This window comes from Papaver somniferum, chromosome 1 (genome assembly GCF_003573695.1).
Source record: "Papaver somniferum cultivar HN1 chromosome 1, ASM357369v1, whole genome shotgun sequence".
In the NCBI taxonomy this organism is placed as follows: domain Eukaryota; kingdom Viridiplantae; phylum Streptophyta; class Magnoliopsida; order Ranunculales; family Papaveraceae; genus Papaver; species Papaver somniferum.
The window spans coordinates 67,326,389-67,398,477 of record NC_039358.1 but is presented as its reverse complement, the minus strand read 5'-3'; the positions used below and the strand labels follow the sequence as shown (position 1 = coordinate 67,398,477).

General features: G+C 36.9%; 4 protein-coding genes across 4 annotated transcripts; 2 read left to right on the top strand and 2 right to left on the bottom strand.

Annotated features, from left to right (window-relative positions):
• Nucleotides 1-17,332: 17,332 nt before the first annotated feature.
• On the top strand, nucleotides 17,333-26,823 carry LOC113289900 (centromere/kinetochore protein zw10 homolog). Its single transcript, XM_026539331.1, has 16 exons — nucleotides 17,333-17,810; nucleotides 17,967-18,031; nucleotides 19,424-19,511; nucleotides 19,626-20,405; nucleotides 20,522-20,698; nucleotides 21,465-21,617; nucleotides 22,309-22,542; nucleotides 23,198-23,347; nucleotides 23,598-23,690; nucleotides 24,042-24,137; nucleotides 24,380-24,508; nucleotides 24,604-24,681; nucleotides 24,778-24,936; nucleotides 25,221-25,374; nucleotides 25,478-25,560; nucleotides 25,668-26,823. Exons 4-16 carry the CDS (start codon nucleotides 20,022-20,024, stop codon nucleotides 25,761-25,763), a joined length of 1,986 nt encoding a protein of 661 aa, XP_026395116.1. The 5' UTR covers nucleotides 17,333-17,810; nucleotides 17,967-18,031; nucleotides 19,424-19,511; nucleotides 19,626-20,021; the 3' UTR covers nucleotides 25,764-26,823.
• Nucleotides 26,824-27,670: 847 nt separating this feature from the next.
• LOC113330047 (auxin-responsive protein SAUR50-like) lies at nucleotides 27,671-28,805 on the bottom strand. Its single transcript, XM_026576914.1, has one exon. The coding sequence runs from the start codon at nucleotides 28,724-28,726 to the stop codon at nucleotides 28,253-28,255; it is 474 nt and encodes a 157-aa protein (XP_026432699.1). The 5' UTR covers nucleotides 28,727-28,805; the 3' UTR covers nucleotides 27,671-28,252.
• Nucleotides 28,806-48,459: 19,654 nt separating this feature from the next.
• Nucleotides 48,460-49,209, bottom strand: LOC113327077 (vicilin-like seed storage protein At2g18540). Its single transcript, XM_026574670.1, has 2 exons — nucleotides 48,785-49,209; nucleotides 48,460-48,658 (listed from the first exon to the last, which is right to left on the bottom strand). The coding sequence occupies exons 1-2, from the start codon at nucleotides 49,207-49,209 to the stop codon at nucleotides 48,460-48,462; spliced, it is 624 nt and encodes a 207-aa protein (XP_026430455.1).
• A 15,687-nt stretch (nucleotides 49,210-64,896) lies between these two features.
• LOC113326963 lies at nucleotides 64,897-66,144 on the top strand. The gene has a single exon (XM_026574644.1). It carries the CDS (start codon nucleotides 64,897-64,899, stop codon nucleotides 66,142-66,144), a length of 1,248 nt encoding a protein of 415 aa, XP_026430429.1.
• Nucleotides 66,145-72,089: the final 5,945 nt, after the last annotated feature.

The following is a 72,089-nucleotide window of genomic DNA, read 5'->3' as shown; positions in this document are numbered from 1 at the left end:
AGATGCGCATACATCACTGAATAACCCTCAAATATTGAAGATTCAAGATCAAATGGTGACATTTGGAGAACTTCATCAACAAAGAGGTATGTGAAGACTGGACCATCCTATTTACTCACAGCATTCATCATTCTATCTTTGTGAGACTATGTCGAATGATTTTAGTAGATTTTGTATTGCAAAGAAGAAATTTCGAGTCAAGCTTGTCTTGATAAATCCCTTGAAATATGATTCAAGCAATGGATGTTCATTGATCCTTGACAATCTTAGTCAAGAATAATTTATTGTTCAAAAGAGTATTCTCTTGTTTCAAGTAGACCATTTGAAAATTGCCCAAGCAAAGATATTTCATATCTCCGGCGATTGAGAATATTTTAATTTATTTAAAAAGAGTTTTCAGAACTTCCGAGATTCTGGGTACAGGGTATGTACGGGAACCGGCTACGACTACCCTAGATATCGGAGTTCCGGAACAGGGGAGTTACGCATACTGAAAAAGCGAGGGTCTAACAACCACACCCAATATTTCGCTTAGCAATATGTATGGACTAACTCCAATATACTTTCAAGAGAATCAACTAGACAGTCAGACTCAATCTTAAGGAAAGTATATCCAAGAGTTATATCTCAATTTCTTAATTCAATCTGCAATCAAACAAATCGGAATTTGCGTGCCCGATTGAATATAAGAAATAACTTGGACGGTATCAAAAACCAATATCCAAATGTCAATCAATTTAATTAACAATCAAAGGTTGGTTTCACAGTTGATTGAACTTACGCACAACCTGTGATATTTCAATTATATAAACAAATATAATATGGAAAAGAAATAACACAGACACCAGAAATTTTGTTAACGAGGAAACCGAAAATGCAGAAAAAACCCAGGACCTAGTCCAGATTTGAACACCACACTGTATTAAGCCGCTACAGACACTATCCTACTCCAAGTTAACTTCGGACTGGAATGTAGTTGAGCCCTAACCAATCTCACACTGATCAAGGTATAGTCGCATTCCTTACGCCTCTAGAACCACGCTGGATTCTGCGCACTTGATTCCCTTAGCTGATCTCACCCACAACTAAGAGTTGCTACGACCCAAAGTCGAAGACTTGATAAACCAATCTGTCTCACACAGAAAAGTCTATTGAATAGATAAATCTGTCTCCCATAGATATACCTATGAGTTTTGTTCCGTCTTTTGAAAAATCAAGGTGAACATGAACCAATTGATACACCAGACTTATATTCCCGAAGAACACCCTACTAATATCAATCACCTCACAATAATCTTAATCGTATGGTAGTGAAACAAGATATTGTGAAATCACAAACGATGAGACGAAGATGTTTGTGACTACTTTTTATCTTGCCTATCGGAGATTAAATCTCGAGAAAATCTTAGAGAAGATAGTACTCAACACGATAGAAAACAACAAGATCAGAGCACACAAATACAGAGAAAATAGTTGGGGTCTGGATTCACAATCCCAATGAAGTCTTTAAGTCGTTAACCTACTGGGTTTTGGAAAACCCTAAGGTTAAAGGAGAATCGACTCTAGTCGCAACTACTATCACACATGAGGTGTGGGGATTAGGTTTCCCAGTTTCTAGAGTTGTCCCTTATACAGTCTTCAAATCAGGGTTTGCAATCAATTTTACCTTGGTAACAAAGCATTCAATATTCACCATTAGATGAAAACCTGATTAGACTCAAGTTAATATCTTTAAACCGTTAGATTGAACTTAGCTTGTTACACACAAATGAAAACTGACTTCATTTAGATATGAGTAACCGTACCTAAATGTGTACACCTTTGTTGGCTCAACAATAGTTAACCGAAGTTATCCATTCGAATACTTTCATATCAACCTTGTTCATCTTAACCATAACTAGTTCAAATGGCTCAAATGAAACTAGTTCTATAGTTGTTCAATTGTTTATAGTCTCATAGAAGTATACAAGACACAATTGAAGCGATTTTGATTTACTCGAATCAATTCATGAACATTATAGCCACGGTTTGCAAAAGATTGCATTCCTTATTATATAAATGTATTAGTTTATGAACAAACCGATTTTAGAACAAACCGATTTTAGAACATAACCTACTCATTATAGATGGTGGATTTTCGACAAAGGCTAAAATCGTAAACCCATAATTATACGAACTTCTGATCCAAAAATCAGTGAGTATTGAGACATGGGTCTCTCATCAAATCTCTGACTGAGAATACTTTCTCTCAGAGTACATGCAGATATGTAGTCTCTCGGCTGGACAACGACATATCTCATGAATACTGAACACATCAGTAATTATTTCTATATAGAATCACGAGATTGGAGGCTCCTAGACAGCTTGCTCTGCTAGTATAGAGCGATAACGTCTTCAGGATACAAACAACAGTTTTCCCTTACTATATAAAGGATATGAAGCTCCAGCAAGCTCATGTCAGAATAATTAATGCTCCTAGACAGCTTGCTCTGCTAGTATAGAGCCATAAGTTAATTATTCCTAAATTCTTAGATTCATCCACTGAATTTCCGAAAATATTCAAATATTTTCGCAATATTTTGGTACTTCAATCTATGGTTCTTCCCAGCAGAATTCCATGGGTTAGTAATAAATATGCAACACACGGGCGTCTGAGCTAACTCCGAGTATGCCCCGGCTCAAAAGGTGTAAGTGTACTCAACGATGATGCACTAACAATCACCGCACGAACGAGTATTTCAAAATACGACGAAACGATGAACCTATGCAAAATAGGAAGGAAAATAATAAATAATTAAAATATTGACCAAGGCGCCAGGGGATTGGGCTCACCGACCGGCCGGCCGTGCCATGGCCAATCCCACGCCAGTTTTATATTTTATCATATTTTTTGTTATTTTCCTTGATCTTATGAAAATCCTTTCATTTGAACAAACATCCTTCGTTTGAGGAAACTCCTCAGTTTCATGGTGCTTCCTTCGCACAAAGGAAATAATATAAAATGAGGAAAAATATTGTGGGGCCGTGATTGTTAGCCAACCGGCCATGCCTTGATCCCGGTCGGCCCCACAGCTCATGGTTTCTCATTATTTTATAATTATTTTCCTAATCTCATGAAAAATCCTTCATCTCATAGTATTTTCATAAATACATGAAAAATAATATAAAATTAGGGAAATCCGTTGGACCGGGCCCCAACCGGCCGGTCGTGCCCTAGCCGGTCCCACACGCCCCTTTATTTTTTATTATTATTTTAAGGTTTCCTTCATCCCATGAAACTCCTTGATTTCATGGTATTTCTATCAAATTAGGAAAATTCCTTCAAATCATGAAAAAATACACGAAAAATACATAAAAATTAGTGAAACTCGTGGAACCGGGCCCAAGCCGGCCGGCCATGCCCTAGCCGGTCCCACATGCCCTTATTTTTATTATTTTAATATTATTTGCTTCCTTGATCCCATGAAACTCCTTCACTTCAAGGAAACTCCTTAATTTCAACAAATTCTTTCATTTCATGATATTTTCATAAAATCATGAAAAATAATATAAAATTAGGAAAAGGCACCATGGGACCATGGTAACTGGCCGGACGACCATGCCTTGGCTTCAGAAGTCCCACGCTTCATCATTCCTTAATTTTATAATTATTTTCCTTCATCTCATGAAGTTTTCTCAGTTTCAGCAAAACCCTGATTTTATTGTATTTTCTCAAATGGTTGCTCAAACGCACGCCGGAAAATATCAAAATTCTCAGGACTGAGACTCGGGCGTGTTGACGACGTGAGCATGTTACCTTGACCGACCAAGGTTGGCTCTTTGGTTCGCAATGAGTCGGTTCCACGTATTTTCATGGTTTGACATAATTTGCGCAATTGCACGTATTAGGTCCAAGACTCTTCCAAATAACTTTGGAATTTCATGAAGTGATCGTCATTCGATCCCACGACCATCCAGGGTTGGTTTCATGACCCCTTGGTCGGTCTCTCACCTCTCCATAATTAATTAGGTTTTATCACCTAAGGCTCAGACGAGCATTATATGAAAAATGATTGAACCAACATTTGATCATCTTTTCACCAACTCTTCAAGGGGTCTTGGTATTTGCTCACGTGAGCATATGAACGCTACATGGTCGACCCACGGTCTCATGTATCCGGTTCTCCTTCATTCCATGGTTAAATTTTCAATAAACTATCACTTGGTCATCAATTGATCAAATTAGGGTTTCTGAGTCCAAGGATCATAATTCCAGATTCGAGCGCTAATAATTTTACGACGATCTCATGATCACCATTTTATTATACTCGGTTCAACTACCAGTATTCTAATTAATGTTTTATTTCGGTCACGCTGCCAATAATTCATCAGACGAACAACACTTGCTCAGATGAGCAATATTTGCTCAAACCAAGGAATATTGGTTCAACTATCAATATTCAACAATTCATCGAATGATCAATACTTTCTCACCTCAACGTGAGAATTACACCTCTGTCTCAACGGACACGTTCAATTCATGAGTTTCAGAACATTTTGCAAAATCATGTTCAACTCAGCAAATACATGGAATCATTGTCCCATGAAGTCAACAACTGACTAAATACACGTCTGCCCTGCTGAATCCACGTTCACGAGACATCAATCGTGTCACTTGGGGGGATATCAACTAGGGTTTTGGTCTGGCGGTCTACGGCACGTGTGTTCATACACACAATGGAATGTGAGCAAGTCGTGCAATCAGTTGAAGGAGTTAACAAAGTAGTGGATGGAAAATCGACCAAGTCTCCGCACGATGAGCAACTGGTTTCAAACACGACTTCCACTTCCCCACTATTTGATTCCATCAACTGTCACACTTCATGGGATCATGGTGTCTACAATTCCAGCAATATAAATAAGTCTTTGAATCATGATTGAAGACAGAACAACGATCTCACGTCTCACAGGCAATACGAGATTAACTCAACATCTGAGTAATTACTCTCAACAGAGATTCAATCATTCAGAACATATCTTATTCAGAATTCACAACACACCCACAATCTTTGATTACCATTGATTCCACACATTTCTCAGCTTCCCTCCTACAGATCAACCCATTCTCTCTTGTGACCGAATTTACTCTGGAACGGCCATTGTCTTGGTTTATGACGGAGTACTAAAGATTGATCTCTCGAATTCAAATTACTCCTGTCTTGTAGTGTATCTGTGTGAGGTTGAACATTTCGCTCGCTTCAAGGAGTCTCCCGTACGGTTGTCTCCTCAATCCCGTGAAAACCAGCAAATCGTTTTTGCCCCATCTACACTCATGTATGCATACGGGTACACATACCTAAGTGGCCAGACTAAGTTTGGGTTCGCCAGTGTGCGAACGGGTACGCAGACCTTCCAAACTTAGTTGAATTTCCAGAACTTGAAACTCACGCCAGTACGCATACCGGTATGCATACTAAGTTCCCGAACTTTCATTAACCAACCATTACGCATACGGGTATGCATACTATGGTTCCCGGACTTGGAATAACTTGCAACAGTTAGCATACAAGTATGCATACTGTGCTATATCCAATCATGGTTATTTGTTCTAAACTCCCATTTCAATCATTGAAACATTCTTAGAAGACGACAATAGCTGTCTCACACAAACTATTAGCTTCAAAGCAGTTAAGTGATCGAATGATCAATACGAAACATTCCGAGTCTACATCAAATGACTGTCTCACACAAATCATGTAATATGTTACAAGGCGATTTTCACATGATCATCTTTTGACTTTCGTCAAAAATATAAGATGAACTTGGTTAAAGCGAAAGCTTACCAACACATATTTCGAGAAATATGTAAACGAGTTAAACTCAGCTCAAAAATATCAAATGTGTATAATCAAAGTCTATATAGCTATACGACTTTTGTCTCAAATAGGAGATAGAGTAGATAGACTTTTTAGTGATAGATGAGTTCAATTCTCCACATACCTTTTGTTGATGAAGTTTCACAAGCTTCCCTTAGTAGTTCTTCGTCTTCAATCAATGAACGCCATGAAGTCTAATGCTCAACTACACTTTCTATCCTAATCCGAGACTTAGCTATAAGTAGACTAGAAATCAAAACTTATAGTTTTGGGAACTAAACTTGACAACAAGATTGAGATAGCAACCCTTGCGAGTTCGACCCAGGAGTGCTCTAACAATCTCCCCCTTTGTAAATTTTAGTGACAAAACTATCAATACATATGGATTACAAAATAAATAAACTTTGTAGCTTCTCATCCAAATGCTTGATTTCCTTGGTTCTTCAACATTACTCGAAATCTTCGTCACTTCCAAGTACTCCAGTGATTCTGAACGTGTTCAAATCAGCATCATAGTTGTTGAAGATCCGTAGCTATAACAATGAGAAAACAATAGCTCTCAATCATTATTATACAATGTCATAATACTACTACACAACATCAAGGTCCAATTGTATCACAACTTTGACAACAATACTATGGTGATATGTATCACTCCCCCTTAGTCAATACTTCATCTCACATGAAAACCACTCCCCCTTACATAATGATCCGTAAACCATATTTATTTGTAGTGTGAACAAAACATTAATTCCCTCCCTTTTTGTCAATATAAATTGGCAAAGGTACGAAAACTAGTGGGATCATAATGAAATTCTCATAGAGATACTTCATGACTAAAAGAGAACATATCAACTTTGTTTCGATGATTTCACATAGTCGAAACTTAGTGTATTCATCAAGTAGTTTATAAAGATACAAGAAAACTCCTACAATATTCCACAGCCGCACTCCCAACAAAGATTTGGCAATTAAACACAAGTTCAATTAAGAACTCTCCCCCATAAAATGTCATTCCTGAAAGAACAACAAGAGCGACCTTACTTTTACAAGAAAAGAAAGATTTCTTTGAACATTAACAAATCACATGAAACATGAATTTGTATCCAGAAAACTCAATTAAATTAACCACAAAAGAACCCATGATTAATTTAATCGGAAATGCTCAACATAAGAGAACTTACGGGCCGCACAGTACTTTCACATAGAAGTGGATCAGGGAAAGACCAATACTACGGAATATTCAAAGATTCATTCCACTTTCATCAATATTTGCATAAAGACATATAATAGACTAAATCTTTGCAATCAAAAGTTCATCCTATCTTCCATCAATTTTTGCATAATGACATAATAGGCTTAACTTTTGACATATATGGGACAATCATAGTTCACGGATGCAAACACACATATCCCATAATAATTTTTGCAATATATAAAACCAATAAAGATTAATAATGCGAAATCATCTTCCAAATTAATTTTAGAATTTAAATAAATAAAATCTAAAAACATTGCAAGATGAAAATCGTCGGCAATAACTATGTGTACTCACAATAACTGCTATTCCAAACCCTAGTTATCCTTCTTAAAATATAAGAATAAATTCTCATAAGAAGTTTCCTAGATAAAATAAATTTAAGAAAGAACCAAAAATCATTTCACTTACTTTGAAGACTCTTCTCATATTCCCTATAATCATCAAGTTCATCTTCGATTAAATCAATCCTGGATTCAAGGTTATCCATCTTGTCTTCAAGTCTTTTGATGGAGGATTCTAGTTCACTCTTCAAAGAAGGTACTTGCTCCAAGAAAATATTTATGGTTAATGAGAGTTTATCAAAATGAGAAACAGTAGGATTTCCATCATAGGATGAATCATGTCAGAAGAACCAAAACTAACTTTCTTAGAGGGAAAGAGAACATTCCATACATCATCCTCTCTACTGGAAAGACTTGAAGAGGACATGATAGAGAAGGTAAATGAAATGCTTGCTTAAGGGAAATAAATCTCTTAAAAAGAAGAAGAGATGAATCCCAAAAAGAGCTTTGACAGAAACCCTAGGGAGATTCACGAACAAGTCAGCACAAATCTTTTCACATCCCTCTTGGAGATTATTGTTCTTGTCCAAGGGAAAATAGACAAGAACAATCTTAAAACTTACAATGAGTAATTTCTCCTAACTAAAGAAGGATCAGGAGGTTTCACAAGAGAGTAAGATGATTTTGTTAAAACTTGTTTTAGATTCCTCTTTGTGGATTGAGAATCCGAAGAGGATATTTTTCTTCCCTTTATTTATCTGAACAGACTGTTCATCGATTTTTGCATACTATGAATGGTCCCGAAAATCTCTTTAGAAATGACATAGATTTCTAATGAGATTTCTTTTTCTTCTTCTGAAAACGTGTTTTAGAAGAAGTTTTTTTAAGAACCTTTATGCAATCCGTTTCTGGGTAATCCTGGTTTTTATTCAAGGTATACTCACGATATGCTGTGAAGTTAACCATGTCTTTCTCATCATGAGAGAGATTGGAACATGACAAAATCACAGGAGTAATATGCTGATTTGGTTTGCTAGAACTTATCGAAGAGAATCGATCTTTCCTTTTAACATCACAAATGCGAGAAGTCGCATTTTCTTGTCTTAATGTTTTTAGTTGACATTCCAAATTTTCAATCCTTTTAATCCAAACTTCCTTTTCCAGTTGAAATTTTCTCTTAATCAAGTAGAGATGTTTGGTCAAGAGATCAAATTTTTCTTCTGGAGAAGTTTGATTGTTTATCATGGAATAATCAGAGCTGTCGGAAGAATAAGGGTTATTATCACCAAAATAAGTGAGAGAACTTTCACAGACTTCTTCCTCCGGACAGTAGTCAAGAGTTTCCATCCATGCTTTGGTTACCTCACTCTTTTCCTTATCAGGAACACCAGAAATGTGATGATCACATTTGTAGTACATGGAATAAGTTTCATTATCATAGTTTTTGTGAACTTTCTTATCCATTACATTGATTGAGGAAGATTTTTTACGAGACTTTCTTTTCTTCTCCTAAGAGTTTTCTTTAACTGTTGTACACACATTGAAAGAGTAGAATTAACGCAATTCTCATCCTTCAGATCAATCAATTTTGGACACAAAGAACTTACATCAGAAGTAGCAACTGAATTGCAACTCATTCAAAGTTTTTCTCTTTTACTAAGTTCAAGATCAATTTTTTTTTAGTTTTCCTACCAGAGAATTTCTGGATAGAGTATCAAGGTTATTTCCTTCGACGATGGCATGTTTCTTAGATTCTTATCAGGCTGACAACGATATGAGAATTTTCATCACAATGCCATTTTCAAGAATAGTCTTACCCAATGCAAAAGATGCATTAACAATTTCAGACACTTTGTGATTGAACTCATCAAATGAATCTTCATCATCCATATATGAAGGTTTTCCCAATCAGAATTTAGGTTTTGAAGCCTAGGTTCCTTTTCAGAAGAATCCCCTTCGAATACAGTTTCTAAGATATCCTACGCATCTTTAGACCGAGTGCACGTAGTCAAATGGTGCTGAAGATCTGGGGTAATGGCATGTATGATAGCATTTAAACCGTCAGAATTTTGCTTTGCAGCGATGATACGTGTCGTAGGCACAACAAATTAATCGAGATATTTCCCACTAATTAACTGGTAGTATAACGGTAGTAAGAGATCGTTCCCACAGAGAGATGTGTAATTGATATGTTATTTAGATAGCAAAACAAAGTAAAAGACAAAGGGGGGATTGTTTAAAAGTGAAATAAAAAGAAACAAATAATAAAAAGATCAAGGAATCCTTCGCCGTTACCAAGCGATAACTGGATTAGTATACTTATCTATCTTCATTAGAACCATTCATCATCAATCGTAGGAAAGCAGCTGGCGCAGTGCTATCCCCAAAGTCCCTTGTGTAACCGGATACCGAAGCGCTCGCATATCAAGTTCTATCTAACCGAACCACCAAGTAGTAGCGCACTCAAGGTGTAACCCAGCAGAAGCTTTAAGTTATGTGAACTTAGGTTGATCCTAGCAGTTAGACTCTTAGCGCAAGGTCCACTTACTAGTGTTATCTTCACACACGATTGCTCCACAGAATCCCTCTGCGAGGTCTCACGTTCTCTACTTGTGTAAGGATTATTTAACAATTACACGGATATCCTAACTCTTTACTAGCAATCGAATGATCAATAGATTAATCTAATTGTACACTTGAACAATCTAGAAATCAATCATAAACCCTAATTATAGTGAAAACAAACGATAAGATGATAAAACTATGAATAGATTTGTATAATAATGTAGCTTCACGCTAGAACATTGAATTCATTCTCAATCAACAAAAGTTTAGCTTCTCATGATTACACAATTACCCAGATTCCCCCTAAAGGGGTAAACCCTATAATATTTTATGAAGAACAAAAGTATAATATGAGATGTGATATGTAGAGATCCCCTCTAATTGTTGTGGAAGTCCTCTTATATAGTTTCCATGATATCTAGGTATTAGAATCCATCCGGGACCAAGTTTCCTTGATTTGGAAGTCAAAATACGTCAAAAGGGACTCCATAGGTTTGTCTCAGTCGGCATTGTCGAATACCCCAAAGCAATGCCGAAAGTCAGGGTCGAAAATACACCTTTTCTTCCCGAAATATGGCCACTTTCGGTATTGCTTTAGCAATGCCGAAAGTTGTGTAGTAGATTGCCGTTTTTCGTCTCGACTATTTTGGCCGTAATTTCTTCGTCCGAATTCGGAATGACCTCATTCTTTCGCCGTTCTCTTCATAATTGAATTCTCTTAAATAAGGTGATAATAAATCCTTAATTTGGATGAGTTGAACTTGTTCTTTTAGTCCTTCTTATGTTTTCAACCTTCTTTGCTCCTTTTCATCGCACTTCTTATACTTCTTTCGGCTTTAGACACTTGGACCTTTGGAGAAGTTCACTTTATATCTCTTTTGCAGCTCTTTTCACTCTTCTTGGGATGATTCACCTGATATGACACATAAACTAGAAAATAATCATAATAACGAGTAATATGCAAGAATTATAGCTAAAACAAGGATGGAATTGACATTCTAAACATGTAAATTAAGCACTTATCAAGCGAGAATTTCATTAGGTTCAAATCTACCAATATCCTTTGCAAGAGAGACACCGTCTGCTGTAGTCAATGGAGGATTGTAGCCATTAACAACATAAACCCATGATTGAAAATCATGTGCTTGAAGAAATGCACACATGACAATTTTCCACCACAAGTAATTTGAGCCATCGAAGACTGGTGGTACGTTTATTGAGATAACACGTCTGTCCATAGAGTCAGATCGCTACAAACACAGACTTATGAGGTCTTAAATGTGTTTGCCTGCTCTGATATATACCAATTGAAAAAGCGGGGGTCTAACAACCACACCCAATATTTCGCTTAGAAATCTGTATGGACTAACTCCAATATACTTTCAAGAGAATCAACTAGACAGTCAGACTCAATCTTAATAAAAGTATATCCAAGAATTATATCTCAATTTCTTAATTCAATCTGCAATCAAAAAAATAGGAATTTGCCACCCCAGTTGAATATAAAAAATAACTTGGACGGTATCAAAAACCAATATCCAAGTGTCAATCAATTTAATTAACAACCAAAGGTTGGATTCACAATTGATTGAACTTACGCACAACCTATGATATTTCAATTATATAAACAAATATAATGCGGAAAAGAAATAACACAGACACCAGAAATTTTGTTAATGATGAAACCGCTAATGCATAAAAACCTTGGGACCTAGTCCATATTTGAACACCACACTGTATTAAGCCGCTACAGATACTAGCCTACTCCAAGTTAACTTCAGACTGGAATGTAGTTGAGCCCTAACCATGTCTCACACTGATCAAGGTACAGTCGCGTTCCTTATGCCTCTAGAACCACGCCGTATTCTGCGCACTTGATTCCCTTAGCTGATCTCACCCACAACTAAGAGTTGCTACCATCCAAAGTCGAAGACTTGATAAACCAATCTGCCTCACACAGAAAAGTCTATTGAATAGATAAATCTGTCTTCCAAAGATATACCTATGAGTTTTGTTCCGTCTTTTGATAAATCAAGGTGAACATGAACCAATTGATACGCCGGACTTATATTCCCGAAGAACACCCTAGTAATATCAATCACCTCACAATAATCTTAATCGTATGGTAGCGAAAGAAGATATTGTGGAATTACAAACGATGAGATGAAGATGTTTGTGACCAGTTTTTATTTTGCCTATCGGAGATTAAATCTCGAGCAAATCTTAGAGAAGATAGTCCTCAACACGATAGAAAACAGCAAGACCAGAACCCGCAACTACAGAGAAAATAGTTGGGTCTGGCTTCACAATCCCAATGAAGTCTTTAAGTCGTTAACCTACTGGGTTTTGGAAAACCTAAGGTTAAAGGAGAATCGACTCTAGTCGCAACTATTATCACACATGAGGTTTGGGGATTAGGTTTCCCAGTTTCTAGAGTTCTCCCTTATATAGTCTTCAAATCAGGGTTTGCAATCAATGTTACCTTGATAAGAAAGCATTTAATATTTACCGTTAGATGAAAACTTGATTAGACTCAAGCTAATATCTTTCAACCGTTAGATCGAACTTAGCTTGTTACACACAAATGAAAAGTGACTTCATTTAGATATGAGTGACCGTAACTAAACGTGTACACCTTTGTTGGATCAACAATTGTTAATCGAAGTTAGCCATATGAACACTTTCATATCAACCTTGTTCATCTTAACCATAACTAGTTCAAATGACTCAAATGAAACTAGTTCTAGAGTTGTTCAATTGTTTATATTCTCATAGAAGTATACAAGAAACAATTGAAGCAAAATCGGTTTTGATTCACTCGAATCAATTCATGAACATTATAGCCACGGTTTCCAAAATATTGCATTCCTTATTATATAAAAAATATATTAGTTCATGAACAACCCGATTTTAGAACATAACCTACTCAAGTATGCATACGGGTACGCATACCTCAGCGGCTGGACTAAGTTTGGGTTCGCCAGTATGCAAACGGGTACGCACACCTTCCAAACCCAGTTGAATTTCCGGAACTTGAAACTCACGCCAGTACGCATACCGGTATGCATACTAAGTTCCCGGACTTTCATTAACCAACTAGTACGCTTGCGGGTATGCATACTATGGTTCCCGGACTTGGAATAACTTGCAATAGTTAGCATACAAGTATGCATACTGTGCTATATCCAATCATGGTTATTTGTTCTAAACTCCCATTTCAATCATTGAAATATTCTTAGAAGACGACAATAGATGTCTCACACAAACTACTAGCTTCAAAGCAATTTTCAAGTGATCGAATGATCAATACGAAACATTCCGAGTCTACATCAAATGAATGTCTCACACAAATCATGTAAGATGTTACAAGGCGATTTTCACATGATCATGTTTTGACTTCGTCAAGCGTATAAGATGAACTTGGTTAAAGCGAAAGCTTACCAAAACATATTTCGAGAAATATGTAAGCGAGTTAAACTCAGCTCAAAATATCAAATGTGTATAATCGAAGTCTATATAGCTATACGACTTTTGTCTCAAATAGGAGATAGAGCAGATAGACTTTTGAGTGATATATGAGCTCAAGTCTCCACATACCTTTTGTTGATGAAGTTCCACAAGCTCCCTTAGTAGTTCTTCGTCTTCAATCAATGAAATCCGTGAAGTCTAATGCTCAACAACACTTTCTATCCTAATCCGAGACTTAGTTATAAGTAGACTAGAAATCAAGACCTATAGTTTTGGCAACCAAACTTGACAACAAGATTAAGATAGCAACGCTTGCGAGTTCGACAGAGCAGTGCTCTAACACATACCCTAAGGTTCTGAGTTCTTGAAGGGGGGGAGGTATGCATACCCAACACTCGTACCCCAAGGGCATGAGTTCGTGAATGGTTATGGGTACACATACCCTGTACGCATACTCTAGCAGCCTGAGTTCACGAACTGGTTCATATGTATGCGTACCCCTATGCATACCTACCCAGTACGAACTAAATATATGCCCATAAACAATTTTCAAAAATGAAGACTAATGATCACTTAAGGATGACTGAAAAACGATCAATTGCTCATTCTCATTATTAGCTTCATCTGATACAAAACATAGAACTATGTTAGAACCTAGTAAACTTAAGTAGCACCTCTGTTCAAACAATTAAAAGGAGTTAAGGAAGTTATTATGACCACTAGTCGTGGAAGAATGCAGATCATGTCCAATTTCAAAATCTCCATAGCTGGATATGAAAAAATTTAAGTCAAACATTTTTTTCTAACTCAACCAGTATTTCTCATGTTGGTTGGCTTGAAGCGTCAAAAGATCCGCATATTGCAACATATTATATGATTAGGGTCTGCAATTTTAGCAGAAATGTACTACGACTTTGATACAACAACCGTATGGGAAACAAACTCCACTTGTACCTAGGCATCATAGAGGTAAACATCTAAATTATGCTTTTAAATCGAGTAATTTTCTGATTAAAAACATGACTAAATACTAAGATTTCCAGTATTGGTGGTATACCAACTTCCGTGTTGGTAAACCAACTCTTAAACACAAGACCCAAAGAGTTCCAATAAATGGACATGTACTACAAGAGTAACTGCGATAAGGACATTGGTGACGATGAAAAGCTTTCCACTTTTTCTCAAAGATATCAACAAATGACAAGGAGCTTCCAAAATGTTTTTTTTCATCCTTACAACAGTTTTGCTGAGTCTGCACTTCATGAGGTACAAGGGCTTTTAAATTACTCACTAAGAAGAGTTATTTTTTTTACCCCGCTATCATACATAAGTGTTCGGTATTTGGGAGAAAGACTATTTTTCTAGGTAATTAATATGGGTTTGATATGCCGGTGTTATCTCGTTATGGTCGTGAAAAGTCTATCATTCCTAGCTCACGGATGGAAGTTCTTCGTCATCTTCATCAAATATGCCTGAAATATATTTGGGGTTGCCAAGTATAACTTCACAAGGGGAGACAACCACGATCCCAATAGTTTTGATAGCTACGGAACGTACTTATCCTTATTATGATGTGGATGCCACTGCAAATCAATTGAGGGCACAATGTATCAATTAATGGTGGATAAATCAATAAATGGCGACACGTGGCTGAACTCCGAAAATATCAGGTGGATGCCATCTTGTTTGGATTGAGTCCAAGTTAACAAGTTTACCTCCTGATGATCGTACAAATTATGCCAGTAATTCTAGTCACACTTCGTCTTGGAGCAAGAGCCAGAGAGGTACACTGGAAATGGTTCCTATGACACAACATAATGTTATTCATCCAGAAACAATATATTTTCGTCATGCTGCACCACAACCAACCTCTTTTGCGTTTCTACCAACCACTCTTTGTTTTCAACAAACCACTTCTGTTTTCCAACAATACGAAGATATATGTCAATTCACAAATTTGTTGGCAAGTGGGAATATTCTGGATCTAGGAGAATGGAATCAAGGTGAATAAGACAATGATGAACGACATTAGAAAACTTGTAACTTTTATTTTTGCTACTAATATAATTCTAATTTTAAATAATGAAAAATGTAGTTTTCTGTTGAAATCAAATTACATATGATTTAAATTAAGAGTTAAGCATTTACAAACAACCATTCAAATTGACTTGCATGGTTAAAGGTACAAATTCACTTACTTTTCTGTTAATTGTCTTAAAATGAAATAATAGATCACATATAGCACGACGATTCGGGTTACGGGTGTTATTACAAAATATTTCTTAAATACTCTGCCGAAAATTCACGCTCAGTGTTTTATCTCCAGCAAACTGCGTTTGTAACTCATAGTTTATGCAAATATCTTAATTTTCTCATCGAGTATACAAAGCTCGACGAACTTACAAGGACCGAGACATCTTTCAACAAATTATATTGAAGTTGGAAGAGATTTTGGATGATATTTCAGGTTTAAAGGAGGTGTAATTTGATATGAGAAATTAGTATTTATAGAAAATTCAAAGAAAACCGTTGGATAGAGTCGTTGGGCGGCAGAACTTCAGCCGCGCGGCATGACTTCAGACGCCAACGATTGAAAATAGAACATGCGGGGCGCGGTGAAACAAGAGAGTGGGAGCCCATAGGAATTGCCCAACCCATGGAACAAAACAATTGAAGAGGGGAAAATTAGGCGTAGGCCCAAAAAAATAATATTCTTATTGTCAGGCCCACAATTAATTTTAGATACCGTGACATCCAAAATAATCCGAAATTATTAAGAATCAATACATAACTCGTTATGCATACTATTTTTTCAGGCATAACTCGTTATGCAGCCTAATTTTTCAGGGGTATAATTGGCAACGTAACTTGGATATAACATATCTAAAATTCCACGCCTTGGAATTTTACAAATTTTATATCGTTGGAAATCTTTTTAAGAGAGCTACCCAACGAGTACAAACAACAATATCAAATTTTTGTTTTTCACGAAAAAGTCGGAGGTGATCATCGTTTTAAGGAAAATTTTCGAAAACTGACTACATATTCATTATGCAGCCTCCAAAACAGATGCATAACACATTATGCAGAAGCATAACGAATTATGCATCCATTTTCTCGACTGCATAACAAAGTTATGCATCTATAACGAGTTATGTAGCCATTGTTTTGGTTGATTTTAGCCCGTACATAAAAAATTGATGCATAATTGGTTATGCAACCATATTTAAGGATGCATATCAGGTTATGCATCCATTTTCTCGATGCAAAAAAGATTATGCAACAATATTCTGGTTGCATAATGCATTATGCAGCCGTATTTTGGATGCATATCAGGTTATGCATCCATTTTCTCGACTGCATGATGCATTATGCATCAATTTTCAATTTCACACAAAATAACAAAGATGCCGGCTAATGTGTTATGCATCCATTTTTTTGACTGCATGACATGTTATGCACTCATAACAACATCTTCTTCTTCTTCTTCATTGTTCATCATCCAAGCTCAAATAAGCTTTATTACTATTCCCTGTATTTTCTAAATCTCAAATTAACTTTTCTTCCTGTTCTACTTGATTGAAACAATTACAAAACCTATCTCCATCTCAGAACACATCTCTGATCCATCTTCTCAATCATAATACCTAATTAAAAAAAAAAACCCATTCATACATCTTTCGGAAATAACAAACAACAAGATCTCGATTCATCTCATAACATCACCTCAAACCCTAACTTTCGATTTCATTCATCTATTGTTTCCAATCTTCATGTGATTATACTGTCTATCAATATTATTGATCGTAAGTCACAGTTGGGAGGAAGAAAAGAAAAATAATTGAAGAAAAAATTCCCGTGAAGAAGAAGAAGAAAAGATACGAAGAAACCAAATTTTATAAATTGTGAATTTGGAAGAAATTTTCTCAGAAAAATTGGGTGCACGCGTGAACTTTTCCTCCCGTGGGTTTCACGGTGTAGAAAATCTGTAGAATGGGTCTCCCTGTAGTTTTCACATTGAAGAACCAAAACCCCCGGTTCCAGCCGATCGAGCTGGTGCTTCTAAAATTGTTCCCCAACAGATCATATCGAACCATATTTCTCACAAAAAAAACAAACAAACAGCACTGTGATTCTGAAGCTGATTCGAGGTTGGAGAAATTACTCGATTTCATTACTAATGGCTCAAACTTCAATTTTTTCATCCCGAGATTTCAATTTTTTCAGACCGATATTGAGCTTCAAATTTGCTTCCCTTCACTCTTTCTAATGAAATTCTCTAGCTAACTTTACTTCAATTTTCAATCAAAATTTGGTTTATCAACACATTCTGAGACTAATTTACATGCTAACTGGATATTGGTTCCTCTAAAAGTTACGGTATGAAAATGTTGCACTTCTCGTCACACAACTACAACCAAGTTTGTTCATGCGCTTTTGCTGTTTGTAAAAATGTCAAACAGATTATTATTCTTTTCAATGGGTTTATTTCCTTCAACACTTGAATTTAATAAGTTTACTCCTGTCTATTTACAGTGCCTGGTGTCCATATGTACTTAGGAAGTGAAACAGAAGCTGGAATTGGAACTACAAAGTTTGAGGTAAGGATTGTGTTGGTCATCTTTAATTTGCTATCTTAATTCCCCGATCCCCTAGATGGAGGGAGGTATACTATATGTAGGGTTGAAGTCAATTTTGCACTATTAGTGGAATATGCTAAACTTCTGAGGTTTGAGGGATCATTTTGATTGAAACAACTTTAGAGTGTGGGGCTCAAACTTCAAAGTGGCCAGAGACCTTTCAATATAAAACAGTGCTCATGGGTTTAGCTCACTTCATAAAACATTCTAATGGGTTTAACAATTTATACTACGACATAGCAATGCGTGACTGTTTTCCGTTGAGTCGTTGACATATATTTCTACCTATACAATGAGATTTTGACTGTATGTTTGTAGCTGAAATTTAACTTGTAACTATCAGACAGTGCACCACTCTGTATATGCCATATAGTACCAGTGCCACTAAATTTATGTTCTTAACTAATAAGTGTGGGAAAACAAAGGTTTTAAGAGCTAAGTTTCAAGAGTTCTTAACTTTGTTAGTTCCGCTGTTCTATGAACTGTTAATGAGATCCATTTGTAGAATTAATATGAAAAACCTTTAAAAAGTAAGGAGGCTAGCATAGAAATATAAAAAGCCCAAACCTTAATAAATCAGGAGGAAACCAAAATAAACCTTTGTTGAAAACCTTTTGTCTAAATTTTGTCTGAACCTTTGTTGAAAATCGGGACACGTTTCAGTTTACAGCTCAATCTTGATTTAAGAATGATTTACTGTTAAAATCTTCACAAGCTAAAATAAGTTACCAGAGGTGATGGATAGAGATAGTTGTTGGCTCAACATAGAAAATCACATAAGGTAACTACGGGGAATTCGAGTCAGACTGAGTCTTTCAGAACTTTCAAAGGTTTATAACAATGAAACATCTTGATTCTACTTCAGTGTCGTCTCCTTGAGTGCTCTCTTGTGGGTCGTTAATTCATTCATACCCTTGCTGTAGAAGATATATATTTCTGAAATATGTCAGCTGGCAGGGATAACTGTCTTTAATCTACTTTGTCTGAATGAGAAAAGTTACCACCAATCATCAGGAAGCTAGGAAATTTAAAACCCAGATTCAGTTTCTTAGACTCCCCGACTCAATGACTAAATATCAATAGCAGAATGAACGTACGTGAATCCTGAACTTCTTCGATCACTATGAATTTACCTTTTTCTGTAGGTAGATGATGAACAATAAGAGTAGAAAACCCAAACACTGATGGATGCATTTACCGTTAAATCCTGAAATGTAGATGTTGAATGTTATTCTGAATAAAAGTTGCTCCAAGTTTATCTTGATTTGAAGTTGTATTTATATAACTTAAATTCTCGCCAATTATGTCATAGATCATTTAGATTTATGTAACCTTAAATATTTTTTTTTGCAGGTCTTGAAACGGATTGGCACTCGCATCATGCATACAAACACCTTATTTGTGTAAATAGATATTTGGATTGAAAATTTATTGAAAACAGGTTCGATTTGTTCTGCAATGGAAAGGCAAGCGCATCGTGCGTGCCTCTAGACTAGTGTACATTGTATATTTGCTTTGTGCTTCTTATATTGACGACAACAAGTGTCTTCTGTAGGTGAACTTTCTTCGTTTTGGTCTGCATGCTGAGGTGATAACACGCCAAAATTTCAGCTCTATTCAATCCAGTAGAAAAATGGATGTTCTACTAGGATCAATTGATGTCCGAGAACTTTTATCAACTCAAAACATTGAAGAATCATCACCACTCTCAGCTCCAGATCTTCATCTCCTCATTGATCGTTTACAAATCCGGTCTCTTCACATAAAACAGAAAGTAAAAGACTACATTCTCTCTCACCAAACTGAATTTTCTTAAATCTTCTCTACTTGTTCTGATTCCATTTCCAAGACTGACGAAATCTCAACAGACCTTTCTAATGTTGTTCAACTCCTATCTAACAATGGTATTGATACCGAGATCAGGGATGCATCGAAGGAAATTTGTAGTGTAATGAGAGATTTGAAGGAGAATAATGAGTTATTGAGTTTGGTGAAGATAATTGTGAATCTGGTGGAGAGATTGAAAGTGGTTAAGGAGGATTTAAAGGTTGGGGAATTGATAAATGCGGCGGAATCTTTAAGAGATTTGAAGAAGGATTTGTTGATTCATGATGATGATCGAAAGGAGGTTGGTGATAAGAGAGAACCTGTTGTTTTTGAATTGTTGAGGAAGGAGTGGTTTGATTGTTTTGATGAGCTGCAAGAGGTTTCTGTTAGGGTTTTGAGTAGTGCAATACGGTTTGATTCTGGTAATGGCAAATTAAGAGTTGTGTTTAAGTTTGGTATTGAGAAGATGAAAAATGTAGAGCTTCGTATGGTTTTGACAGCAATGGAGGTCGGTATGGTTTTGCCCTTCGATTTCTTGTTTATGTACATTGTGGCACCTCTATCAATTTTGTTGAGATTTCGTTGCGTGTTCAATTTTCGTATTTGTGGTTTTGTGATATGCAGATTGCAGGAGTACTTGATTATGGGCTTGCTAAGGTGGCCGACTTAATGGTCAAATACATAATAATTCCAACAGTAAATGCTGAGTGTAATTTCCACCTCGTAGAAGAATTACTTCCTAACTGTGGACAAATGGATGAGGCAATCCTCAGCCTAGTCGTTTCCTCTTCTGATTCTAAGGTATATTCTATAACTCAAAGGTAGTAGCATAACTTAAGTTTCACAACATTTCGTTTCTTCAGTTTAAGATTAAATGTTATAATGGTGATATTAACGTAGTAGGATGACATACTTCCTATGACAATAGCATGGCTGTAGCATTTAACTTTTAATAGTTAAAACGTGTTGGATGTTTGCTATTCATAAACGGAATTGTGAACCATTGGCATTGGAAACAGTACTTTTAGATGAATAGGAATTATTCCTGTCAATTTTTCAGGGATCTGCCTTGTCTTTTCACTAAAATGTATCATCTCACTGGTTCACCTTTTTTCGTTAGTCTCAAGACTTTGTAACTTTTAAGAGCTCAAGTCCACTTTCCCTCTGCTGCAAGTCATGCTATTTCTAGCCGATCACCTTGAAATGGGAGAACGATCTTTCCTTAGGGACCCAAGCAGCATGCTCATCAAATCTGTGACTATACAATGTCTGTGATATCTGAAATTCGTATTCTAGCACTAAAGCCTCTTATGCTACTTTACGTTCATTACTTTCTCATTCAACCATTATAGATCTGTAAAATATGATAATCTACTATAGCAGTTCATTATCACCATTGGCTGACCATGGATTTGTAATACTACAGTACTTCAGTATTTCTTCTGATATCTATTTGTTAGTTTTCAGCTTGAACTATCCCAAGATGTTGCTGATAACATATGATCAAACAGTACATGTTTTATCCCTTCGATATGCTGCCATCCTGATCTTATTTAACTATTTGCAGGTTGAAACTGCAAACATTTATTCTAGGCTAATTCAGGTTATAAATTTTATCCACAAAACAGTATGCTTCCAAAATGGTAGATGGATGACGTGTTTTGGAAGACTGACATGGCCAAGGATTTCAGATCTGGTTATTTCCGAGGTCCTTTCCAAGGTATGGTTTTACTTCCTTTTGTTGGAATGCATTATATTTTCCATCTGTGTTTTGCATTTGTTAGCTACAAGCTTAAGCTAGGTCACCTGGCATCTCTTATACTGCTTGTCCTCTAAAAGTGTAGTTTTGGATGGTCAAGTGTGAAATATACTGGTTCAACCATTTTTTGTATCACCTGCTGGAATCTTACATCATGTATTAACTCTTTGAGTGAAAAACTCTTGGTCACAATTCAAACTCAATGGTGGATGATAAAATTTCTAATGGAAACGGCTAGGAGATAATAATCTCAAGCGAAAGCACTAATTGGCTAGCACACTATGATCCTAATTCAAGTAATTATTATTTTCCGTCGACCACTATTTACAAGTTAATAACACTGTGAGTTTGACTCTATGGTATTACCAAAATGATATTCTTCACTCAAGTTTGTGCTTCAATAGAAAAGAAAAAACTAACCCTGAGTAAGTAAGATGTTGCACTCTTGGCTTTTGGTTGCACTTTATTGTTTCCTAAGCTTGGTATGTGTGTCAATTTATATGGGTTGATGTGATAATTTTGTTTATTTTGTTGGTATCCTAATATGTCATGCATCAGTTCAACACACGACCTTGTGTTAAGTTAAATCAATGAATGTAGATTGTTACGGATTTGAGTGCATCCAAATAACATTTCCAAGTGCTCACTTCAGGCCGTTCCCGATGATGCTTCAAAAATTGTAGAGTTTCAGAAGCTCATAGAACTTATAACCGAGTTTGAAGCTAGTTTGAAGGATCTGATGTTCATTTCGGCAACTGATAAAAAGGATGAAAAGTTGAGCAGTTTTGTTCAAAATGTCGAGGTTCACTTTGCAGCGAGGAAGAAAAAGGAAATTTTGACAAATGCTAGAAACTTACTTCTTCTTTTTGATTCCTCCAATCCTTCAGTAAGTATCTGACACAAATGCTATTTCCATTTGATCTCACTTTTAACATGATGTTTCATTCTACTTGCTTTTCCCTGAATCGTGCATGTGAATTCCGCAGAACGATCGATTCAAACGATTCACTGGTCAACTCAGTCTAGTTTACCTTTTTATTTTCCTTAAATCATGAAAGTTTACTGTGTCTAATGAGAGTTGACCTCAACAACTTTGCTTACAAGTTAGCTATTCAAACACCACAATAGATGCTGATTCTGGTCTGTCACCACCATTAATATCAGTTTAAATCACAGTAAATAACCATTAATATCAGTTTTCTTTTATTAAGGATTAGATATGAAAATGTCCAAATGTTTTAGTTGATCACTTGATCTTATACATAATTAGGTTACTGAAGTGGTAAATTGGTACTATGCGACATACACTAAAGATTAAGATATCATATTTCTGCTCAAGTCTTTTTTTCTTTTATAAGCAGTATACTTATGTCAGGATATACAAAATTAACTATGGTCCATGGATCACTGATTTGTTATCCAACATGTAACTCAATCCCCGAAGAAAAAAAAATCCCCGAAAAAAGACGGTTCACGATTCTATTCGGGATTTAATGACTTAGCTTGAGAGCTTAATGATTGATTAACCAATGTTGTTGCAGGACTACACGATTAAACTTCCTAGTTCTAAGGCTCGTCAAGTTGCTGGAATAGTTTCTGAGAAACCTGTCAGTTTGCTTTTTCTTCCAGAGAGGTGTATTATCTCTAAAGCAGCATCTAAACTAATGGAATTAGTGCATCAAGCACTTCAGGTAATTTTTCTGTAAATGTAGCGTACCAACTGTAGCTTAGCTGATCAAGAATCTGTTATATTTCATCTTATATTAAGTAATGGAAGGCTCAAATTTTGTACTGGGCTGAAACTATGTTAATTGGATATTAGCTGAACACTAGACTGTTGTCTAAAATAAGTTCCTTAGCTCATCTATAGTTAAGTTATCATAGTTACATTTGCAATTACATATATGAGGATCATGTGACAAATATAAGCTTTGACTGTAGGATGTCTGCCTCTCATCTGCAAGAGTGGCCATGGAATTCTATCATGCTGCCAGAGATGCGTTATTTCTGTATCAAGCAATCATGCCTGTGAAGGTACATATAGAATGCAATGCCTCTAATTACTCATCAAAATGATAATTTTGCTTTTCCCCATTGTCAAATGATGGAAAGAGTCGGAAAAGACAGTATTTCCAGAGTTGTACTCATTAGAGAGCCATAACAAAGTATTTCCATTCTGTTTATGTCTTCAAAAAGTTTTTTAATTGATCAAAGGAAATCTGCATCTTGAGAGGTAGTCTACAATCACATCGGTAGTTGAATAATTGTTAGTAATTGAATATCCATATGAAACTTTCTTTGGATAAAGAACATGTTTGGTGCTTGTCATATGTTACTGCAAATACATTAGTTAGGCTTATAGTTTGCTTATCTCTACAATTGTAGCTAGAGAAGCAGCTTAATAATGTCACCCAAATTGCCGCACTCGTCCACAACGATTGTCTTTTTCTTGCTCAGGAGGTTCTTGGGCTTGCCTTTGAGGTATATCTAACCACTTATCACTCAACACTGTCGTTCGTGTATTCAGTATTATTGTGTTCTTTAGTCAATTCTTTGTTGTCACGTGACATATTAAAGGTCTTTTAGTAAATTCAAGTGGTCGCGCAGTATGTAATCACGATTAGAAAAATTATGTTTATTTGTTTGTAATGTTTATTTGTTTAATTTTGCTGTCGACCTGTCTCTTTTCATGTAAAAACTTATCTTGTACTTTAATTTCTCAGTATCGCCCAGATTTTCCCAGTTGTATCAAAGAACAAGCTGTGTTTGTTGATATCACACCAAGGTTTCATCAAATGGCAGATGAATTGCTCCAGAAACAAATCCAACTAGTTTGTATAAACTTGGAAAAGGTAAAGTTTTTCACATTTTATTGTTTGTTTCACAGTTTACATTATTCAAGAGTTCATGCTCCATTCATGACTCAGATTAACCTCTGATGTGTCAGGCAATCGATGGGGCTGATGGGTTCCAGAATACACATCAACTGCAACAATACGAATTTGCAAAGTCTAGTATAGATCAGGTAGGTTTGCTCCTATTTGCAATAGTAGTCCCACAAGTTGCCATTTAGAGGTTATTGCGATGAAATTGTCTTCATGGCTGAATACATCATGATCAGGTTGTTTTCATCCTTGAGAAAGTGCGCAGCATGTGGGAGCCACTTTTTCTGCAATCGACTTACCATAGTAGTATGTTTAGTGTTCTGGATTTTGTCTTTTCTATAATAACGAAAGACATACTTCTGTTGGATGATATGGCAGCGGAAGAGACATTACAGGTTTGTCTTGGATCTCTAATGTCCTTACATTGCTATTGCATGTAAAGTTCTGTATCGTGTCCATTACTTTATGAGTCCACATGGAAGATTCTCTAGGTTTTACTTTTTATTTTATTTTCTTGAAGATGACCCCCACCGTGGATTTATATATATTTTTTCGATCGACATCTTTTATCCCCGCCATTAGTTGATCGATGATCAACAGTAAAATGGATGTTCTAGCAGTTATTATCTCTACCTGCAATCTGTGTTGTTTGAACTAAAAGCTCTTGGTTTCATTTCAGCTTCAGAGATTGATCTATTTGACGCTCGAGAATCTCGCATCTGTATTTCAATCCGTAATTTCTGTAAATGAGAAAGAGGATTCACAGGATGTTGCTACACTTGATCTGATAGATGTGCTTATTCCATCTTTATGTAAACTCCGCAAGCTAGCAGGTCTGATCACCGTATTCTGATTAATAATTGATCTTAATATTAGAACTCTTCAAAATACTTATACTGCGAACGGTTCATGAACTGAAACTTTTCTTCTTTTCAGATTTACTAGACATGTCTTTAAAAACCATTGCAGCATCTTGGGAATGTGGAGAACTGGTTAGTTGTGGTTTCACACCATCTGAGGTATTAATTCATATTTTCTTAACCATTTAAATTAGTATTTAAAGTTTTTTGCCCTTGTAGTGTATATTCCCAATTCCCATTCACGAGCTTCTGATGTATTCTTGCAGGTAGAAAACTTTATTAGAGCAATATTTACAGATTCACCTCTACGGAAAGAATGTTTATGGAAAATCGAAAGTGTCAGTCTCTACCACAAGATTTAACTTATCGGGAACACCCTTGTAGTAGAGAAAGTTAAATGTTTGCACATCCCATCAGCTAAACAAAGATATTAATGTCCTCTGGAAAATGTTAAGTGTTGCAGAAAGACCAGGGCAGGAATAGTTTTGAGTTTGTTCTTGCCGTAGATTATGACAAACAGGTGCAACCTGTACACCCAGTGATTGGCACAGTAGACAGGTACATCCAGTCGGTGCAAGCAAGTGCAATGCAAAATCATAAGGAAATTTGGGATTAAAAATAGTTCAAGGCTAACATTACAGATGTACAGTTTGACGAACTTGAAAATGGGCTAAGTGAATGGTGTGGGCTTCTTCTATGAGTCTGTGTTCTCAAGTCGCACGCTCCCCATGCGCAAGGGCGTTCAGCGAGCCACAACATGTCGACAGATATTTGGTCTCCTCAGCGTTTAAAATGTTTGTTCAACACAATTTAATTGAAAGAGAAATGGCCAGTACAACGTAAGATGGGATAGTTCAATAACAATGGTGGTTGAATGGAAAAGGCCAACCTTGTCAAAGACTAAGCTAAGCGACTAAGATACCTTCAAATTTGTTTGGAACAACAATTGGCAACTCCCAAGTCCTGTCTTTTTTTAAAGGCAGAACTTCCCAGAATACGACTCCACTGTCTACTCAAGTGTGTCGTCAACTCAGTAGTCATTTCTAGGCACTTCGTTTTTCTAGCTCACTTAGACTTGACTGCATCATAGTGGGGCAAATCAATGCTTGATAAGGTTTTAACAATTAAGTGCCTTGATAGATTAGTTAACGACATAAATTATAACCATATGGCAGAGCTATTAGCCACAACTATCACATAGCTGAAAATAGCAGTATTTGTTTTCTATGGCATCCCAAAACTAGTACTAGTATTTATTAGAAAAATATAAATTAATTAGCTATTGGACAAATGTAGAATAGACACAGAGAGAATCGGGTATTGTGACATCCTTAGTTTGATTTTTGAAACTGTGTCGATAAATTTGATATAGACAGACTTGTGGTGTGGCCTGTGGGTTGTGGTTCTCTTGAACTAGTGTGTTTCTCCCCAAAGATTATAATCGTCTTTTACCAAAACTTGTTGCATTCTGTGTATATAGAATCTAATTTGGTCAGGTTTGTCAAATGCACCTCAAAACTTGCTAAGGCTTACAATTCATCCAGAAGAATACATAACTAGGGAAGCTACTAGAGGCCGACTCAGGATATCCGTCATTTTTTCGATCGATCAGCAGTGAAAATTGAACTCCTAACCTATAACTTTGCGAGTTCAACCCCTAGCGGAGGATATCTATTATTCTTCCTTTTCTTTTTTGGTCAATTGTGCATCATTTTCCGAAGACTACTTCGACCCTACATTGAGCCTAGGAAGCAATAGTTCCGAACAATATGTATCTGTAACTCAGGTCCACTGGAACAAAAACAATTCTCTTCCTAACAACCAGGTTCTCAAAATTGATCAACATTTGCTAGTAATTTCGTTTCTTAATGATTGTTAAGCAAATTAAGCATGATTAGTTCTTCACTAAAACTATAGCCGTCCAATAGAAATAAGTCTTTTCTTTCACGATCAATATTTATTCAGATTGCCAGTTATATTATTCTTTTTCTTCATTTTTCTATTTTTGTTCCTTGGGTCTTACACAAATGCTGCCCATTTAATTGGTTGTAATCGAAATTCAGAAATCATCTCATAAGAACGTGTATTTCCAAATTGAAGGGACAGAAATAAAAACAACATCAGGTGTAGTAGCAGAAGAGCATTTTTGCAAAGACTATTTTCACGTGGCTTGGGTCCCCAAAAGGCCAAACCTTCGTTCTCGCCTTGATTTGTTCCTCCAAATTTCTGTTTTTGTGGCCTCAAAATAAATAATAATAAACAGCAACAATAATATTAATTAATAATCTCAGTTCAATTTCTATAGAAAAATAGCATGTTCAAATTTCTTCTCTACATGTTCGATCAAATTTTGATAAATATATAAATCTTTACAAAGAAATGAAGTCGCTTTCTCTTCGTTCTCTTCTCAACATCTCCTATTTGTTTGCCTAGTAGTAGTATTTTTCTTTTTCTTCCTCCGATTCGAACTTGGGATGACTCAGTAATGCCATCTCCATGGATTCTCCGGGGTGGCAAATATATTTTTGCCAAACTTATATAATTTGAAAAAAAGAAAAAGAAAAATGTAATAAACCCGTTTTCTAACTCACTCGTGCCGATCCGTATCCAGATAATAGTTATTATCTGCTGATCCGATTCCAACTCAGTAATTTCCGCCGGAGTCGATATGCTTGGACATAGAACTAATTTACATCAAACAAACTTTCACCTTGATTTTCAATGTCCATTATCTTCATTTTCTCACCACTCGACTCACTTCTTCCCGATCGCTGCTTCTCGTGTCAATACTGAGTTATAGAATCGAGTTAGAATCCGAGTTTGTAAAGAATCCAAAACGAGGGTTCTTTGATTACCAAATAGATTTCTCAGAAAGTGTATGTAGGAGAGGCCTAGATTCAGGCCAAAAATCAAACTTAGAATTTAACCCAACGTGACAATATCTTTGGAAATCCTCAAGATTCACTAACCGAGCTGAGTTACTAAATGACTCAGGATGTGAAATGAACAAGAGAATTTCTTCAAATACCGTCTCATCACACGGAATTGCTAACGGACCGTGATTAGTGAATCCATATTCTTCTTCAGCTTGAACCAAGAGCTTCTTGAAAACCGGATGGTTCAAATATGTTGCTCGAACTACAAATCTTCTACAACTTGACCCGACTGTTACTGCGACGTATCCCGCTGGAACGTCAGATGGAATTCTAGCGTCACCGTTGGTTAAGCGAGATGCGGAAGCGGCCTTTAGACGCCATCGTCGGAGCATTTGCCTGAGCCTGACAATGTGACGGATTTTACAGCATTTTGAGAATCCTGCAGACATTTTGGAGAATTGTTGATTGAGTTTTTAAAAAAATGTGAAAATGAGAGGAAATGTGAGAGAGGAAATGCAGAGAGAAGGAGAGAAATGAAGGGGTTTGGAGGGAAGAGAGATAGGGGGTGTTTTTATAAATGATGAGATACTAAAATGCCCTTGAATTGTGAGATAATAACAAAGGTGTAAAAGTGTAAACCTCAACTCTACAACTACTACTTTTTTTTGATTGAATTTGGATAAACTAATCATAACAAGTTGGAATCAACTAAACTTGGTTAAGATTAGACTCATCTTTTTACGTGTGAGATGATCCTAGACCTCAAAGGCCAAATCAAATGTACGAGGTGAACCAGCTTGAATTCAAACTCTCAGAGATTTAGTGGCTATACATGCACGATGCATTTCATGGTCATAACTATTTCATTCTCCTGTATTATTTTTGACATTCGCAAATTTCGAGCTCGGATCATCACCTTAAGATTTTACCATTATAATATAGTGACATTTCGTTCCTGGGAGCTCATATACCAAACTCTAAACATTGATCTTACTTTTTTGCGGACGGGTTGATTAGGTATCCGAGAAAAAGGTCAATTCCGTATTTTTAAAAGTCGCATTGAATAGTAGACTAGCAGTACTCTTTTAAGTCATGGCTATATACGCCATTGAATAGTAATAGTCTCCAAGTCATGACCAAAATTGGTGTCTCATTAGCCTTCATTTCCACCCATATATATATGCCATTGAATAGTAGTACTCTCCAAGTCGTCATGACTAGAAGTAGTTTCTCTTCGGCCTTCATTGCCACCCGTATATATACCAAACATTGTCGACATTGATGTCAAACGTTAAGAATTTAAAGGAAACTACTTCTGTTGTAATTTACCAATGTATATACGACTTTGCTACTCATCTACCGGTTCCTTACACCAAAAAAATATACCCCTACGTGTCATAGATCACAGCCGTAGATGGGAAATGGTGGGTCTGGGAGAGCTTGTTTCGGCCTTGATGGACTGCTTCAAATAGTAATTGTAGATTGACAGCAGAGGTAACTGGCGCAGTCCGTGCTGCTGCAGTACTACTCCAAGGTAGAAGGTTAAAACCCACCACCTGACCACCACATGTGAAGCTGGAGGCTTGATGGACCCGTCTCTTACATAAATTATTATTAAAATGAATAATAAAAATTATTCAGATAATATTATTCAATCAAAAAATATAAAAATAATGAGAAATAGATGAAATAAAATAGTGTTTGAAGAAATGTCTAACCTAAACCCCCATGTGCAACGATTCCCCCTATCAGTTACCCTCTTTGTCTTTCAAAAATCAACGGCCGAATCGCCCACAGTTAAATTATCTCTTAATTAATAAATTCCCATCAAAAGATCCTAATTAGTTTACTATCAAAAAATAATTGATGGTATGGTTATAATTTTCAGAAAATGATCATATATTACATCTAATGTATGCAGACAATTTCTTCATTATTTGTAAGGCTTCTCAGAAAAATAATAATTACATAAAAGGATACTTCAATCCTACGGTTCCTTAGCAGGACAAACAATCAATACAGCTAAATCGACAATCATTCATCACCCGAGACTGCAACCACATAATATAGACACTCTACACCAATTCTTCGACATACCAACCACATCAATCCTGCCTATATATTTAGGAGTTCAATTCAAGTACGGGAGAACCTCTCGCCACATCTTCTTACCTTTACTTCAAAGGCTGGCTCGTAAAGTTCAAGGACGGATGACAAAATGTCTTTCTCATGCAAGGAGATTAGTTTCATTAAAACCTCTTTAACACCTACCTCCAATCACCTTATGCAGACGCAATTCTTCCTCACCCATGTGCATAAACAAATCGATCGGATTGCCAGAAATCTTTTATGGGACCATGATTCTTCTGTTAAAAACCTTCACTCTTTGGGATGAAACAAGCTAAAAAATAAACGATAGCGAAAGGGGGACTCGCCATCAGAAAGAGTAGCTATTGCAATAAAGCCTTACTCATGAAAAGAATCTGGAACATTCACGACCAGCCACAATCCATCTACACCAACCTCTACAACGAGAAATACCTCCAACATCAACCATTATCCAAGGCACAATCACAATACCTTCTCCTGCCAGCCCACAATGAAAACAAATGGCATCCCTTATACCTTTCGAAAACAACATATATTTCATCGAGTAGGAAGCGATTTAAAGATACCTATCCAAACTAATTGAATACCTCACTTTCAAAACCTTGATCCAAATCAATGCTACCCTATCCAAAATGTAACGGATATCATTGACCCTCTTTCTCATAACTGGAGACATGATCAGCTAAACAACCTTCCACCTAATGCAATCCAACGCATTATAAACATCCACCTTCCCCTGTACAGCCCTCCGGATAGAATCTTATGGCCGTATTCAAAATCAGGAAAATACACCACCTCATCCAGATACAATTGTCTAATCCAACAAGATAATCACTCACACCTAAACCCCTGCCAGCAAATTTCTGTGGACTCTGCCATGTCCACAAAAAATTCAGCTTTTTTTTGTGGCTATAAACGAAGGACTACCACCTTTTCTTTTTTACACCGCATCAACCTCACCAGCTCCAACCTTTGTCCCCTATGCCACACCGACCCAGAAATAGTTGAACACATGCTTATTCATTGTCCGATGGCAATGTCCGCTTAGACCAACCTTTCCAACCGTATGTCAACAAACCAACTTTAGGGTAACAACCAAACAATTACCTTAAATCCTCAAACAACCATATCGCAAATACTGCAAGGACTTGTCCCTATCTCTTCCATCACATCTTTTTGTTTTCTGCTATGGTCGCTTCAGACGACCAGAAATGAACTCGTTTTCAGACAAGCCCAATCTCCTCCTGAAGACATCAAGGCGATATCTTTAGCACAACAACAAGTATTTGAATGGGAAAAAGAGATTTCCCCACCAGTTCTCCTTGGGGAACCACAACTTCCATAGTTGCAACAAGCATAACCAGGACAACAACAACCATTCAAGTAGGATGGTCCAGTCCAGCACCAGATTGGATAAAAATAAACGTTGATGGGGCTGCTAGGGGTCACCCGAGTATGGCAGGAGCATGATTCATTTGCAGGGATTCGAATGCACAAATTATGATGGCTCTTGCACAACCTCTAAAATTAACTACTGCGCTAACGACAGAGACAAGGACAACTGTGATTGCAACCAGAACGATGACGGAAAGACAATGGAGTAAAGTACTATTTGAGACGGACTCTGAGAATCTCATACGCTTCATCAAAACCCCAACATAAACTCCTGAGTATATTTCAGAAATGATTACATAAACTAAACAAAGAGTGCGATAAATTCCTTTTTGCGCTATTCGACACAATTACAGAGAAGGAAATCAAGCAGCAAACAGTCTAGCAAACTATGCAGCGGACGTTAACCAAGCGAAAAATTACTCCATCATAATATGGGACCGGACAATCACACTTTTTCTTTAACCAAATTCTCTTAAGCGACTGTACGAGAATCACAATCCCACGTTGCGATTGCAAACCAGTTCCTTTGTTTAATATATAACTTAAAAAAAAATAAAAAATTACACGAACATAATGCCCTCGCTCCCATGCAAATGAATATTGGTGGATACTGGACGGAGATTTTTTGGTGTGGGTTCATTCCCCCCAATGCAACACAAGGCAATTTTTTTGTGTCCCAGTAGTTAGGGTCCATATGTGTCTTTTAATCCAGCTTACCCACTGACAAAACATTGAGAATGAAAATGAAAAATGCTTCTTATCTCAACCTAAAAATGTTAATGTGAATAACCATTGTACCATACTCTTAATGCTGTATTATTATTTCATTTTCTTCCTTTTTGTTTTTCTTCTTTCCCCTCAAATTTGTGTATTTCTTGTCCCCAACAAGATCTTACACTATTTCCCCTAAAAGAAGTGAACAAGAAAACACCACAAGATTTCGAAGAACATTTGTACTGTTTTTTCCAAAATTAATAGCTAAGATAATTATTTAGTGGCCTTCTCGTAAAATGGTTGTGGGTGAAAGGTTTATTTAGAAGAGCCACTCGTGTCTTCTGATATGATCCAACTTTCGTGGTTTCTTTTGGCTTTTAAGCGATAATTATGGGACGATTTCTGCGGTTGTAGGACCCATTATTTGATTATTATGGCAGGATTACCCTTGTTCGTCCACGTTTTTACACAGTTCTCAAAGAATACCGTTAGGTTTTCTGTTTACGGCTCAGGGTGGGTCCTTTTGCTTTTATCCCTCGAAAACGGGGTTAAGGAACCGAGTTGTACTTTCTCGTTCTGCTGCTAAAAACCGTTTTAAATTGTAGAGGGTACAAAAGTGAAGGACGCATACGGACGAACTATGGAGTCACGGATCTGCCTCTGAGTTTAGAGATCATGCTAGATTTTGTTACGGAAATTTAAACATACCGCTCATTTAAGCTAATTTTCTTGTGTTTGGTTAGAAACTCTATTTATACTTTCATTTCAGCTGGCATTGCATATTTGGTACGCAGAAGATTCTCTTCGTATCAAACATAACGTAGGCTGCTATCTTAAAAATTCGAAAAATGGGTCATTTGTCCAAATATTTTTAAAACATGGTTCTAATGGACGAGTAAATATTAGTATGAGTGAAATGGACACCAGAAAAAATAGCAAGAATGAAACTGGATTCATCCTGACTTAAACTTAAAAAAGAGCAAGGATGAAACTGGATGCATCCTGATGTAAATTAAAAATAAGAAAAAGTATTTGAAAATGGGTAGGATGAAACTGTTCACATCCTGACTATTTTCACATTCTCGTCTAGAGGTGTAAAACGTGCCGGCCCAGCACAGCCCGACACACGAAGTCGCGTGCTTCACGTGCCATGTGTCGTGCTGTGCCAACGATTTAAACGCGTTGTGCCGTGTTGTGCTTTACTAGTCAAAAGCTAAGCACGACACAACCCACGGGCACAACACACGAATAAACGTGCTGTGCCGTGTCGGCAAACGTGTTATAAACAATTTGACATCATTTAATGTATACATTATGTCGGACATTATCACGAGAATTTAAATAGACAACATATCATTTGAAATTATTTCAAGTAAAGTTAACAAGTTTATTCAATAAAAAGAAATAGCCTATCAAATATAAAATTGGATCATTGTCATGTAAATTAATGTTCTAGTCAAATGTAGGTAACGACATTATAACAACGATATTGGAATATATTTTCCAAATATTTAGGTATTATATGTGTTGTTATAAAAATAAGCCAACATAAAATGTCAAAAACTAGCTAGAATAGCGACTCTTTTGTGAAGTATACACAAAATGTGATGTATAATGCTTTGTTATATGGTATACTTGTGCATGCTATGACGTGCTTTCTTAACGTGTTGTGCTGGGCTGGGCCACGTGCTTATCCGTGCCGTGTGCTGTGCCGTGCTACTATGCCGATTAGGCTTACCCAACACAGCCCATGAAACTAACGTGTTGGGCCGTGCTGGGCTGAATCACGTGCTGTGCTGGGCTGTGCTCGTGCTGGCACAACCCAATTTACACCTCTATTCTCGTCCATTTAAACAATATCAAATTTTACATGTCTTTTTCACCGAGGAATTGTTGATTTTGGTCTTTTTAACTAATTTTGTGTTAAAAATTAGACTTAGCTTAAGAAAAAGAAACACTTAGCACTAATAAGAGTAAAAAAATAGGTATGTTATCCCTTTCTACTACAGACATTGGTGATTTTCGAAAGATATACTCATTTGGTTTTGTACAAGAATTATATAAATATATTTGCCAACATTACTGTAATGCAATGGTAAAATCATTTTGGACTTAGCAAAAAAAAAAAAAAAAGTAAAATCATTTGGTTCAGTAACGTGATGAGACTTGAATTCGAAACTAATCAATACTATATTCTTTTATCAATAAAAAGAAAAGTAATTAGCTTAGTTTCAGGTAAAATTTGTACTCCTTCCGTTCCTTTTTAATAGGCTGGTTTCCTAAAATAAATGTTTCAAAAAAATAGGCTGGTTTCCTAATTAGGAAAGTCAAGTGTTACTTTAGTTTTTGGGACCACTTTTCTCTTAACTTCTTTTGATGACAAGTGTCATGTGGACCATTTCACCATGCTTCTTTTGCTTGAAAAGTGTCATGAGGACCATTTCATTTCACTTCTTTTATTGAAAGTGTCATGAGGACCACTTTCAATGATTAATTCTCTTAATTTCATTAAATTTCTCTAAAAACAAAACCAGCCAAAAAGGAACGGAGGGAGTAAAAAATATGAAAAGTTATGTACATTTCACCAGGTGGTCCTGTCTTCGAATACGTAGTTGTAGAAGAAAATTTGTTTTTATTTTTTCAACAAGCGTATTGAGAATAAAAAAGACATAATAATTTTTCAGGTTAATGGGAATGGAATAATCTAAACATCATTAATACGATGAACCTGCCCGCTAATAATGAATTAGGCAATTAGCTAGCTGTTCAGTTATGTTATAGCCTTGGAGGTTAGGATAATTGTTTTTGTAGCTGCTCTTAAATCGGTAACATGAGTCTAGTCTGTAGGGTTACTCGTCCAATGATGGTTTAGGAGATGGTTAGACTTAATTAAGTCTTATAATTAACACGATGCTGTTGAGTCCGTAGTCCGTACCACCGTAACATACCATTACTACATGTTGAGTACATCAACCGGAGAAAAAAAATAAATTTTGATTAGTTCTTCATATTGAGATAACCGCTGGCACTTATTAAATTAAAGTGTTTTCAATTAATATGCAATCATTTAAAGTTCCAAACTAAAATGGCCATTAGGTGTTATTATGGCTTTTAATTACGTTTAAGAGGTTTCATTGATGTAGAAATGCAGAAAATAGAGTATGTGTATTAATTTAATAACCAATTTTGTGGTGTTGTATTAAACCAGAGTCTTTCTAAATGTAAATAGTTTTACCAAAGGCCATTCTACATCATGCAGGCGAAGAAATTCCCAAACTCATTTTCTGTTTTTTGTGGTAAATTGATGACAACAGGGAAGACCTGACCGGTAAACTTTCGCATATACCAATAAATTGATTCTTCTTCCTTACTTTATTTTAATTTCATTTTATTTTCTGTAAATTAATAAAATGATTTTTGACATTGAATTGGTGAATGTAGTCAATATCGGGGAAATATCGGATATCGCTCTGGAGCGATACGATAAACAATATATCAGCGATACGATAAACAATATATCAGCGATACGATATCTTCCCGATAATATCGGACGATATGAGCCTACAATATTTTTACGAAAATCCGGTACGGGTTAAATTAGTCATTTTAGGTAAAGATTAAAGGTATTTTAGGTTTTTCAAAGACGGGAAGGGATAAATCCCTGTTTAATTACCATTTTAGGTAGTAAACTTTAAAGTTGTTAAAGTTACTCTCCTGTCTCTAGTTTGAACTTCTTTAATTATCATTTTGGGTAGTGAACTTTAAAGTTATTTAAGTTATTCTTTTGTGTTTTTGATAAAATTGATGGTATCTGTTATATCTTAACAGAAAATATGTGAAGAAAATGTTTGCTATAAAATTTTAGTCTCTAAAATGGAACCGATATTATACCGATATTTCAACGATAATATCCCCGATATAAAATCCTACCAGTGTATCGGTCCCGTCCGAAATAAACCGATATCCGATATTAACTACATTGAAATTGGTTAATTATTTGTAATTATAATACTTGTTAATGCATGGTGGGCTTTAATTAATTATTTCAAAATTTAATAACCATTAACCAAGTTGTGTTATCAGAATTTTACTAGAATACCAGAGTAAGGTCGTATGTTTATCACAGCAACATATATGCATATCAGCCGTCACATTTGATTCATAAGTAATTTTCTCAATCTGCAGAAACACCACCTTCTGGCTCATGCATGAAAAGAACATCATTTTGGGTATGTGGTTCTTGACAAGGGTAATCAAAAGTTACACATCACTGCATCCCTAGCTAAAAACATAAATTTGAAAAGTCCATATACCATAGTATTTATAAAAACAACATAACATGTGATAGCAAATTGCCGAATTCCATTTTCCTAAAAACTTGTTTCCCCTTGAGGAAAAAGAAACACGCTATGCTATCAAAATGATAGTCCGCCTGCACTTGTGAACTTCCTGTGTTTCTTTTCCTAAAGAAATGTAAATTCAGTGCTGGTTTTTATCTTTGATCCAATATACATTTCTTGTTTGAGAGGATAACTCAGTGAACATGAACACGAAATGCTCGATCATGCAAAGAAAAACCTAAGCCATTAATAATGTCCAACAAAAGCTTACAAAGAGTACTATGAGTGAAAAAAATATTCCGAAACGTACATTATCCACTTTATCTTTCTCTCATCGTTCCCTTTTTCTCCATCGCACATAACGTCCCTTATGTACCCCCAACAAGCAAAACCTACTAAATTCGCAGTCCTTTATGCATCATGATTATTGATCAAACAGATGTACAAGTACTCCTCCTCCTACTGACTACTGTTTGTTTGCTTTTTTATCATCATCACCATTATGAATGCACGCTCAACTCCAGTATCGTTTTGTTGCTGGATTTTCAGTTTTTATGCTTTTTTTGGCGAGTGATCCACAGATGGGGACGGTGCAGAGAATCTATGAATGTTTCTAAATGCATATTTTAATATGATTAAGAGAACCCACAGATTTTCTATCTAAATATAACAAAAACTAAAGTGGTTATAGTCATAGAGCAGAGAAAGCAGCGCAGAAAGGATAAGCAAAGTCAGAGGAGAAAAAAGTTTGTGTGGGGAGTGGTTGTTTAGGACTACCACCACATGGGATGATTTTAATCAAAGGCACATACGTTTAGAAGACAGCCTAAAAGAAACACCAAGAAGATAGACATATAAAGAAACCAATCAATCTTTAACTTATCCGGATAATAACTGATAATGTATGTACTCCAGTAAGGTTGTAATGAGACGGTAGAATGTTATTTTTAACCAACTGGTACCAAAAGAGTATATGCTGTTCATCTGAGTATAGAGTATATATTCATGGAGCTCAGTCATCCCGCCGTCTCTCGAATATTTCTTGATATAATTCGGCATGAAATCTGTCGGCAAATGCATTTTTTGGAAAATAAAAATACACATCTCAATAATAATGCTCATGAGCCATGCACTGAGCCATGAGAGTATGCTACTTTGGCGATGATGATTATTAAGAACAGTATAATAAAATAAAAGTCTGACAAGCAATGGATTGAAATGCATGGTTTTATTTTGGATAAAGACATTAGAAGTAATTCTAGGTCACCCCATATCTAGTTATTTATTTAATACCTAATCTACCCTCTTAATTAATTCAGATTATGATTAGTGGAATGATTTAGTTAAAAACAATTAGTGAGATTAAATTAAAAGATGAGTTTATTATTAGTTGAGTAGAATTATTGTGAGAGCAGAGTTAGAGAAGATGAAGGAGAAAAACATGGAAAATAAAAAAAAAATCCAATTCACCCCCTTTGAGTATTCAAGTGATGAAAACTCATCTGATTCTTCATCTCCATCCTCTCCTAGAATATTTGTTAATCTTCAAAATGATCCGGATTTGGCTTATGTCTTAGATGGTGATTGTATTATTCCCCAAAATGAAACTCAAGATGAAAATGATGGATTTTATCAACCACAACCGGAGGAAGAGTATTTGGGTGAACATGTATGCTCCAAACTTAGATAATGTATGTTGAATTGGTAAAAACTTCCCCAAAAATGTAAATTTGTGAACTGGATTTTGCACAGTTCGGTTACATTATATGAAGAACATGTAACCGAACTGTTCTGAAGGTGTAGTTCGGTTGCCTTGTGAGATGAATAAGTAACCGAACTCATTTGAAGATGTAGTTCGATTACTTTATCCAAACACGCAGGTTACCGAACTACATATTAATGGAAGTTCTGAGATGCAATGTTATGTTCGGTTGGTTCGCAACGAACCGAACTTTACGTAAAAATAAAGTTTAACTAAGTGTATACAGTTCGGTTGGTTCGCAAACTGCATGTACCAACTATCTAACCGAACTATGTTTCATAAGTTCGGTTGTTTCGCAAACTTGAACCTAACAGCATAACCAATCGAACTTAACAAACAAAAAAAATCTGAAGTTCCAGTGTCTAGTTCGGTTATCTACATAAAATACAAAGTAACCGAACTCTGTTCCTTTTATTAGTTCGGTTGTTGCGATAAAATTCACATGTTACTGAACTCGGTTCATTTTATTTGTTCGGTTGCTTTGCAACTTGCTTAACCAACCGAACAATGAGTTCGGTTTTCCCGATAAAATTATTATGTGACCGAACTTATTTGTGATTGCATTGATGTTGTGACATTTCTTGTAGATGGAATCCCAACCTATACCAATGCATGATCAACCTTCTCCGATTGGTATGTTGTTCGAAGATACATCTACTCACTATGCGAATGAGTTGGTATTTGACTTACCTATTGATGCGAAGAATTGGGCTAGAGAACATGCCAAGAGAGTCAATTGCGTCTTGGTTTTGAATGGAAAAGAAAGCAACACTTGTTTTGAAATGGTTTGTGAGAGAAGTGGAGATCCCGATGTTAGTCACAAGAGGAAGGGTTATGAGTATAAAGGAAAGACGACGAGGAAGAACACAACGTGCTCAAAGAAAATCAAATGTCCGTTCAAGCTAGTATTTAGCAAGAGCAAATTAACGACGAAATGGTTTCTAGCTATGGATAAGGTGGTAGGTCGTCATAACCACCCTCGTCCGGATGATCTTGAAGGGCATGCAATGGCCGCAAGGCTCACTCCTCGAGAAATGGAAAAAATAGCTGAGTATAGGAAATTTTGTATTCCACCTTCCACAATGCTTCGCTTATTAAAGCAAGATAACCTGGGTAACGTATCATCTTTGTACACCATTTACAATGCAAGTGAGACGATTAAAAGGAATGAATGGAAGGATAGAAAAGTAATGCAACAATTTTTTTTTTTGGCTCAAGAAAAAGGCTACGCGATTCAAAAGAAGGTAGGTCCGGAAGAAGAAATAACTCATCTCTTCATTGCTATCCGAAGAGTGTTCAATTGGCTCAATCATTCCATGAAGTTCTTATAATGGATTTCACTTACAAGACAAACAAATACGATATGCCATTGTTGAACATTGTTGGTCGTACGTCGACGAAGTCACCGTTTACCGTTGCTTTTTGTTTTCTAAAGGACGAGCAAGAACCAAGTTACACTTGGGCGCTACAACAAGTGAAGGAGATCTACCGAGATGATGAGATCCCCGGGGTTATCGTGACGAACAATGACGTATCATTGATGAACGCAATAGAGAAAGTCTTCCCATAGCACATAATATGCTTTGTACATTTCATATATGGTGCAATGTGATGAATAGGTGCAAGCCTCAACTTTGTCCACCTAAGAGGAAAGGATTGGAAGAGATTAGTAAGCTACCGGAAGATGAACAAGAAAAGAGGAATTCGATAAACAATACGCCATAAATCACGCTAAATGGGTTGCCTTCTCCGGGGAATGGGAGGCATTGACTTGGTCTCTCACCGAAGAAGAGTATTATCTAAATCTTGCCGAATTTAGAGAACATTGGTCTAGCCCCGAATATCCGGAGGATATAATAACGTATGTGTTGGAGCAATGGTTGGAACCGCACAAAGAGCGCTTCGTTTATGCTTTTACCAACAACTATAAACACTTTGGGAATCAAGCGAAAAGTTTGGTAGAATCGGCTCACCACCGGTTGAAGATAAATCTCTTTGGATGTGTCGATAATTTTGTGGTTGTGTTTAACGCAATGGAGAGTTACTTCAAACGCGATATTGAGAGAATTAAAGAGAAGTTCCAAAAAAGCCGCATCATGAAGTACACAAAGATTGTAGACAAAGATGGCAACATCAAGAAAATGGCGGACCTTCGGTTGTTTAAGGGACTCCACTATAATGTTTCACATGCTTGCATCAAGAGGTTAATGGTTGAGGTGAATTTTATTGACATATGGGGAACCAAGCCGGGCGAGGTGTGTGTTTGCAACATGATGAAGTCTATGGGACTCCCTTGTCGCCACATGATAGCTAAGTATGAACATGGCATAATCCATTTAAGCGATATTGATCCATATTGGCAACAATTAAGTTTTGTCCCTCCTCCAAAGGGCGATGTCGGTGAAGAGTTTGGTGACAATGAAATGGGAAGAGCGGTTATCGAAATGTACCGGAACACGAACAAACTCGAAAGGCAGGCCAATCGTTTTTCCGCATATTTCGGAGAATGTGCAAGAACCGGATAAAGGCAAGGGCAAAGGTAGGTCAAAAACCAAAGAAACAAAAAAACAAGTTAGAGAATATGCAAAGGTATTGGCTAAAAGGAAAAATGAAATTACTCCTTTTACTAGAGATCCTTCGGGACATGAGTATACCGCGACGAAGTACCAATAAGATTCTAAGAAAAGGGGAAGGAAAATTATTGAAAAAGGCGAGTCAAGTGAACGGGATATGAAGAAAAAAGGACCGAAGTTACACTCTCAACCTACTCCGTCAGAACCGAGCCAACCAAGTCAACGAGACATGAATCTAAAGGCTCCAATTGATACACCACCTCTTGATGATAAAAGGTACTTGGAAGAGCTACCTCCTTACATTAGAGATTATGTCATATCCACCCATGAAGTCCCTTCGGATGGTAATTGCGGTTTCCATGTAGTCGTACAACAAATAGGGCCTTTCACTCAAGGTGCCAAGCTATATGATGATAATCAAATCACTTATGTCCGTCAAAGGATGTTGATGAAGCTAAAGGAGAAACCATAATTTTACAAGACAATGTTGTCCGATGGTGATGCTAGTCTCAACATTCAATTTGTTAGGTTTCAAATGCGTCTCCATGGGGCCCATCCAATCACAAGTGATCATTGGATGGCCATGCCGATATGCAGGCACTTAATCGCCGACGCATTCAATTGCATGGTTCACTATTTCTCAAAAGGTGCTAGTTTCACATACACTCCCAAAACAACCATATGTGTCGAGAAACTTAGACGTAGGAGAGTGGTGATTGCGCTCGTTAACCACAACCATTTATAGGCCTTCGGTTAGAAGACAATTGTCCATTGCCTCCGATATGCGGATGCTCTTATTGGAATGGATTTAACCCCGACACAATGTTGGGTTGGTGCATTATGTATGAACATAAAATGGAGATGTGAAAAGCTTTGGAGGAATCAGACAAAATTATACAAGAAGGTTCAATTTTCCTTGGGGATGATTAAATATACCCTTAACTAGAATATGGATGCTTTGAACATCATCATAAGAATTAAAGATTGTGTTTTTTGGAATTTGGGTGTATTAAAGTGTGTTTGCATAATTTGCTTTTATACAAAAAGTCACTCTTGATTTACAGTGATAGGTTCGGTTACCTATCAAATTTATGGTGGTAACCGAACATATAGTTTGGTGACATACATATATTTGAGATACTACCGAACTAGCAGGTCGGTTGATCCCGCAGAATAACGAACAAACCGAACTTCTTATGGACAGAGCATTTTCACTAATTCGGGTACTTAAAAATTCAGTAATTAATTAAAATACAACACCAAAATAACAAACAAAAGTTGTGGGTGATACTAAAGCTAAAATTGCATAACATTTAGAATCCGAAACGCGTTACGAAAAAGTGCACAAGGATGCGGAAATGATCTTCATATTTGAAATGCTTTGTCTTCCATCTTCGCCATTCATTTTTTGCTGTTAAAAGAATTTCCTCGCCTGTTTCACCCCTAAGTCGATACCTCCTTACAATCCGAAACAAAGCCATAAATTCCACAACTCTCTTTTTAATCTTATCAAATCGAAGTAACAAAGCTATATGATCACGGTTATGAGGGTTTCCTGTGTCGGAGCAAAATTGCTCATGAATTTTTCCCCAATAACTTTGACTCATAATACCATTCATTCTTCGTTCTTCACCCCTCTTTGGATAGTATAGTTTGTAGTTTCTGCAAAGAGAGAGATTTTCATCTAGAGTAAATTTAGCACTATTAGCTGCCATTTTTAGAAGATTTTGAGACAAAATGTTAACTATGAGACACATACTTATAACCAAAGAGGTGTATAACGGCAAGAAAAATAGCCGTTACTTGAATTTGTGTCATTCAAATTTCAAAATACAGAGTTCGGTTACATAGGAAATGCATAGACAAAACCGAACAGGGCAGTCTAAAAGTTCGGTTGTTTCGCAGATTTGGTCAACTAACTGAACTAAGCAACAACAATATTTCAAAAGTTACAGTGTAATGTTCGGTTACCTGGTATTATTTTGCAGGTAATCGAACTTAGAAAAATTTTCACTGATTCTTGAGCTCCATAGTTCGGTTACCTGGTATTATTTCGCAGGTAAAGTTCGGTTACTAAATAGTTTTAGAATAGTTCGGTTGTATTGAAATTTGTTTTTTTTTTTGGTAAAGTTCGGTTACTAAATAGTTTTAGAATATTATGCGAACCAACCGAACAAGATAGCTCAGTTCGGTTACACAAAAACTCAAAATAGCGGGCAAAAATGCACAGTTCGGTTACAAATGGAAAAAAAATTGTTGCAAAACTGGTGAAGTTCGGTTAGAAAAAAGTTTTAGGTTTTTTTGCGAACTAACCGAACTGGCATTTCGGTGACCCGGTTTTGAATCCTATAAAACCGAACTGTTCTTCGTGTTCTTCCTTTCAGGAAGTTCGGTTAACAAACTAGGGTTTTCTAGAAATTCGTCCTAACCGAACAACGCACTGTAACTCCCATTCGAACCCTATTTTAATGATTTCTATTCAATTAAACGAATCAAAATCAAATTAAAAGTATGGATTTGTTGGAAAATACCTGCAAATCGGTTCCATGGCAGAATCAGGCTTCTTACTGCGTCTATTATATTGGATTATGGATTCACTTGGCTCTTCCACTTCTTTATGAATCTCAAAATCACTTGGCTGATTTGCTAGATGTCCTAATGGGGGACCTGTTCCTGGGAGTCTATTGGTTTTCTTTCGAAGAACCATTCTTATAGTCGATTGATTAATCGACGATGAAAATTTTATGAATCGACGATTAATCGATGAAGATGATGTTGAAATGGGGGAAGAGGAAAGAAGAAGAGGAGAATAGTTCCTCAAAACTGTTTTTTTTTTTCTTTTTTTGTGCGGCTAGGTTAGATTAGGATTATATTTAGATTTTTCTTTTTGATTAAGTTAGATATAGCTATTAGGTTAGGGTTAATTTAATTAGGGTAAGGACCAAATTAATAATCTTATCTGATTTTAGGACATCCCTTAACATTGTATGGTAGGTGGCCTAATAGAACCATGATCCCAAAAAAAAATCATGGTCCCCAAAAAAATCTTTGTTGATAAAACTATTTACAAGTTGATGCCTGTGATTTGATATACACCCAGGCCCAGGGTAGTCATTCATTCCCGAGGTACTCGTTCATTCCCCCATCGTATCTCTCCTCTCTTTCTAGAAGTTAAGGCACACCTCGTTATTCAACCAATTGCGCTGCTTAATTCACTCTCCAATCATCATATAAAATCTGATGGGATCTCCGTGCCATCTCTCCCTATAATAAGTGATCTGAGAGCTAGCCAGTAGAAACCACAGATAACATATAAAACAACTAACCTAGTTCTCTTTCTCTCTTCATGCATGTTACTCGTTCTCTGGAAATGATAGTATTAATTTGGAAGTTCAAATGTTTGCCCGCAACTTAAAAAATTGTACCCATTGTGTCTCCATCTGCATTTTCTTTGTCAAGATATTTTCGAGTAAGTCTTACGGGTCATGTGTTCCCATTAGATGGAACTTTAAAAGCTGTTGGAATCTATAACGAGCAGTGAATTCCAGGTCTAGGCTGTCAAATGGAGCGGGAAATCACTTACCACCATCTTAGTTTGAATTAGCAATGCAAACTTCCCTAGAACATTCTTCGAATCCCATTTCGAGGCCACAAGACTTTCCGGTTTCAATATTAAAGCTTGCTGGCTTGTTTTTCCAAGTAATAAAATAAATCGTTGTTCAGCGTACACATTTACTAGGGACAAGGCATATCATATGTAGACACCATAGAACTAAGCTGAGCAGTTTGGGAGATGCTTTATGCATTCGATAGGGTATCATGTCTAATCATACCGAGGGAACAAGGATCTAGAACACATGACTGAGCCTACGGCATGTTCGGCCTATAGACAGACCTCATCATCTATAACTAGAGGTTGATTTAAAATATGGCTTGTTATAACTCAAATCTTTGAACTTCGGGTAAGTTCAATGATCTCAAAGAGGAATAATATCCTAGCCTCTAGATATCACATGGACCTTAATTACCCAAGTCATAGAATTATATGATTGGATCGTATTCCTCAATGTATCTGACCTTCTTCTAGATACACAAATCAACTCAATCATGAGTTGCATGTAATCTATCAGTACATACAAAAACGATACCTAATGTTTATGCGTTTGTTTACCAATGCAGATCTTTGACTCTATTTATATACTCAATGCATACCTAATTCAAACTTAAGACTTGAACCCTTCGGAGTTCCGAGTAAAACACTAGTGACAAGAAGGAGCGAACTAGTTGTAATATTCTAGGAAATACACCATAACTTACCTAAAAAGATCCTTCAAAACTCATCTAATTATCTTCACTATACCAACAAATAGAGGGAGAGATAGAAAGTAGTGGGTCAGATGGTTGAAAGGTAAACCAAACAAAGATTCTTTAACTTAATTAGTTTATTAATCCACCTTAGATTAATCAGCCAATTACACTTTGAGAACTCTAAATCTCTAGCTTAAGATATATTAAAAGTATACCAACCTATAGCTAGTACGTACTTTTGATGCAAACTCTTTTCATCACAAGCTTCCATGAACAAAGATATTAATTTTAAAGATTAGTTTTTGGATTATATCAAGCTACTACACAGAGAAGGAAACATACTAGTACTTCTACTGGTTCGATTGCATGTTCTAAGGCCGCATTAGAGGGTGGAAAAACTTTTGGTCTTTAAAACTTTCACTGTTTTTATGTGAATAAACTACCAAGGCAAGCACATGGTGGGATCATAATCAAGCATCACCAATCACCCACCAACCTGAAATCTGAATGCAATACTCTATGAATAAAACATTTACAAGCTTAAGCTATTTTTATTTTTATTTTTCTGGTTTTCTTCGGAGACGCCAAATAACGAATATGGGGTGTTTTCTTTTATTGAAAGTAACCCCATACCTGATGATGATAGATAGAATCATAGAAATATGATTCCCTTTTTAACATATGGGTTGTCTCTATTCTCTTCGCCGCACCAATTTATAGTTAAAAAATTGAAATCCACCAAAAAATTTAATCGGCCTGATGTCATAAAGCTAAACTGTCTCCCTTGCATAAAAGTTCACTACTTTTAAAAAACTAAAAGCTCACTGGATCATCTCTTAGGATTAAAGTAATTTTGATACCTGTTAATCTTCACACTCAAGTTTGTATTAGAGCCAATGTAATGCATGATCCGGCCTGAGTAATGCCATGATCAGTTCTAAATAAGTCAAAAACTAAGATTCCTGCTTCACACGAGTGTTTAACACCAATTATAGCCATTGCCTACGACAAGTTATCAAGAAACGAACATATTCTTGCATACTAATGATCACCATTGTGAAATACACAATGCAGAAATCCGGAATTTAGGAAAACCTGTTCTAAATTGGTTCTGCTTCACTATAATCAGGAGGTTGTCCCAATTAAGCTGACATCATTTCTTTTTTCTTTCAATTCTACATAACTATATCAAATAAGACTAACATATAGAATATGAATTTCAATTAAGGAAAGTGCCAATGATATTTTACACACGGTGACAAAGCTGCAAAGAGAATGTGTACCCATGACCTCCAAAATCTGCCGAAAATGATTGATGCGAACAAACTACCAATTACCCAAACATTTATTCTCATATCATCTAAATTAACCTTTTTTTTTTCTTTCGAAATTAGATGCTTGACGTCTAACCATAGTACGTAGCAATAGAAAAAAATGTGCCCCAACCAAATCAGAGATGAATTGAAACTTTGAAAGATAGCGAATTCAGTACACCCACCGAATCACGGATCGGCTAAAGCTTAGAAAGAAACCGAGTTCTATATTATGCGGCACTACAGAATGTTTCTTTAGTACTACAAGACTGGCATAATGAAAGCCAGAGATAACCAAATCTTTTTTATCTAGCAGTACTTGTTTATTTCACGAGGCTCTATCAAAAGGTTGGTCTCTAAATAAATCTTAATGTACATTTAGGTACGACTTCCGTGCAACCAGCAGATCCAATTCCTCCACTTAGTCCACTACTGAATTTACATTTAAATAACTGTCTAGAGCTTTTATCCATCATGTATAACCAGACAGGAACAGTGAATGAGTGAGATGAGTTCTGGGTCTGAATTTGACCCTAATACTCAGGATTAGTATTATATTCATTGATTGATCAATGATTTTGATATACATTAGATGATCAATGATTAACTATCCATTCTGTATGAGAAAATATAATACCATTAATGGGCTGTGAGATAGGGTTGTTTATTAAGACCATCTACATGCTACGCTGCCTGTCTTAAGTTGGCCCCCAAATGCTTAGAACCTACGCGTATGCTGTATCTAAACGTACATCCATGCAAGTGTCGACAGGAGTTATATTTGTCTCGAGTTACTTCAAATTTGTGAATCTAAGGGAAGTTTTGTGATTCTTGAGATACTGCAAATTTGTTCATTTTGGTCCCATCATGGGATGAATAATGAACCAAACGGATTGCCAAACCAACGAAACTGGTGATTCGTACATAGAGATTTAGCTTCCCGCGATAAATATTGGGCCGCCAAACGGATTATTCCTACTATTAACTGCGAAACACAATGTATGTAGTCCAACGACTATATCCAATGCAACACATGGCCAAACCAACGAAACTGCTGATTCATACATTGAGATTCAGCATCGAGCGATAAATATTGGGCCGTCAGACAGATATTAATATTCAACCGCGTCTTTGGTGTTCATCCTAGCAAAATCAACAGTCCTAGCTCCTTATTCCTGGAATTACTAATCCAAATCACTGAGTTTCCCATCAATATGTGTAGTTACCTTACGATCTTCAGTACCAAAAACATTCATAAAAGAGAAAACATCTGCACTTGCATTCAAACCAACAAAGAGAACATCAATCACAATACTACCTTGTCCATCATAATTACAAACCAAAGAAAAAAGACCCATCACCAACATAACTACCAAGAATCTCAATTTACAGATACTACTGAATCTCTAAATCAAGATTTGTTCATTAACTTTATCATCACCAACACAAGTACCACCTACTACCAACAACAAAATCCAAGAAACAACTTAAAAGAAACCGGCCAAAGAGAGAAATACCACAAAATCAGACCTACCACCATCCATAAGAAGTTTAAGAAAACTAGGAGTAAGCATCGGGAAAGCCATCTTGCAAAAACTTTGTTGATCATTTTCAGATTTCTTTCAAAATCTGAAAATTTGGCTGCATTCGACACTCCAAAAGAGAACTCTAAAAGTCCTCTTCATCGTAACTCCAGTCCTCGTCCTCCTCATACCGTTCACTGCAGCTACTGCCTGATGAAGCATGGGAAGTATCACCATCTCCAGATAATGAGCTCTCCTCATCACTACCTTCTTCATCATCTTCATCATTGGAAACATCAGGTAGCTCTTCATCAGATTTACTAAATTCTTCTGCAGGAGAAGCTCTGGGATATATTTTCACAGGGGCTCTCTCTTCAACATTGGGTTCTACCTCCTACATGGTTCTGGAAAATATCTTGGGATTGGCTCTCTCAAACTCGAATCTTCTGTGCAACTTCCAATCAGGATACCTCTGCATCTTCCAATTTTCCTCAGCATCATCAGAATCTTCTTCACTAGTATTTACCTCCTCCACTGGATATTCAAACCCTGCATCAGAACCCGCCTCGGAATTACTCTCAGTTGCACTGCCATACCTTGGACCTTTTTGGCGCTTCAAAGCTCTCTCCTCCTCTTTCCGATCATACTTGGCAAAATGCTTTGGTACCCAAGCAGCGAAAAGTGAACCAGTTTCTTCATCTTCTCTTCTTTTCCTCTCTTCCTCTTCCCTCTGTCTTTGAGCCACTTCACTTGCACGTCTATTTATCTCTCCCTGAACATCATCTCTCAATTTCATTAGCTCTTCTATTTCTAGTGAGAAAGCTTGAGTTTTGGCTAGGTTGTATTGATCGGAGTTGGCAGGAACTGCCGGATTGGCGTTACTGGAACTGGCCATTTCTTGATGAATTATCCCTAAACTTTCCCTCTTCTGGTAAACTTGCTAATGGCTATGTTAATTTCACCCAAAACATCCCTTTTAAAGATACAAATCTGCCTATTAACTGCCATTTATGGCTTTTGGTAATCAGTCACGTCGCTTGGTTATTCACGTCCCTTCAAAGCCATGTGTACTCCCTTCAATTTCTACATCATAATTACCCTATAAAACCCTGTTTTCAACACCTAACCGCTTCATTAGCCATAACTCCCTATGGAACTTCCTTCAAGTGGAGTATTGGTAGGTCATCTAACTCTCATAAAGTATTTTGGGGTCTCATTAAAATTTCGTGTTTTATGCAGATTAGAAGAATGCAGCATCAGTTGAGAGGCACCATTGCGGTCTGGGGCACGTCTGCCAGATGGGTTACTAGCTCAACCACCAAACCTATGCCTATTACCAGAATGCAACTTCCCAATCAAAACCATCGACCTCCACATAATTTTTCCCTCCATTTCTTCCTCCACTACCCAGTTTCCAATTTCATTACCATTATTACATTTGGCAGTTTGTACCATCATACCTATGTCAGTCTAAAAAAAGACAAACCCATTAATGATCCACCAACCCCAAAATTTGCCATGCTTACGTACCAATCTCGTATATCTCAGGAAAGCTTACAATGGATCATTGGATTTGTTTTTACTTGGTTCTCTTATCATCAAACTCACGCGAATACTTATAACTCCACACTGATGTTATGCTTAAAGTATGGGAACGAAAGTGACATCTCGTATGATAAACCCTGTCCCCAACACAGTCACAGCAACGAAAAAACAACTATCTTACACCAAATTTCTCCTGAAAGTTTTTCAAAATTTATTCAACGTCTTCTCATGCCCTTTTTAAGGTTCAAAAACATAAACAAATAAAACCCTTCTGCCACTTCTTTATCCACATTGTCTGTGATCAATATCAATATAGTACCAAAAAGAGATTCATTTCTATACAACTGCATATTATATTGGTTATTTGTAACCCTCGCCTCAATCGACATCTATTCATATATATCCAGTCCTCTTACATAATGGAGTCCCCAAATTTTCCAGAAAACCATCAAAAGATAGACCAAGATATTCAAAACCTGTCTTCTCAGATGGCGTAGAAATTAACTTTACCATCCACCCTTTCTGAACCAGTGTTCATTGACAAAAAAGTTGTTCTAGCTGAATCTGATAGTAATTGGAAATGGTGTATGGTGGGATATCTATGCTGTGAAACCTTGGTTCCTACCTCTTCCATCCACTTCTATATCTTTAATCAATGGCCTCTAGCTCAATCTCCTATTGTCACTACTTTTAGTGGTTTGCGCAACAAAGTCCTTATTCGTTTCTTAGCTGAAGATGATTTCAACAGAATAAACTGCCAGAGACCTTGGTTTGTTTGTGGTTACCTGATGATGTTAAAAGTTGTTCCAACAGAGGGCTGGCCAGCAAATCATCAGCTCTACTTCACTGAAGAACTAATGTGGTTTATTCTATATAACATCCCTAAAGAATGCGCCGAGTTTGAAGACCTTCATAAAATTATTTTTAAGATGGGAGAACTCATTGAAGCTCTACATCCTTACGAAAATCATCCTTTAAATAAGAATGTCAAGGTGTGCGTTAGAATTCCAGTGCAGAAAGCTTTACCAGTTGGTATCCCCTCTTCACCAGCGGAAGAACTCAACCATTCCTGATTGAATGTAGATACATCAAAGTTCCAAGATACTTCTGCACTTCATGTCGTGTGCTTGATTACAAAGATCAAAACTGTCCAGCTTGGAAATTAAAACAGAAATCAATTAAAGAAATTTCGTATTCTAGCAGTAAATATGTTCTTCCTGCTGTCTCAAGACTCATGATGCCATCAGTACCATAAAATAAACAAGATGTCTCCACCTCCACTGCAATCTTGGATATTGTCATGCAACAAACTGAGATTGTTCCAGATACTCAAGTAGAGTCTATTACTACTCTTGTATGAAATAAAGGAAAAATTAAGGATAATGATCAGAATATGGATAATATCACTCAAAAGGGTTTATCAAATATGTTTCAAATAGGACCTTTCGTCAATCTATCTACAACATTGAAGATTTTTGATGTTGGACCGATTCAACAAAACTCGACTCAGCAGAACAATGGTTTACCAATTATCTTCAAACAGGTTACCACCTAGAATATCACTGTTGAAGCTTCTATTACCGGCTCTGAACCTACTACAAGTGGTCCGATTCGACATCTAACTCCTCAAGAAGATTCAAAACTGCTGTTGTCCCCATTACTACACCAATTATCACCATAGGAACTCTTATTTCAGCTGAGCAAGACGCTCTATCTAACCTCAAAAGGAAAATTAATCCTAGAGCTGATTTGAGAAAGCGAACTAGAGCAAACTCCATCTTATCTAGTCTAGTGGTTATTCCAGAAGAACAGGATAACACTAAACCTGGTTATGCTCAACTTTATCTTCCTATCACCAAATTGGGGGAATCACCTTCCATAAACCTCTCCAAATGTTCTATCAATACCCAACCTTTGATTGATTCATATGGGAGCTATAATGTACCTGTTAATCCTTCTCCAAACAACAATGGTGTCCATAATAATTCTCATCTCAATGCTGCTACTTCTAGTCTCAATTCCACCCAAAATTCTTCTTAGAGTGGTGGTGCTACCAGTGCTTCTCTTGGTGGTGGATCTTACACCACCACTCAGGTAAATTCAACTCCCTCACCCCCTTTAATTGACAATTTCAATAATGCTAGAAACAAATTCCTTGTCAATAACATCAATCTGATTGCTTGGAACATTAGAGGTTTTAGGGGAAAAAAACTGTAAATAAGGAGCTTAGCTTACTATGTAGGAATGTTAACCCTGATATCATCTTTCTCTCTGAAACAAAAATGAACAAAGATATGGCGGTTAGGAAGCTAAAAAACATGGGATTCCCCTGCACTTTTAATGTTTCTAGTGTTGATAGAAGTGGAGGTCTTCTTCTGGCTTGGAAAAAGGAAATTCAACTCAACATTATTTCATCCAGTTTGAGTGGCATCTATGTTACATCCAATGACATCATTCACTCTAAAACTTGTCATATCCATTTTATGTATGGTGAACCCAATAGTAGTTTGAGACAAGCTTTCTGGGAACAACAGTGCCAACAATCTAATGCTCCCTTAGATGAACCGGTTTTCTTTATAGGTGACTTTAACGCTCTCTTAGGGACTGGATAAAAAGGGTGGGCTAGAGGTTGATGATTCTAATTTGTTAAATCTTAGAAATTTCTGTTTTGTTTTCAACTTGCATGATCCTGGCTTTTCTGGTCCTAGATTTACTTGGTCTAATATGAAACAAGGTCCTGATTTAATTCTTGAAAGATTAGATAGATGTTTCTTAAATCAAATTGTTGAAGACCTTTGCCCCAAATTGTGTGTCAACAATCTACCGAGAGACTCTTCTGACCACTGCCCCATGCATATTGGTTTCAATTATGAGGAAGTTTGCATGCCTAGACCTTTTCACTTTATAGCTATGTGGATTGAAGATCCTACTTGTAGAGATATCGTTGTTAACTCTTGGTTTGTGAATGTTGTAGGCTCTCCTGCCTATAAATTAAAAGCTAAGCTTTTAAACACTAAAAGAGGTCTTAGGGACTAAAATAAATCTTCCATTGGTAATATCCAAAACAGTATATCTACCATTAGAAAAGATTTGGCTGAGATTCAGGTTTCTAATCCTACTGATACTAGTACTACCTCTAGACTCAAAGCTAGGTTGGAATACCTGTACAACCTAGAGGAACTATATTGGAAGGAGGAGGTATGGCTCATGGAAGGTGACAGAAACTCACCCTATTTTCATAGATTTACACTCTTTAGGAGAAAAAGAAATGCTATTAGCTGGATAATAGACTCTACTAATACTATTATAACTGATAGAGATAATATTGGAACTTATTTTATAAATTATTTCAAAAATCTGTATTCTTCTCACTCTCAACAATTTCAAGATGAAATCCTTGTTGACCTCCCCATTAAATTTTCTTCTGAAGACAACTCCTTCTGAACTTACCTTTAACTGCAGAGGAAATAGAGAATGATGTCTTTCAAATGGGAGGAAAGAGGCTCCAGGCCCTGATGGTTTTACTGGTTTGTTTTACCAGAAGAATTAGGATATTGTAGGTGACGCTGTCATAGATATGACTCAAACATGTTTTAGGATAGGTCACATTGCTAAAGTTTTTAATCATACTAATATTGCTCTCATTCCTAAAGTCCCTCTTGCTGAACTTGTTTCCCAGTATAGGCCAATAGGGCTTTGTAATTTCATTTACAAAATTCTTTATAAAACTCTGACTAATATACTCAAACCTTTTATGAATAATATTATTTCTCAAAACCAAAGTGTCTTTATTCCTAAGAGGAGTATTTCTGATAATATTCTGCTAGCTAATGAGGTTATATTTGCTGTCAATCACTGTGACAAAATTGAAGGCATGGCTGCCATTAAACTTGACATGTCTAAAGCTTATGATAAGCTAGAATGGTATTTTCTTGAAAGTTTTCTGACTAGAATGGGTCTCTAAAACCACTGGATCAAGCTCATTAACCAGTGTGTTTCTACAGTTTCCTATTCTGTCCTTCTCAATGGTAGCCCAACAGGTTATTTTCAACCTCAAAGAGGTCTCAGATAGGGGGACCCTCTTTCCCCATATCTTTACATCATCTACTCTAAAGCTCTTTCATCTTACATTGATAACTTCAAAAGAAAATAATCTTAGAAGGCATCAAGGTTTGTAAAGATGTTCCTGAAATGACACATCTGTTGTTTGCTGATGATTCCCTTTTGTTTTCTAAAGCACTATCCAAAATTTTCAAGTTATCAAAGATTATCTTCAAAAGTACTGCTTAGCTTCTGGGAAAGAAATAAATTTTGATAAATCCGGTATCCTATTTAGTAGGAAAACAACTGAACATAGGAAAGCTCTTTTGGCTAACATTCTACAAATTAATAACATAGACTTGGGAGAAAAATATCTTGGCACTCCTATTGTGTTTCAAGCTTCTAAAATCCAAACCCATATGGGGATTCTCCAAGCTGTGGATGTCAGAATCACTATCTGGCTACACAAGCTCCTGTCTCAAGCTGCTAGAACTACTTTGATTAAACACATTTCCCAGGCTATCCCCCTTTTTCAAATGCGAGCCTTTCTTATTCCTAAACATCTTTGTAAACAGATGGATTCTCACCTTTGTAAATTCTGGTGAGGAGAAACCTTAGATCCTAAAGACAGGAAACTGCATCTTCTAGGATTGGACATTCTGTGTTCCCCTAAGGCTGAAGGTGGTCTAGGATTTAGAAAGGCTAAGCTAAACAACCTAGCCATGCTAGCTAGAAATTCCTGGAGAATTTTAGAAAATCCTACTCGTATGCTAGCTACTGTCCTCAAATCTAAATATTTTTTAAAACCTGATTTCTTAAATGCCAAGTGCACTGATAAGTGTTCTTGGGCTTGGAAGTGTTTACATGCCATAAAAGAACTTATTAATCCCTTTATTTACTGGATTGTAGGGTGTTAGAGCATTTCTCGGCCGAACTCGCATGTGTTGCTATCTCAAGCATGTTTGTCAATGTTAGTGATCAAAACTATAAGTCTTGATTTCTAGTCTACTATAGCTAAGGTGTCGGACTAGGATAGAAAGTGTATTTGATGAGTGCGAAAAAGTGCATGATTCTATATATTTTTCTTGGCATTTAACTCATCTTTTGTGCATTAAATCTAAATTTTATCCCATATTCTGTATTTTCCTTGTTTTCAAGAATAAATATTTTTATTAATTAATTTTGCATTTTTAGGTAATAAATAAAGACTAGATGAGTTGCGGAGCGAAAAGTGCAAAGACACGGAGAAAGCCGGCGGAAACTCTAGAGGAAAAGAAGTGCAGAATGCGGTATGGAAGACTCAAGGATGAAAATGGGCTCACAAAGGAAGAAATTGTTCTTAAAGAAGAAGTGAGCTCAAGATTGTTTAAGCCCAAACCCATTTTCTAAACCTAAAATCAATACCCAAACCCGTTTCTCTCCTTCACCGTCAGATTGAATCCATTCCATCATCCAATGGTCGCTCCATCAGAGTCCATCGAGTTTTGATGTTCCTGTCTAACACTATAGCACCTAACTCCATCTCAGACCGTCAGTTTTGATGTATCCCAGATCCAAAGGTCGCTTCATATCCATTTCCATCGAGCCGTTGGATCATTCTTTCAACTTTTCATCCTACGCCTTTCACCATCCAAACATCAAGACTTGATGAGTCTGCTCAACACCCAAGAACCCAAATCTATTAACCCAACCAAACACCCCCTACTCCAAAAATATCGAACCCATCTTCTTCTCCTCCCTTCTATGCACAGCGACGCTGTCGCCTCCGCCACCAACTCCATCTCAACCACCACAACCACCAACACGAGTTCTCATATCAGCCAACAACTACACCCCATCATTCTCCTATCCCCTAGCCACTCATTACATCAACCCCTCAACCTATTCTTCCCACTGAAACCCTAGTTTTAGGGGTTGATGAAATTAGTGAGCTAGAAAGGCAATTGAAGGTGTGGAAGCATCAGGAGACGAGAAGGAAGCATGGGTCGACGTATTTGAGTGTCATCAGAGATTAGGTGAGTCGATTTTAGATTTTTTAGTAAACCCTAATTTTACTGTTTGGGGATTTTTTTTGGGGAAAAAGCTTGCATGTATAAATTGAAGACATGGGTGTTGATTTTGGGCATGCCCGGAGTAGCCGGTGCACCAAGTTGTAGTAGTTTATTTTCAGTATTGTGTTCATCATGTTATAATTTAATAACTAGGGTTTTGATGAAACCCATAATCATATGTTAAGATAATTCATGTTCATGTTGTTGTTCTTGTTGTGCTTCATTGCTTTAGGAATGATAGTTAGCTAATGGATCAAATTAGCCTGTGATCAATTGTACTGTAAGAAGACAGTTGATACTAGGGGTGAGTTAGTGAAGTTGGTTGATAAGTCATCCATTTGAGACCTCTCTGGAGGAATAAATGTGCTTAATTGATAAAGGAATGATAGTTAGCTAATTGAACCAAATGAGCCTGTGATAGGTTGTGCTGTAAGAAGACAGCTTATACTAGGGGTGAGTTAGGGAGACTAACTGAGAGATCATTCATTGTAGTTTTATCTGGAAAAGAACAAGATCATAATTTGAATAGGCATTGCCTTAGCTTAGGATTATTGGGTGGATTCAAATGCCCTAGTGCTTTTAGTCACTGTCACTAGAAAGATTTAGAAAACAACACCAGCTCCCTCCTTGTCCCTGTGGACTTCCCCTGCTTATTCATTATCTACTATCTGACCCTGTATACTTGCAGGTATCACTGTAGGCTGTCTTTGCTCTTATTTTATACATATCCCAAAGCCTACCAAGTTTTTGGCGCCGTTGCCGGGGACTTGGTGTCGTGTAGTGAAGTCTTTGCATCTTAGTATAAGCATTTAGTGCATCATAACTTGCATTTTCATCTTTGCATAATTTTTCATCTTTGCATCATTTTCCCTTGCTGTTCTTGCTGTTCTTGACAGCTTCTGTTGAGCTTTCCAGGTGCTCCTGTTGCTGTGCTGTTGTGACTCTGTTTTGCTTGGCTGAGCCCTTGCTGTTGCTGCTGATTGAGTTGCAGCTGGGCATGCCACTTGCTGCTACTTTCTTCCTCTTCCCTGTGCTGCTGGCCTGTGCAGCTTGCTTCTGTGCTGAACCTGTAGAGCTGCTGCTGCCAAGCCTGCAACATTGCCCCTGTTCAGCTACTGCTTGTGGTGTTGCTGAACTTGTGGTGCTGCTGTTGCTGCTGAGATGCTTCTCCTGCTGCTGCTCCTGGTCCTGCTGCTGTGCCTCAGCTGTTGCTGCTGTGCAAAGGCAAGCTGCTGCTACCTCCTGCTGGAGCTGCTGTTGCTGTGATCCAAAGCCCAACTGGGCTTTTGCAACCAAACTGAACAGCTGGGCTGTGCTTCAAAGGTAAGCCTAAACCCATTAAGAGAACCCAACCTGTGGGCTTCCATTTTTAATTTGTGGGCTTGTAATAATTTTTTCCATTTTTCTGTTGGGTTTGTAATTAATTTCTTGTGGGCTTGTTTGTTTAATTGCTTGTGGGCTTGTGGTGTTAGATTGATTTGGGCCTGTAGTTTTAAATTAGAAAAACTGAACTTTTAAAAGCCCAACTGGGCCGCAGACCAAACAAGCAACAATTGGGCTATCTCAAAAGCTACATTGGGCTTCAGTTTGCATACACATTGTGGGCTTGTTCACCTTCCCTTGGCAAAGCAATTTCTCCCACCAATGTGGGCTTGCTCCCAATACTAAAACCAAAATTTTTGCTCCCAATTAAAAAAACCAAATTTTTCCCAAAAATCCAAACCCATTAAAAACCAAATTTTGGGCTTTGTAACATAGTTACTTAGCTTTTGAGCCAAATCATGTCTAGATCTTGGTCTACAGTTGGGGAATACAACAAATCCCTTAGAGAACTTGCGTATGGACATACTCCACGTTATGAACCTCCCATAGACCATGATGTCAATAGTTATAGGAATTATTATGGACATTTTCAAAGTCCCGAGCCTCAATACATGAACCCTAATAACTATTCACACATGCATCATTCATCACAACGTGAAAATGAACATTTTGCTAGTGCCTCACTCACACAATCATCACTGATCGATCAATTAGAAGCTCGAATCGCAGCTTTAGAAATGCAATCACATGAGGAATCTGTCACATCTAATTTTCTTAGGCAACCTGAAATCTATGCATGTCCCGCATGTGGTAGTTTAGACCACCCTGTTGAGAATTGTCATATTTTGCATAATTTTAGGCAATCTAGAGAAAATCCAAGGTATGAAATGCCCATAAATTGTGAGAATGGTAGTCATTGGGACCATAATCAATCCTTTGAGGGTTGCGATCAATATTTTGTAAACCCTAATGACCATGCACACATGTACCATCACCACAATTTGAACATGAAGAATTTTGTACTCCCATGAATTTAGACTCCACCATAGAAGCACTCAGTGAGCAAAACTTCGATAGATCTACATCACGAATTCAGGCATATTTAGATCAGATTTTGCTTCACCTACAAAAGGAGGAAATTCATGAGGAAATGTATGTTGTCCCTAATGAAGTGTCTAGTCCCATTCATGTAAATGATGTTGAATATGAACCTAATTTAGAGGAACATGAATCGACTAATGACACCACCACTGTTAATGAGGACCAATATGCATGCTACCATGATGATGATTATGATGATTATGATGATATGTTAGAAGAACATGAAATATTGTGGAACCTGTTGGTTCAATAACATATGGCTTCTCGCCCTCGACCTTCATGAATGTTGTTTTTCTAATACTCATTGTAATTCATATGATTTTGATATTGACATGGGATTCGTACAATTATTCTGTGAAGATGAGCATGACATAGGAATAGTTGAATCTTCTGTAGACACTAATGTTAATATGCATGAAAATATATTTGATGTGTCTGATTCTCTACCTAGGTCACATTGTGATATTTCTCCTGATTTGCCGATGCATGAGAATAAATTGTTGATGATGTTGATGACTCTGATTGTGATCTTGCCAATTTGTTTGATGATTGTGAGCATGTTGTGACACGTGTAGAAGACTTAGGAGATGTTGACGTGATTAGTAATGATGTGCCTATCGTCCTACATAAGTCACAATCTAATGGCCTTCCACCCAACCTAGATTTGGTTTGTACCCATATTGTCAAACCGACTTTTCTGAGAGTCCCTAATCTAGGTTTGGAACTGTGTGCTTCCCAAGTCCTTTTGGACTATTTTGCATCTAAGTATAATATCTTTGAGGAGCCACAGTTGGAATTAGCATGTTTGCCCGTCCCTAGCACAGTTCATTTCGAGCTAGACCTTGTGCATGATGAACCCCCAAAACTGCGAGATTTTGTTTCCAAAATTTTGTCCGTTGAAAAATCCAGGTTTGGGGGTAGCTCATTTTGTTTCACAGCTTCACTTGCATGCCTATCATATTATTATTGTGTGAAGTTGTTGAAACCTCTACACTTTGTCTTTTGGGTTGATCCTCAACTCTTTAGATTGTTAGTGTATGGTGAATTTTTTGTATATAATCCAGTAGATAAAAATTTTAAAAATCCTTTTGTTCCTTTTGTATATATTTTGCTAATCCTATATGATCTCGGCTGACATATGTTGGATTCTTGCCTTGAATAACGGAGTTCTAATCTTGCTTTCGCCGAAATCGGGTATTCTCTTTCCTTTTTCTCTACTCAACATGATCCTCTTCATATGTTGTATTATAATTTTGTTCATATTTTGAAACATTGAGGACAATGTTTAGTTTAGGTTTGGGGGTGAAAAGTAGATACTTTGATAATATGCCATAATTGAAAACAAGAACTCATTCTTTTTGAAAAAAATTTAAAAATTCCAAAAAAAAATATTAAAAAATGATAAAAAAAACATAAAAATGGAGCTCATTTACCTTGAAATGTTGACTCTTGTGCAAATATGTAATTTTTAGGAGTCTTAGTCTAGATATTTAGGCACCCTGATTCTAGCACAATTCACATGTGATAAGAAACTTGCACGCGCACGATCTACCAATACATGTATAGCCTCGATCTTCAAGGTGTTTGATAGGAAGTTAGATTTCCAATCACTTTAGAATACTGAATGAGACTTGACTAGCTTGTTCTTTGGTTGGCTGGGATAGAAGTTGGAGGATACGTTAAGAAAAGCAACCATAGAATTTGACCGGATGCATTCGATAAGGGCCACCTCTTGCTAAGAGTCATGTAATTATGTTTTTCTTTTTGTTCATGTATCAAAAGTGTCACTATGTTGTAAAGATCAAAGTTATTTCTTCAAAACAAAAAAAAAATCAGAAAAATTCAGAAAAATCAAAAAAATATCAGAAAAAATAATAAAAAATCAAGTATTTATTTATTCCATGTTTTATCATGTTAAAGACAATATTCTCTCTTGTTCCAAAAATAAAAGAGAGTAATCAATGTAAATAAGAGTCATGTAAAGAGTCATCTTTTTGTTGTAAATAGTCTTGTAATAAGCAAGGAGGGTGCAGCCATCGATGTATAACGCGGGTAAACTGAAATACCACCAACTCATTGGGTGAACATTCACAATTCTCGTAAAGCCGGACAACTAGCTTGGCTTAGAATTCGGTTCTTAGCCTAAAAACTATCTCTTGGTGATTAGTAGTCATAACTTCAGGTCATTCTAGAAACATGTGTAGATACACTTTACACTCTTATCACGTGTCTTTAGTTGTTATCAGTGCTAGGATTGTGCCTTAGATAGCTAGATTGACATCTCCAGTTTTCTGTGAGCTTCTACTGTCTTGCACATGTCACATTTGATGGAATCTGAGCTTATATTTTGTCCTAGAACTTTGTAGGTACGTTCTAAGCAAACCTTCACGAGACTTCACTCGTCCACTAGGGACACTTAGTGGTTTAAAAGGCTTAGTGCATACGCTAAATGCATTCGAGAGACCAGCGACAGTGGTATAGGTAGGATTTCCTTAGTTTTGTTTTACTTGAGGACAACTAAAATTCAGGTTTGGGGGTATTTGATGAGTGCGAAAAAGTGCATGATTCTATATATTTTTCTTGGCATTTAACTCATCTTTTGTGCATTAAATCTACATTTTATCCCATATTCTGTATTTTCCTTGTTTTCAAGAATAAATATTTTTATTAATTAATTTTGCATTTTTAGGTAATAAATAAAGACTAGATGAGTTGCGGAGCGAAAAGTGCAAAGACACGGAGAAAGCCGGCGGAAACTCTAGAGGAAAAGAAGTGCAGAATGCGGTATGGAAGACTCAAGGATGAAAATGGGCTCACAAAGGAAGAAATTGTTCTTAAAGAAGAAGTGGGCTCAAGATTGTTTAAGCCCAAACCCATTTTCTAAGCCTAAAATCAATACCCAAACCCGTTTCTCTCCTTCACCGTCAGATTGAATCCATTCCATCATCCAACGGTCGCTCCATCAGAGTCCATCGAGTTTTGATGTTCCTGTCTAACACTATAGCACCTAACTCCATCTCAGACTGTCAGTTTTGATGTATCCCAGATCCAAAGGTCGCTTCATATCCATTTCCATCGAGCCGTTGGATCATTCTTTCATCTTTTCATCCTACGCCTTTCACCATCCAAACATCAAGACTTGATGAGTCTGCTCAACACCCAAGAACCCAAATATATTAACCCAACCAAACACCCCCTACTCCAAAAATATCGAACCCATCTTCTTCTCCTCCCTTCTCTGCACAGCGACGCTGTCGCCTCCGCCACCAACTCCATCTCAACCACCACAACCACCAACACGAGTTCTCATATCAGCCAACAACTACACCCCATCATTCTCCTATCCCCTAGCCACTCATTACATCAATCCCTCAACCTATTCTTCCCACTGAAACCCTAGTTTTAGGGGTTGATGAAATTAGTGAGCTAGAAAGGTAATTGAAGGTGTGGGAAGCATCAGGAGACGAGAAGGAAGCATGGGTCGACGTATTTGAGTGTCATCAGAGATTAGGTGAGTCGATTTTAGATTTTTTAGTAAACCCTAATTTTACTGTTTGGGGATTTTTTTGGGGGAAAAAGCTTGCATGTATAAATTGAAGACATGGGTGTTGATTTTGGGCATGCCCGGAGTAGCCGGTGCACCAAGTTGTAGTAGTTTATTTTCAGTATTGTGTTCATCATGTTATAATTTAATAACTAGGGTTTTGATGAAACCCATAATCATATGTTAAGATAATTCATGTTCATGTTGTTGTTCTTGTTGTGCTTCATTGCTTTAGGAATGATAGTTAGCTAATGGATCAAATTAGCCTGTGATCAATTGTACTGTAAGAAGACAATTGATACTAGGGGTGAGTTAGTGAAGTTGGTTGATAAGTCATCCATTTGAGACCTCTCTGGAGGAATAAATGTGCTTAATTGATAAAGGAATGACAGTTAGCTAATTGAACCAAATGAGCCTGTGATAGGTTGTGCTGTAAGAAGACAGCTTATACTAGGGGTGAGTTAGGGAGACTAACTGAGAGATCATTCATTGTAGTTTTATCTGGAAAATAACAAGAAAATAATTTGAATAGGCATTGCCTTAGATTAGGATTATTGGGTGGATTCAAATGCCCTAGTGCTTTTAGTCACTGTCACTAGAAAGATTTAGAAAACAACACCAGCTCCCTCCTTGTCCCTGTGGACTTCCCCTGCTTATTCATTATCTACTATCTGACCCTGTATACTTGCAGGTGTAAATATAACCATAGTTTTAGGTCTCATTCCTTGAGCTACCAGTAGTTGAGCTCAAGAACTCCACGACAATCATCATACAAGACGAAGGACTACTCAAGGAACCGGTGGATCTTCATCGACTAAAAGGTATGTGGAGACTTGAACTTATCTATCACTCAAAAGTCTATTTATCTCCTATGTTGAGACAAAAGTCATTTTGCTATATAGACTTAGATTGTACACATTTGTTATTTCGAGCCGAGTTTATCTCTCCTATCAATTTATCAAAATATGTGTTGTTAAGCTTTCACTTTAGCCAAGTTCATCTTTACCTAGTGACAAAAGTCATGACAAGTTTCAATCACTTTGAAAATTGCTTACTTTGACGAAAAATAGTTTGTGAATAACAACTATAGAATATCAACGTCCTCTAAGAATGTTTCAATGATTGAAATGAGAGTTTAGATTATATAACCATTTGAGGATATAAGCATTATTGTGGAAACACATATGTGTATAAGTCCTTATTCCTTGAACCGAAGTTTGCGAACTTTGTTGATCAAGAGAACCGGAATGGTGGCGTGAGCCCAGTCCGCGAACTGGCGGAAGTTCTCGGCCCGAGAAATTCTGCTGGAGTTTGTGAACTCCGTCCGGGAACTTAAGTCCGCGAACCCATTCCTCGAACTTGAGTAGGTTATATCTAAAAACGATGTTTGTGAACTTATTCTTTTATAAACTAAGGAATGCAAATCGCAAACCGTGGATATATAGTTCATGAACCGATTCGAGTGAATCAAATCGATTTTGCTTCGATTGTGTCTTGTGTAGTTACATAAGATTTCCTTGCAATTGAAAAACTCTCTAACTAGTTCATTTGAGTCACTTGAACTAGTCATGGTGAAGAAGAATATGGTTGATATGAAAGTGATCATATGGCTAACCATTTGGTTAACTATTTTTGAACCAACAAATGTACAAGTTTGGGTACGATTACACAAGCCTAGAAACGTGGATTTCATTTATGTGTAACAAGCTAGTTTTCGATCTAACGATTGAAAGATATTAGCTTGAATCTAATCAGGTTTTCATCTAATGGTGAGTATTGAATGCTTTGTTACCAAGATAACATTGATTGCGAACCCTGACTTGAAAGAATATATACGGGAGAACTCTAACAACTGGGAAACCTAATCCCCACACCTTCTATGTGATACTAGTTGTGCTAATCTAGAGTCGATTCTCCTTTAACCTTTGTTTTCTTCTTCTAAACCAGGTTAACGACTTAAAGACTTCATTGGGATTGTGAAGCCAGACCGATACTACTTTCTTGTAGTTGTGTGATCTGATTTTGATGTTTCTATCGTACGAGTACAATTGTAATAATTGGCTTGAGATTGATATCTCTGATAGGCAAGATATAAAAGAAATCACAACACTTCGTCTTATTGTTTGTGATTCCGCAATATCTTTTTTCGCTACGGCGATTAAGATTATTGTGAGGTGATTGGTAATACTAGGTTTTTCTTCGGGAATATAATTCCGGTTTATCAATTGGTTCTTGTTCACCTTGATTTATCAAAAGACGGAACAAAATCGTAGGTATATTCGTGGGAGACAGATTTATCTATTAACGCAGACTTTTCTGTGTGATACATATTTGTTTATTAAAGTCTTCGACTTTGGGTCGTAGCAACTCTTAGTTGTGGGTGAGATCAGCTAAGGGAATCAAGTACGTAGCATCTTGCTAGGATTAGAGACGTAGGAGCATAACTGTACCTTGGATCATTGTGAGATTGATTGGGGTTCAACTACAGTCCAGACCAAAGTTAATTTGGAGTAGGCTAGTGTCTGTAGAAGCTTAATACAGTGTGTGTTCAAACTGGACTAGGTCCCGGGGTTTTTCCGCATTGGCGGTTTCCTCGTTAACAAAATTCTGGTGTTTGTGTTATTTCTTTTCCGCATTATATTTTGTTATATAATTGAAATATCACAGGTTGTGCGTTGTTCAATCAATTAAAATATCCGATCTTTTGGTTGTTGATTTAAATTAATTGACACTTGGATATTGGTCTTTGGTACCATCCAAGTTATCTCTCTAGTATTTGATAAAGACTCGCAGATTTCTATTTGCTTGAGTATATATCAAATCGAGAGATTGAGATATAAACTCTTTGATATACTTTTTATCTAGATTGAGTCTGTCTGTCTAGTTGATTCTCTAGAAAGTATATTGGAGTTTGTCCATACAGATTGCTAAGAGAAATATTGGGTGTGGTTGTTGTACCACCACTTTTTCATAGGGGATGGTCAATTTATTGACCCATGGTGTGACATATGGATCATCCTTGGGATCTGCCACACCCAACCCTCTAGTCTCACCTGATCCTAGCATTAAAGTTTCTTATTTCATTGATACTCATACCAGAACCTGGAATATGTCCATACTCAACACCCACTTTGATAATGCTACTGTTAAGAAGATTGTCACTATTCCATTAAGTCAGCTTTGCACTCCCGACAAGAGGGCTTGGGATCTTTCAAAGAATGGCAAGTTTTCTTCAAAATCTGCCTACACGGGACTCAGAGGTCTTAGACCTTCCCCATGTAAAAACCTTTGGATGCACGTTTGGAAAATCTGGGTTCCTTGCAGAATCCAAGTCTTCACATGGAAAGCTGCTAGAAATGCTCTCCCTTCCAGAACTATCTTATATACCAGAATGCTTATGCATAATGTTGATTGTGCTAGGTGTAATGATCCTCAAGAGTCCATATTATATTCTTTGGCTCTCTGGCCCTTTGCTAGTCGAGTTTGGTTTCTTTCTGATTTCTGCATCGACTCTCAGTTTTTTCAAAATAAATTCTTCATTGATTGGTTATTGTTTTGGTTAATTGATCATTTGTCTAGACTTCCTGATGAAGCTCAATGTATTTTTGTTGCAATTCTATGGTCTCTGTGGACTAGTAGGAATAACCTTATTTTCCAAAACATTCAGGAAAACCATACTACTTTCCTTGTTAGAGCTAGATCTATGTTATTAACTAGGAAAACATGTCTCACGGTCTCTCATACTACCCCTGTAAACCTTTGTGTTGGATGGATAAAATGTAATATTGATGGTGCCTATGATGATATTTCTGGATCTAATGGTGCAGGATTTGTGATGAGGGATTTCTCAAAAAAAGCTTCCTTTTGTGCTTCCCTGGTCTTTGAAGTAAAATCTGCTGAAGAAGCTGAAGCCAGAGCTATTTGTGCAGTCTTGAAGAAAGCCTTGGAGCAACAGTTAACTCATGTCATTGTAGAAAGTGATGCTAAAACTCTTATCGACCAATTTTCAGCTGGCCAGTTCGATGGAGACTCGTGTACAGATGATATCTTTAAAGACATTCAGTTTTTCTCCTCTAAATTAGTAGCTTGTATTTTTAGTTTTCAACCGCGTGTTTGTAATTTTGTAGCTCATGAACTAGCCCAATGGGCAGAAACAAACAATGCCTCTATGTACTGGTTTGTGCCTCTTGTTTGGCTCTTGCCAATAGTAGAGGGGGGTCATTAGCCTTGTTGAAGGCCTTTATATATATATAAAAAAAGATATATATTCAACTGTGTGAGACAATATATGTCTTCCAACGGCTATATCCAACATCTAGATCCTTGGTAGCACCCTCGCAGACACGAATAAATTCTCAGAAAAAACTAGGACATGAACATATCATGAAATTAGTGATATTTTTCACTTAAGTGTATATATGATGAATGTAATTTCTAATGAACAACACTAATAAATAGTTATACACGGCATTTTTATATAAGAATAAGCATAATACCAATGAAATAATACATATACAAAATATTCAGATATTTTTAATAGACATTTATATTAAAATAGTTTGTGACATATGCATGTGATATCCATATTAAATAGTTTATATGTGAAAACATGCGCGTCCAAATATCGGACGCGAGTCTGGCGCGAACACTCAACCATTTTTAGCGCGTTCGTACTACATAGGCTGGATCAGATGATTCTCTTTGAATTTCTTATAAATACTAACCATCTCACTATTTCAAATTGTACCTACTCCGCATTTCCTCTAATCATTATTCAAATTCAAATTTTCTTACTAAAACGACATCGTGTTCGTAGTTGTTATGTCGGAAAAATATACGAGAGTTAGATGGGCAATATGACTAGTTCGACTATGAAGACAGAAGGAACATGGCGAATAATCCTTTCCTAAACCAAGGTAATGGTCGTTTAAAGAGTGATTCAGTCGCATATGAAGAGGTAGGGTTGGTTTATGGAAGGAAGCTGAAAGATATGAAATTAGAGTTTCTCATTTACATACGAAGAGACTCTAAGAGGGATAATGTGTGTTGTAGAGAGCTTGTTGTTCTGTTCTAGGTACTCTGGTGTTGTGTAGAATGGTCGATCATCGGCCTATTTATAGCTCTGCAAAACCCTAATTTCTAGGCAGTGGGATAATGATAAGGTGAGAGGATCAATAACTTTACCTAAATCCCAAGAATATCTAAGGATATATCAACAGTTGAATCTATCCTATACAACAGACTCCTTACGAACTACAATTCGTTTTCTGTGTGGGTAGGCTGATACCCACACGTTCTCTTAGACCGCTAGATCAAAACCATAAGTTTATGCCCCCATTTGTGATGTGAATCGCCTTTTTATGTGATGTGTCGTATGACGTGTTAGCATTATCTGAGTTGTCGCAACTTTAGGTGGAGAAATACATGGGTGTGTACATGGAAGCCATCCAAGTCATGTTCGCAGCTATTATGTCGAAAAATATACGAGGGTTAGTTGGGTAATATGACTAATTCGACTATGAGGATGGAAGGCACATGGCAAAGAATCCTTGTCTAAACCAAGGTAATGGCAGTTTAAAGAGTGATTCAGTCGCAGATGAAGAGGTAGGGTTGTTTTGGGAAGGGAATCCGAAAGATATGAGATTAGAGTTTCTCAGTTACATATGAAGAGACTCTAAGAGGGATAATGTGTGTTGCATAGAGCTTGTTGTTCTGTTCAGGTACTCTGGTGTTGTGTAGAATGGTCGATCATCGGCCTGTTTATAGCTCTGCAAAACCCTAATTTCTAAGCAGTGGGATAATGATAAGGTGAGAGGATCAATAACTTTACCTAAATCCCAAGAATATCTAAGGATATATCAACAGTTGAATCTATCCTATACAACAGACTCCTTACGAACGATAATTCCTTTTCTGTGTGGGTAGGCAGATACCCACACGTTGTCTTAGACCGCTAGATCAAAACCATAAGATTATGCCCCTATTTGTGATTTGAACCGTCTTTGTATGTGATGTGTTGTATGAAGTGTTAGCATTATCTGAGTTGTCACAACTTTAGGTGGAGAAGTACATGGGTGTGCACATGAAAGCCATCCAAGTCATGTTCGCAGCTATTATGTCGAAAAACATACGAGGGTTAGTTGGGTAATATGACTAGTTCGACTATGAGGATGGAAGGCACATGACGAAGAATCCTTGTCTAAACCAAGGTAATGGAAGTTTAAAGAGTGATTCAGTCGCAGATGAAGAGGTAGGGTTGGTTTAGGAAGGGAAGCCGAAAGATATGAGATTAGAGTTTCTCAGTTACATACGAAGGGACTCTAAGAGGGATAATGTGTGTTGCAGAGAGCTTGTTGTTCTATTCTAGGTACCCTGGTGTTGTACAAAATGGTCGATCATCGGCCTGTTTATAGCTCTGCAAAACCCTAATTTCTAGGCAGTGGGATAATGATAAGGTGAGAGGATCAATAACTTTACCTAAATCCCAAGAATAGCTAAAGGATATATCAATAGTTGAATCTATCCTATACAACAAACTCCTTACGAACGACAATTCCTTTTTTGTGTGGGTAGGTAGATACCCACACATTGTCTTAGACCGCTAGATCAAAACCATAAGATTATGCCCCTATTTGTGATGTGAACCGCCTTTGTATGTGATGTGTCGTATGACGTGTTAGCATTATCTGAGTTGTCGCAACTTTAGGTGGAGAAATACATGGGTGTGCACATGGAAGCCATCCAAGTCATGTTCGCATCTATTATGTCGAAAAACATACGAGGGTTAGTTGGGTAATATGACTAGTTCGACTATGAGGATGGAAGGCACATGGCGAAGAATCCTTGTCTAAACCAAGGTAATGGCAGTTTAAAGAGTGATTCAGTCGCAGATGAAGAGGTAGGGTTGTTTTTGGAAGGGAAACCGAAAGATATGAGATTAGAGCTTCTCAGTTACATATGAAGAGACTCTAAGAGGGATAATGTGTGTTGTAGAGAGCTTGTTGTTCTGTTCTAGGTACTCTGGTGTTGTGTAGAATGGTCGATCATCGGCCTGTTTATAGCTCTGCAAAACCCTAATTTCTAAGCAGTGGGATAATGATAAGGTGATAGGATCAATAACTTTACCTAAATCCCAAGAATAGCTAAGGATATATCAACAATTGAATCTATCTTATACAACAGACTCCTTACGAACGACAATTCCTTTTCTGTGTGGGTAGGCAGATACCCACACGTTGTCTTAGACCGCTAGATCAAAACCATAAAATTATGCCCCAATTTGTGGTGTGAACCGCCTTTGTATGTGATGTGTCGTATGACGTGTTAGCATTATCTGAGTTGTCAAAACTTTAGGTGGAGAAATACATGAGTGTGCACATGGAAGCCATCCAAGTCATGTTCGCAGCTATTATGTCGAAAAACATACGAGGGTTAGTTGGGTAATATGACTAGTTCGACTATGAGGATGGAAGGCACATAGCGAAGAATCCTTGTCTAAACCAAGGTAATGGCAGTTTAAAGAGTGATTCAGTCGCAGATGAAGAGGTAGGGTAGTTTTAGAGACGCGTTAGTGCAAATGATCTTTTCTTTTTTGGAAGCATGAAGTGTAAACGTTAAATGGCAATGGATATATTATTTTAGCCTTATGAACACATCATGCTCATAAAGTCACAGTCATGCTCATAATAAGTTGGCCTTTAATATTGGTGGTAGAAACGATATACATTAGTGGACACGTGTGCAGACTCTGCACGTAAATAATCCTCCCAATTATGTTCTCATCCGGTGCGTATGCTCCGGGTTAGGGGCCTGAATATTTATATATGTGTGTGTGACTGAAGGAGTACAAAACTAAAAGATAAGAGTAGTTTTAAACAAAAACATTACAAAACAAAAAAAATTCTAAGGAAGAAAACATAATAAAAAAATAATACAAATTATCACTTAACAATCATCTTTGCATTGCTCAATATTCGAAGAGAAATAAATGATCAAAGACAATAATAAATTAAAAAAATTAAGAACCGGAGGACAGTTATTGTTTCGAGTAAGGACAACTATTGTTTCGAGTAAAGTTCCATTATATGACATCATGTATTTTTAATGACAACACGATATTTTCTTAGTTTCTCATGTCAAAGTTTGTTTTAATTATATATTTCTAAATTACACACTGCTAAATATGTGATACATGTGGTATCATATATACCACATTTATTTGTTTAATTAACTTGTTAAGTGTCTTTATTGGTACATATGCCGATTAATTTCTTGGGGCATATTATATATGAACCGTTTCTATGTATTTTCAGTTTGTATTTTTGTTTATGCAAGTTTCATGTTATTGTAAGTTGGGGGTGGTAAAAACGTTACATCTGGAAAAATCTTTGCAGCAAGGCTGAAATAATATATATATATATATATATACACACACAATTTACGCTAAACGCGTTGAATTTATGAATCTTCATCAGGGTGGCCATCATTATGCTGAAAGTGATGTCAAGGTAAATATGCTTAGAATGATATTTAACCCTCGTGGGAGAAGAAGAATCAACTAAATTGTCTCAATTGAAGGTATGGTTTTGTTACTATCATTGTGGGAGATCCCTTGTTATAAATGTATGAGAGTCTTCTTAGTTCCATTACTATCCTCGTACATTTCATGCTAGTTTAAGAAACAAATTAAAATCATTAAAGCAAATTAAGTGAGGGTATTTTAATCTTCTTAGTTGGAGCCCCGAGTTCTGACGCTTCAGCCGGCTTGTGGTACTTTTTTCTAGTTTCTTTCTGTTTAGGTAGGTTCGGGGTTTTTGGTATGGTGATTTTGATGATAGACACCGTCTACCGACATTTCACAGCATCAACACGTCCCAGAGTAGTATACGCCGCACGTGGCGATGTTGGCGACATAAAGCTCCATGTTTTACCATCCGGCAGGCCCCCATACAATCTAAAGATGATAGTTGTTTGGCATCACGGTGGTAGCGCCAGCTTGGCTACCCGGAGCTAGTGGTTTTTATGTCTTTATGTAAAACGATAAACAATACTTCAAAAACTTTTCTATGAAACATTCAAAAACATCTGAAAAATCTATCAAATATGTCTGATTTTCGTTATTGAAACACATTAGCATTTTTTTTGTAAAATGTTTGGTTCTCTGAATTTAAAGCAGTTTTTTTTATACAAAAGGATTTATTGATATAATTAAACCATTACATCATGAATCTTAGCCTCTTGTAAGAATTTATTGTATAAATTGTTGACCCATACAATTTTTTTTTACAGAGAAATCATGTTAGAATATAATCTAATCTATAAATCCAGCTGTTGTGATCAAGTTCAATTTTTATTCTAAAAATCCAGGAGCAGCGGTTTTCCGTGCTCAGCGGAGGTGAGCAGTATGACTGGGGTGTCATCAACCTATCGTTGTCGTAATGTAGAGGTATGATCAACCTATAGTATTGACACTCAAGAATGTCGTAAAGTGTGACGGGTGCAGTGCTCAGTACTGGGAGAACGTAGACGGTCTTGGCTATGCGTTATGCAAGTGTAGTGGATCAGCACTAGAAGAACGTAGCCGAGCTTGACGAGGCGCTATGGAAAGTGTATAGCACTGTTTTGGGGTAAAAACTGTTTCTGCTGGTTTCGGTAAATTTGGATGTGTTGATGAGGAACGAATTTAGATCTAAACAAGTGAACTGCACGGGAGTACTTTATATTCGAGAGATCAATATGTACAGTCCTGGCCTAAACCAAGAAATGGTCGTTCCAGTCTTGCTTCGATCACAAAGTGAAGGAGAAGGGTTGGTCTTAGGGAGGGAAGCGAAGAAGGTGTTGAGACCAGAATGGTTAATTCTGAAGGTGTGGCTATTTTATGACTTGTATCAGAATGTGGAACTGGCTCTCGGAATGCAAGCGATCAGTTTATTTTGTGTTTTTTCTGGATACTTGTATTGTTGTTAACCAAAACTCTGTTTTCTGGTCAAAATAGGTAGAAATCTATTTATACAAGTCATAATTGAACGCACCTTGATCTCGTAGGAAGTGGGAGTAGTTGAGTGATGGAGAAGTGGGGTAATGTGTAAATTATAGAAACCACGTCCCCACTATGAAGGAAATGGGTTAGTTTACACCCACTACTTCTTGACGCCACTAATTGCCCGCTTT

What these genes read in the sequence shown, in the direction of transcription:
- LOC113289900 (XM_026539331.1), top strand. Translation starts at nt 20,022, where the DNA reads ATGAGAGATTTGAAGGAGAATAATGAGTTATTGAGTTTGGTGAAGATA. An exon ending in AAGCAATCATGCCTGTGAAG is followed by an intron (nt 23,691 to 24,041) that starts GTACATATAGAA and finishes CTACAATTGTAG; the next exon opens with CTAGAGAAGCAGCTTAATAA. An exon ending in TTCTTGGGCTTGCCTTTGAG is followed by an intron (nt 24,138 to 24,379) that starts GTATATCTAACC and finishes TTAATTTCTCAG; the next exon opens with TATCGCCCAGATTTTCCCAG.
- LOC113330047 (XM_026576914.1), bottom strand. Translation starts at nt 28,726, where the DNA reads ATGTCTGCAGGATTCTCAAAATGCTGTAAAATCCGTCACATTGTCAGG.
- LOC113327077 (XM_026574670.1), bottom strand. Translation starts at nt 49,209, where the DNA reads ATGGCCAGTTCCAGTAACGCCAATCCGGCAGTTCCTGCCAACTCCGAT. An exon ending in GAAAATTGGAAGATGCAGAG is followed by an intron (nt 48,659 to 48,784) that starts GTATCCTGATTG and finishes AATATATCCCAG; the next exon opens with AGCTTCTCCTGCAGAAGAAT.
- LOC113326963 (XM_026574644.1), top strand. Translation starts at nt 64,897, where the DNA reads ATGGTCAATTTATTGACCCATGGTGTGACATATGGATCATCCTTGGGA.